Source organism: Meles meles, chromosome 1 (assembly GCF_922984935.1).
Source record: "Meles meles chromosome 1, mMelMel3.1 paternal haplotype, whole genome shotgun sequence".
In the NCBI taxonomy this organism is placed as follows: domain Eukaryota; kingdom Metazoa; phylum Chordata; class Mammalia; order Carnivora; family Mustelidae; genus Meles; species Meles meles.
This window is the reverse complement of record NC_060066.1, coordinates 116,119,987-116,191,290: the sequence shown is the minus strand read 5'-3', so window position 1 is coordinate 116,191,290 and position 71,304 is coordinate 116,119,987. Positions and strand designations below refer to the sequence as shown.

General features: G+C 46.9%; 1 protein-coding gene and 1 long non-coding RNA gene across 2 annotated transcripts; one reads left to right on the top strand and one right to left on the bottom strand.

Annotated features, from left to right (window-relative positions):
- Nucleotides 1-13,100: 13,100 nt before the first annotated feature.
- On the top strand, nt 13,101-37,408 carry MAB21L3 (mab-21 like 3). The gene is made up of 7 exons (XM_045978288.1): nt 13,101-13,418; nt 13,975-14,219; nt 23,373-23,513; nt 26,512-26,803; nt 29,816-29,994; nt 30,474-30,668; nt 35,313-37,408. Exons 2-7 carry the CDS (start codon nt 14,172-14,174, stop codon nt 35,544-35,546), a joined length of 1,089 nt encoding a protein of 362 aa, XP_045834244.1. The 5' UTR covers nt 13,101-13,418; nt 13,975-14,171; the 3' UTR covers nt 35,547-37,408.
- LOC123925131 lies at nt 36,344-45,522 on the bottom strand. The gene is made up of 3 exons (XR_006814918.1): nt 44,460-45,522; nt 38,880-39,067; nt 36,344-36,477 (listed from the first exon to the last, which is right to left on the bottom strand). It is a non-coding gene; the product is annotated as an uncharacterized LOC123925131 (long non-coding RNA).
- Between the last annotated feature and the right edge of the window lie 25,782 nt (nt 45,523-71,304).

The window sequence follows — 71,304 nt, the reverse complement described above, 5'->3', positions numbered from 1 at the left end:
CTGCTGGGGTATTACCAGAACTAACCTGGAAGAAGGGAAAGACCCAACTCCAGTATGCTTTAGCCCTCCATAGGAAAAAACAAAATAGTCAACTCCTGCCCACTCTAACCATCCTGTCCCACTTCAAGAGGGGAAGAAAAAACTAAGAAACTAATGAATGTCACAGTCCAGAGGCACAGGCTCACTGAAAGCCTGCAACATAATCATAGAACTGGAGAAGGCTTCCCCTCCCCCTGGACCTCAGCACCACCTTACTAAAGGCCTATTTACAGCAGTTCCTTTGATCCAGAATGTCCAGCTAGCAAGAAAAAATTACAAGCCCATGAAAAGACAAAAATCACAATCAGAATCAGACATTACAGGGATATTGGAAGTATCAGATAGGAAATTTATTTATTTATTTATTTATTTATTTATTTATCTTTTAAGATTTTATTTATTTATTTGACAGACAGAGATCACAGGTAGGCAGAGAGGCAGCCAGAGAGAGAGGAAGGGAAGCAGGCTCCCCACTGAGCAGAGAGCCAGATGTGGGGCTCGATCCCAGGACCCTGGGATCATGACCTGAGCGGAAAGCAGAGGCTTTAACCCACTGAGGAACCCAGGTGCCCCTCAGATAGGAAATTTAAAACAACAATGCTTAATATGTGAAGGGCTCTCATGGGTGAAGTTGACCACATATAAGAACAGATAAGCATTGTAGGCAGAGAGATGGAAATCCTAAGAAAGGACCAAAAAGAAATACTGGAGATAAAAACCACTGGAAGAGAAATGAAGAATGCTTTTGATGTGCTCATGACCGGATGCACTGAGGAAAGAATCTGTGAACTGCAGACTATCTCAATAGAAATCTCCAAAACTGAAAAGCAAAGAGGACAAATATCGTAAAGAGCAGAATAAAACATCTAAGGACTGTGGGACAAACACGAAGAGTGTAACATACATGTAATGAGAACACAGGAAGAAACAGTGAAATAAGCAGAAGAAATATTTGAAACAATAATGACTGAGAATTTCCCCCAATTAAATAGCAGATACCACACTGCAGATCCAAGAAGCTTAGAGAACACTGAGTCCACTTAGTGCCAAATGAGCCAAACAAAACAACAACAACAACAAAAAAAACCAAACCAAAACAAAAACTAAATCTAGCCATATCATATTCAAATTACAGAAAATTTAAAAAATGAAAAAATCTTTGGAATTTTTTTGGAAGAAGGGAGAAAACACCTATCTATAAAGAAAAAAGGTAAGAATTATCTCTCACTTTTCCAAAATGATGCAAACAAAAAGCAGGTAGTGAAATATTGAAAGTGTTGACAGAATAAAAACCACCAATATAGTATTCTGTACCCTGTGAAATTATCCTTCAAAAGTGAAAGAAAACAGCAATCAGACAACAAAAAGAAATAAAAGGTATTCAAATCGGCAAAGAAGTCAAGCTCTCTCTTTTCACCAATGACATGATACTCTATGTGGAAAACCCAAAAGCCTCCACCCCCAAATTACTAGAATTCATACAGCAATTTAGTAATGTGGCAGGATACAAAATCAAAGCACAAAAATCAGTTGCTTTTTATTTACTAGCAATGTAGAGAAAGAGAAATTAGAGAATAGAAAGAGAAATTAGAGAATCAGTTCCATTTACAATAGCACCAAAAACCCACAAAAACCATAAGATACCTTGGAATAAACCTAACTAAAGAGGTAAGGATCTATATTCTAGGAACTATAAAACACTCATGAAAGAAGTTGAAGAAGATGTAAAAAGATGGAAAAACATTCCATGCTCATGGATCGGAAGAATAAACATTGTTAAAATGTCTGTGCTGCTCAGAGCAACCTATACTTTCAATGCCATCTGGATGAAAATACGAATGGCATTTTTTAAAGGGCTGGAACAAACAACCTAAAATTTGTATGGAACCGGAAAAGACCCCTAATCGCAAAGGAAATGTTGAAAAAGAAAAAGTTGAGGGCATTGCTTTGCCTGATTTCAAGCTTTACTACAAAGCTGTGATCACCAAGACAGTATAGTACTGGCACAAAAACAGACGCATAGAACAATGGAACAGAATAGAAAGCGCAGATATGGACTCTCAACTCTATGGTCAAATAATCTTCGACAAAACAGGAAAAAATATACAGTGGAAAAAAGACAGTCTCTTCAATAAATGGTGCGGGGAAAATTGGACAGCTATATACAGAAGAATGGAACTGGACCATTTCCTTACACCACACACAAAGATAAACTCAAAATGGATGAAAGACCTCAACGTGTGACAGGAATCTATCAAAATCCTAGAGGAAAACATAGGCAGTAACCTCTTCAACATCAGCCACAGCAACTTCTTTCAAGACACATCTCCAAAGATAAGGGAAAGAAAATAAAAAATGAACTTTTGGGACTTCATCAAGATAATAATCTTCTGCATAGCAAAGGAAACAGTCAGTGAATCAAAGAGGCAACTCAAGGAATGGGAAAAGATATTTGTAAATGACACTACAGACAGAGGGGGCTGATATCCAAGATCTATAAAGAACTTCTTAAACTCAACACCCAAAAAGCAAATAAGTCAAAAAATGGGAAGAAGACATGAACAGACACTTCTCCAAAGAAGACATACAAATGGCTAGCAGACACATAAAAAATGTTCATCATCATTAGCCATCAGGGAAATTCAAGTCAAAACTACATTGAGGGGCACCTGAGTGGTTCAGTTGTTAAGTGTCTGCCTTTGGCTTGGCTCACAATCCTGGCTTCCTGGGATCAAGCCCCACATCTGGCTCCCTGCTCAGTGGGGAGCCTGCTTCTCCCTCTCCAGCTTACCTTGCTTGCGTTCCTTCTCTCACTGTCTCTCTCTATCAAATAAATAAATTCTTTAAAAAAAAAAACAACACATTGAGATACCATCTTACACCAGTTAGAATGGCAAAAATTGACAAGGCAAGAAATAACAACCATTGGAGAAGTTGTGGAAAAAGGGAAACCCTCTTACACTATTGGTGGGAATGCAAGCTAATATAATCGCTTTGGAAAACAGTGCGGAGATTCCTCAAAAAATTAAAAATAGAGCTACCCTATAACCCATCAATTGCACTAGTGGGTTTTTACCCCAGAGATACAGACGTAGCAAAAAGAAGGGCCATCTGTACCCCAGTGTTCATAGCAGCAATGGCCACAGTCACCAAACTGTGGAAAGAGCCCAAATGCCCTTCAACAGATCAATGGATAAAGAAGATGTTGTCCATAACACAGTGGAATATTATACACCCATCAGAAAGGAGGAATACCCAACTTCTGCATCAACATGGATGGAAGTGGTGGAGATTATGCTGAGTGACATAAGTCAAACAGAGAAAGTCAACTATCATATTGTTTCACTTATTTGTGGAACATAAGGAATAGCATGGAGGACATTAGGAGAAGGAAGGGAAAAATGAAGAGGGAGAAATCGGAGTGGGAGAGGAACCATGAGAGACTATGGACTCCAGGAAACAAACTGAGGGTTTTAGGAGGGAGGGGGGTGAGGGGACGGGTGATCCTGGTGATGGGTATTAAGGAGGGCATGGAGTACTGTGTGTTATATGCAAACAATGGATGATGGAACACTACATCAAACTAATGATGTGGGGCACCTGGATGGCTCAGTGGGTTAAAGCCTCCGCCTGCGGCTCAGGTCATAGTCCTGGGGTCCTGGGATCAAGCCCTGCATCAGGCTCTCTGCTGGGCAGGGATCCTGCTTCCCTTCCTCTCTCTGCCTGCCTCTCTGCCTACTTGTGATCTCTGTCACAATAAATAAATAAAATCTTAAAAAAAAAACCTAATGATGTACTGTATTGTAACTAACAACATTAAAAATAAAGAAAGAAAGAAAGAAGAAAACACACACACACACAAACCCAAAAAACAAGGTGAAGGAGAAAGGAAAACTTTCTCAGAGAAAAATTGAGAGATTATGTTGCCAGGTCGACTTGCCTGGAAAGAAACATTAAAAGAAGTTCTTCGGAGAAGGAAAATAACACAGGTCAGAAGCTTGGATTTACATACAGAAAAAGAAGAGCATTGAAGATTGTAAAATGAACAATTTTTTTCCTAAATTTTTATTTAAATTTCAGTTACCTAACATACAGTGTAATATTAGTTTTAGGTGTACAATTTAGTGATTCAGCACTTTCATACTTTACCCAGTGCTCATCACAAGTGCACTACTTAATCCCCATCACCTATTTCAACAATCCCCCTCCCATCTCCCCTCTGGTAACCATCAGTGTATTCTCTATAGTTAAGAGTAAGTTTCTTGGTTTGTCTCTTTTTTTCCTCCCTATGATCAGGTGTTTTGTTTCTTAAATTCCACATATGCGTAAAATCATATGGTATTTGTTTTTCTCTGACTGACTTACTTTACTTAACATAATACTCTAGCTCCATCCATCTTGTTGCAAATGACAAGATTTGATTCTTTTTAATGGCTGAATAATATTCCATTGTGATACAGATAGACAGATATAGATATAGATATAGATACAGATAGATATAGCACATCATCTTTATCCATATGTCAATTGATGAATACTGGGGCTATTTACATAATTTAGCTATTGTAAATAATGCTGTTATATACATTGGGGGGTTGCATATATCCCTCTGAATTCGTATTTTTGTATTCTTCGGGTAAATACCTAGTAGTGTATTTGTTGGGTTGTAGGGTAGTTCTATTTTTAACGTTTTGAGGATCCTCCATACTGTTTTCCAGAGTGGCTACACCAGTTTGCATTCCCACCAACAGTCTCAGAAGGCTCCCCTTTCTCCATATCCTCATTAACACCTGTTGTTTCTTCTCTTGTGGATTTTATCTATTCTGACAGGCATGAAGTGATATCTCATTGTGATGAGCATTTCCCTGTGGTAAGTGATGGTGAACATCTTTTTGTGTGTCTGTTGGCCATCTGTATATCTTCTTTAGAGACATGTCTGTTTGCCCTTATGTTTGACATGTCTGTATGTCCTCTGCCCTTATTTTAAGTGGATTATTTGTTTTGGGGTGTTGGATTTTACAAGTTCTTTATATATTTTGGATACTAATCCTTTCCAGATATGTCACTTGTAAATATCTTCTCCCATTCCCAGGGTTGCCTTTTAGTGTTATTGATTGTTTCCTTCACTTTGAAGAAGCTTTTTATTTTGATGTAGTCCCAATAGTTTGTTTTTGGTTTTGTTTCCTTTTCCTCAGGAGACCTATCTAGAAAAAAGTTACTATGGCTGATGTCAGAGAAATTACTGCCTGTGCTTTCTTCAAGAACTTTTATGGTTTGGGGTCTTACATTTAGGTCTTTAATCCATTTTGAGTTTGTTTTTATATATGGTGAAAGAGAATGGTCCAGTTTTATTCTTTTACATGTTTCTGTCCAATTTTCCCAACACCATTTATTGTAGAGAGTGTCTTTTGTCCATTAGATATTCTTTCTTGCTTTGTCAAAGATCAATTGACTATATAATTGTGGGTTCATTTCTGGGTTTCCTATTCTGTTCTTTTGATCTATGTGTCTGTCTTTGTGCCATCACCCTACTGTTTTGATTACTACAACTTTGTGATGTAATTTAAAGTCCAGAATTATGATGTGTTCAGCTTTGTTTTGCTTTTTAAGATTGTTTTGGCAATTGTCTTTTGTGGTTCCATATAAATTTTAAAATTGTTTGTTCTAGTTCTGTGAAAGATGCTGTTGCTATTTTGATAGGGATAGCATTAAATGTGTAAATTGCTTTGGGTAGTATAGACATTTTAACAGCATTTGTTAAAACTTTTATTTTTTAATTCTTAATTGAGCTAACAGAAAACGGTTTGTTCAAAACAATAGCAACACTGTATTCAATTGGGGCATCTGGGTGGCCCAGTAGGTTAAGTGTTTGCCTTAAGCTCAGGTCATGATCCCAGGGTCCTGGGATTGAGTCTCATGTCAGGCTCCCTGCTCAACCAGGAGTCTGCTTCTTCCTCTCCCTCTCTCCTTTCTCCCACTCATACTATCTGTTGCTTTCTAATAAATAAAGAAAATCTTTAAAAGCAAAACCAAAAAACAATGTATTCAATTATGTATGCTTATGTATATTCTATGTGTATGTATTACTTATGTATCCTTATATACATGAAAATATATAAATATTAGTAAAATGAATGATAGCAATGATACCAGGGAGAGATGGGATGGGAGGAAGGAATTAGGATTATTTTGTTGTTATAAGGTACTCATACCACCCATAACACTCATATAGTGTTATTTGAAAGTAGACTTGGATTAGTTGTAAGTGTATATTGCAAACCCTAGGTCAATAATTTAAAAATTTTAAAAATGAGCAAATCAAATCTAACAACACTGAAGATACAATACCAAGAGTGAAACATAATATAAACTATGGACTTTGGGTGATAATGACGTTCATCAGCTGCCCAAATCTCTACCCTGGTGGCAGATGTTGGTAATGGGGGAGGCTGTGCATGTGGGGGAGGGGGGAGGGATCTATAGGAAATTTCTGCACCTTTCTCTCAATTTTTCTGTGAACCTAAAATTGCTCTAAAAAAAGTCTTTTTAAAGAAAGGCACTATTCGGTTACTTTACAGAATATTTATATATTTTCAATAAAATAACAGAATATATTATGAGGAATCTGGTAACTTGATTTTATTTCCATTATGATCAATATGGTTGGGTTTCTGTATTTTAAAAATTATCTATGGTAACACTTTTTTTGGTGAAAATTTCTATGAATTTTAACATATATATAGGTTCAAGAAAACCCCACCCAAATTGGGATACAGAACAGTTCCACCAGCCCAAAAGTTCCCTCAGCTATCTGCTTGGTCAAGTCATATCCTCACCTCACCCCAAACACCCTGGCAACCACTGATCTGTCCTCCACCATTATAGCTTGATTTTTTTGTTGTTGAGAATTTTTCAGAATGTCAAATATATGGAATGATATGTAACCTTTTGACATTGGGTTCTTTCTCTCAGCATGGTATATTTCAGTCACTCATGTTGTGTTTATCGGTAGTTTGTTGCTTTTTGTTGTTGCACAGTAGTTTGGTGGGCAAGTTCCAGTTTCTTTATCCATTCACCTTTGGGGTAAAGATATCCACCCACCCACCGGTTTGTTAAGAACTTTGGGGGGATATCCAGCTTTTGACTATCATAAATAAAGCTGCTGCAAATGTTTGCATACAGGTTTTTATATAATCCAAGTTTTCATTTCCCCCAGCTATAAACCTCACTGTGGGATTGCTGGAGTCAAATTTATATTTAACTTTTTGAGAAATCACCATGCCATTTTCCAGAGTAGCTGTACCATTTCACATTCCCAGCAGAAGTGTATGGCATTCTAGTTGCCCTATATACTTGTCAGCACTTAGTATTGTCAGATTTTAGCCATTCAAAAGTATGTAAGAAATGGTATCTTATTGTGTGTGTGTTTTTTTTTAAGATTTTATTTATTTATTTGACAGAGAGAGATCACAAGTAGATAAAGAGGCAGGTAGAGAGAGGGAGAGAGGAGGAAGCAGGTTCCCTGCTGAGCAGAGAACCTGATGCGGGACTCGATCCCAGGACCCTGAGATCATGACCTGAGCCGAAGGCAACTGCTTAACCCACTGAGCCATTGTGTTTTTAACTTGTATTCTTCTAAGGTCAATGATTTTGATTATCTTTTCATGTGCTTATTTGCCATTCTTATATCCTCTTTGGTGAAGTGTCTATTTCAGTTCTTTCCCCATATTTTAATTGTGCTATTTGTTTCTTACTCTTGAGTTTGAGAATTCTTTGTATATCCTGGATACAAGTCCATTACGGAGTATGCAGTTTTCAGATATATTTCTCCTAGTCCTTAGTTTGTCTCTTCATTCTCATGAATGAAGTATCTTTGTTTTTAAGTTTTTAAGTTTGATGAAGTCCAGTTTATCAGTTGTTTTTTGTTGTTCTTTTTTTTTTTTAATGGATCATCTGTTTGGTATTATTCCTAAAACCTCTTTGCCTAACCCCAGTCACAAGGATCTGTCCTGTTTCTTCTAAAACCTTTATTGTTTTATGTTTTTCATTTAGACCTATGATCTACTTTGAGTTAATATTTATGCAAGGTGTGAATTTTATACTAAGGTTTCTTTCTTTCCTTAACGATGAATTTTTGCTCCAATACCCATCAGTTGAAAAGAACATCTTTCCTCCACTGAACTATGTTTTTATACTTTGTCAAAGATCAAATGGTTGTATTTGTGTGAGCCTATTTCTGGAGTTTCTATTTTGTTCCATTGATCTCCGTGTCTGTATCTTCTATCTGTATCTTTTAACTAAAAAAAAAAAAAAAACAACAACAAAAAAACCCAAGACAGAAATATTTGTCATGTGGCATGAGCAGTAGAGGGTAGATGAGGGACAAGGCAGTCCCCTGTGTGCCTGAGAACTAGCGGTGACTGATCCCCCCTGTCCTACCTTCGTCCTGCCACCTCCTGGCTCAGACATGTTGGAAACTGAGCTGAGCAGATCAGTAAAGTTACCAGGTACGTTCACGGTGTAACCGGTTAACAAAACTAAATGTCTTCTTCCTTAAAGACTCTTCCTCGCAGTGTGTCCTTTGTGCTGTCAACAGAAAAATAGGCCAGACTCACATAACTCAATACAGAGGGAAGGAAGCTGTACCCTGACTTAAGGAAAAAGTTTCAGATGAAAATACCACTCTGCTTCCCAGGCAGGGTAATAGGAAAATGGAAACATGTTTTATGATTTTATTTGAAAATAAATTGTCATGTAAGGCATAGCAGGAGTTTTATTACATCAACAACTGGTCTCTGTTAAAAATACATTTCTGGGGGCGCCTGGGTGGCTCAGTGGATTAAGCCGCTGCCTTGGGCTCAGGTCATGATCTCAGGGTCCTTGGATGGAGCCCTGCATCGGGCTCTCTGCTCTGCAGGGAGCCTGCTTCCTCCTCTCTCTCTGCCTGCCTCTCTGCCTACTTGTGATCTCTCTCTCTGTCAAATAAATAAATAAAATCTTTAAAAAAAAATACATTTCTGGGTTGCCTTTCAGCATGGGCCCTTTGAATGAGGAAAATCCAGAATGACATTCCAGTGCACAGAAATATAGATGGGTGGACACACAGAGAGATGGAAACATTTCTAGATGGCCTCCTTTCCTCTCCCCTAGCCCAAACGGGGATCGTTTAATATATATACCACTTTGTAACTAAAATAGGTTGTCTTTGCTGCACAGAAAGCTGGGATTGACAGCCCTAATTATTTCTCATTATTTCTTTTGATCACAGGTGATACAAGTGGTAGAGTTAAGTAAACATGTTTTCTCCCTTCAGGCTGATGTTGGAGGACTTCTCTTTCTGGATGTATTAGATAATACTTGCAGCTAAGAAATAATGTACTTTTTTATTGACATGGCCAAATGGACTCATTACTTGTCCGAAGACACATGGGTGTTTGGATTCCAAGATCCACATGGCATCTTCTAATTATTGGACACTTTTTCAACCACATGGACAGTTTTAGGCTATGAATAGTGGCTTCTTTAGTATGTGTGCTGCCTAAGCGAGCACGAATAGTGGCTTCCTTCGTATCTTTCATATCCTCTCCTTTTGCCCTGCTCTTTCTGAGTAGAAGTCAGCATTTAAAAGGGACATTATCGGGGCGCCTGGGTGGCTCAGTGGGTTAAAGCCTCTGCTTTCGGCTCAGGTCATGATCCCAGAACCCTGGGATCGAGCCCCGCATTGGGCTCTCTGCTCAGCGGGGAGCCTGCTTCCTCCTCTCTCTCTCTGCCTACTTCTCTGCCTACTTGTGATCTCTCTCTGTCAAATAAATCAATAACATCTAAAAAAAATAAAAAAATAAAATAAAATAAAAGGGACATTATCTGGGGACTTATGGGTGGCTGAGTCAGTTAAGTGGCTTCCTGCAGCTCCGGTCAGAATCCCAGCATTGAGTCCCATTTCAGCCTCCTTGCTAAGCAGGGAGCCTGCTTCTCCTTCTGCCTGCAGCTCCCCCTGCTTGTGCTCTATCTTTGCCTCTGTCCCTCTCTTGGACAAATAAATAAAATCTTTTATCTTTTTTTAAAAAAGATTTATTTATTTGACAGAGATCATAAGTAGGCAGAGAGGCAGGCGGTGGGGGTGGGGGAGGATTCAGGCTCCCTGCTGAACAGAGAGCCCAATGTGGGGGGCTCCATCCCAGGACCCTAAGATCATGACCTGAGCCAAAGACAGAGGCTTAACCCACTGAGCCACTCAGGCGTAGCTAAACTCTTTTTTTTTTTTTTTTTACGTGACCTTATCTGATTCCCTTTCTACTATTGTTAATGGTCCTCCCAAAGTGAATGAATGAGCATTTATTCATTATTTACCTTTTACTTTTCTCACTATCTTATGCCTCTAGGTAGGATGGGATTAGACTGAAGAATGAAGGAAGGGTACACAGTACAACTGGTGATAGATACAAGTAAACCAGCAAGTGGTCTAGGAGCACTACGTAGAGTCCCCTACTCAGCCTTGAGAATCAGAGAAGGTCTGCATATGAGTTGGCCTAGTGAAGGGGGAAGGAGGTAGGAGGAGAGTGCCCAAGCAGAGAGCTTTGTCTATGAAAGGGCTAGGGAAGAAGTCCAGGATGTCCAGAGGACTGCAATGGTATTAGTATTTCAGGAGTACAGAGTGCAGAGGTGGGTTTTGTATTGCCCAGTATTTGTTAGTACAGTGTTGTTTCAGTACACACACACACACACACACATCCTAGACTATCCTCCCTACCTCCCTAGATAGGGAATATACTCTTGAGTCCTCCATCAGCCCCACCCCTTTCCATTGTTCTACTCTATCCTGATTATTTTATTTTATTTTATTTTGTATTTTATTTATTTGACAGAGAGAAATCACAACTAGGCAGAGAGGCAGGCAGAGAGAGAGGAGGAAGCAGGCTCCCTGCGGAGCAGAGAGCCCGACTCGGGGCTCCATCCCAGGACCCTGGGATCATGACCTGAGCCAAAGGCAGAGGCCCTAACCCACTGAGCCATTCAGGCGCCCCTATCCTGATTATTTTATTACCTTCCCCACCCACCTAGGCATTTGAGTTTGGGACCTTCTGCCTCTGAACTTAGATTAGACAAAGATCAAGCTCAAACATATCTCAGTTGCCATTTCTGGTATGACAGGAAAGGAGACTAGCTTTTTGATGGGAATCTGAAGACCAATACAGTGAAAGATCTTACCCCTGAGATAAGACCAGGACAGTTACTCACATCCCTTTCACTGGAGGAAAATGGAGTATGAAAACAGATATTTATTGAGATCCTATCATGGGCAAGGTACTATGCTAAGTTCTTTTATAATAGGCCTCTCTATAAAAGATGATAATAATTTAAAAGCTCACAGGAGCATGTACGAAATTAAACATATAATTTATAAAGTGATCTCATGCATCTCCAAATATCTTATATATGAGAAGGTCACTTTCATGTATAATGCAATCAGATTTTCATCACTACTGAGGGTCAATCATGTGCTGGGCACTAGACCATGGTGGGGATCCAGAACAGATGGGGTCACTGCCTTCTTCACTGCTGGGGGCTTCCTCATAGCATGGACAGTTTTCTCTCTTGGGTTCTTGGATCTGTTAGCTTTGAGTCACCCTAGGATTAAAGGAAATTTTTGAAAAATATGTCAGAGTTTGTAACCTTGGTGAACTTTAACATATTTGTGTATTTAAGGTTGATTTGGATCAAGCCAACCCTTCACCTTGGAATGAAAATTGCAGCCATTGGGTGAGTCAAGAGCAAACACTTCTGTTGGTGAATCAGGGCTGACATTATCTTCCTGGGACTTTCATATTGTTCGTTTAGGGTTTTGAATACCTCACTAAACTGACTTTAAAAAATAATTTCTCAGTTCTCACAACAGAAATGGAGCCAAAGCTGGTTTACATGTTCGTACTGGCATTTGGTATGAGTCATGAGAAATGAGAATATTTATTTCCCCAGAAAGGAGGAGAATCTGAGTTGACTTTGAATCCCGCTCTGTGGCCCAACATAGTGCCTTCGGCAGTCTGTTGCTCAATAAATATTTGCTAATCCAAAAGCCACTTAGCCAGAGATCTCTATCTACAAAGAAAGGTCTTCTTCGCCAATCAGAGGGCTTCCACTGTGGGACTGTCCTCTCTATTGTAACCTTTGCCGAAGAGAAACTCTATCAGGGAGTAGAGAACTGGTTGGGTTTATATAACCTTCTGATTGCCAGGTATGGCATCCAGGTAAAATTGAATGTAGTGAGCCAGCCTGAGCACAGACTTCTTCCTTCTCCCAGGATCTACAGATGGTCTGCCAGTAGGTCTCCCTGTTCACACCCCGGAAGCACCACTGAGCCCTAGCAAGAGAAGAATCGCAGTTTCAGCATTCCCATCAGTGGCAGGGCTGGGGCCATGGAGGGAGGAGGGCCCCAGGCACAGAATGATGCAAGTTTGTATATCTGATGACAGGTGTCTGAGGGAAGCTGAGAGCTGTAGGAGAAGCCCCCAGAGGATTCCCAGAGGACCGGGAATCCCAAGTTAATGATTACAGTGAAGCAGCAGTAAGGATAAAAACCCAGAGCGCAGGGGAGAAACCAGCAGGACTTTGGTGAAGCTGAAAATGAGGTGGAGAGAGGATTCTGAATTGCAGGAAATTCCAAGAGGCGGACTCCGTTTTCCGTTTGTGAAAAACCTGAGTTTGGAATGACTGACCAGTGGTAAGCCTAGAGAAGAAGATTCGGAAATGTTCCGGGAGCATCTGCTATCAAATGAAGGAGACTGGATTACAAAGAGAAGGAAATGGAAAATCAAGGCAGTTTTGAGGAAGGGAGCTTCGCAATATTTACATAAACTATTTCAACTGACTGCAGTATTTCACAGAAGGGATCTATAGCAGCGGGCATGAAGGCTGGGATTAATGAGGTGGGTGGGGCAGGGAGCTCTGGTGTGGCTTTCAGCCCGGGGCACAGCGTGCAGATATGCAAATACAGTGGCTACTGAAACCGAAGTGTTTGAGGCACCTGGCGGCCTTGCTGAGCTCTCAGAGGTGGGTTTGGAAAAGACCTTTGCTCGAACAGTGCTTAGAAGTGAGCAGGGCTCGCAGAAGTGCTGCAATTTCTTTAGATCATCCGACAGCATTCTCCGATGTTTACCAGCTTCAGGGAGATCAGGCCATTGTGAATTTTTTTTTTCTTTAATAAAACTGGGCCCAGCCAGTCAGGCTGGGAGCTTACTGCCTGAGCTGTTTTCCAACATGGTTTTGCTGGCAAAAGCAGACAAGAGTGTTTCCTTGACTCTCAAGGGGCCTGTTTACACTGACTTTATTTTTACTGCCAGCTTTCAAGTGGGAAGAGGGAAATTATATTTAAAGGTCAGCAGGTGAGCTGAAAGATCCCTGTCCTGCTGTTCCTGGGTGTGCGTGTCTCTCTCTATCTGTGCCTGTGCCTGTGTGTGTCTGTGTGTGTGTGTGTGTTTTCCACCTGCAAATTACTGTGCCTGGATCTGATTGATGAGACCTAATCACTTGTTTGTAGGCAAATGGCGGGTGCCTGGCTGGTAGTTTGGCAGTTCCCTATTTGTTTATTGTAAAGAAGGTAAATCAGTCTGGGGGATTTTCTGGATTGGAGAGCAAGGAATATTTACTGTCAACAGCATAAGAACAAGGAGTTATAAGATACTGGGCTTTAAGGTGCATCTCGTGTTGGGACAAGAACCTTAAAAGGCGGGGAGGAAGCCAACTACAGAGCATTTCTATCTTGAATGGAGCTTTTTAAGTATTTGAGTGGGAAATACAACTTGGGAAATTGCCCTTCGGTCAAAGCATCTGTCAGTAGAGCAAAATCGAGTCAAATTAGGTTGGACTCAAATTCAGTTTCAATTTCATCAAGACTCTTCTTTTTAAATTCCTTTTCTTTAAAAAAAAAATCCCCAAAAGATGACAGAAAGATGTTCCCAGTTTGGAAGTGAGAGCTGGAGGGAAGACCTGGGAAGGCCAGTCACTGGTCATGTACACCTTCTCAAAGAAACTTAGCACCGAGACTAACATTCTTGGGAAACCAACCTGCAAGTGTTGTCCTCCACTGACGGAAAAACTAAGATGGTGCTGCTCCACTGAGGGCTGAACAATAAGCCATGAAATCCCCGACTGCAGGAGACTTGGAAGACTGCCTTCTGGCTAAGGTAAGGACAGGTACGGATCTCTCCCATGCCCCCGCCCCCAACCCCTTTTGTCCCACCAACCTGAATTCAGAAGGGAAGTCAGGCTGCTTTCAAAGATCCATGAAGTGGTCCTCAGGAACCCAAGACCATCACCCATAAGAGTGTTTAGGGGTTACCTTATTTCCGTCCTCTCTCTGAGGTTCCAGTGCCAGAGGCCATTGGGTGCAGAGTGTGGAACAGAAAGTTAGAACGTGGGTTGGAACTCCAGCTCTGTAGCTGATACTGGGCAGAGTCATGAGCAAGGCCCCAAACCAGCCCGAGCCTCAGCTTTCTTCTCTGTCGAATGGGGGTCATTGAAATAATAGGGCCATTGAAAAAGAGTAAATGAAATTAAGAACACCTTTTGGAAACTATAAAACTGCTAAATTTAAAAATGTATATCATATTTTTAGTACATACCCATTAAGAGTTAACTGACATTCTTCCAGACTCTTAGACAGTTAGAACTGGAAGGGACCTTAATATATTATCTGACTTAATTCAGCCTTTCCACTTACTGATGAAGTTTTTAAGGCACAGAGCCACCATTAAGCTAAAGCATTTAAACTAAGATTAGGGACCGGTCTAAAATTATGGACATGCCTTCACAAGTAAACAAAGCAGAGTTCATTATCACAATAATAAGTAAAGTTGATTTCTTAGGCAAACCACTTAGATGAATAGGGGAAACGTGGGGTGATAAAAATTACACCCAGCAAAGTAATTTCCCATTGTTTCCCCTTTTGGGGACTCTTTTAAGTGGAAGGGGTGCTGGCATTTTCCCATGGTCCTGTGTTTTCTGGAAAAAGTCCAAGTTTTTTTAGCCTGGCATCCAAATAAGACTGTATCTTTCCACGCTGTTTCCCAGCATCTCCAATAGCAGAAATTCTCAACAATGCTCTATACATTGATTCCAGCCTGTGTACAGGTTTTCTTTGGCCTACAGAGTATTTTTAATTTTTTTCAAAAAATTTTTAAAAGATTTTATTTATTTATTTGACAGAGAGAGATATCACAAGTAGGCAGAGAGGCAGGCAGAGAGAGAGGAGGAAGCAGGCTCCCTGCTGAGCAGAGAGCCCGATGTGGGGCTCGATCCCAGGACCCCAGGATCATGACCTGAGCCGAAGGCAGAGGCTTAACCCACTGAGCCACCCAGGCACCCCAAATTTTTTTCAAATTTGTTACAAACATTTCATAATAGCGGGATTTTGCGTAGAAACTGAGATTTCCATCTTCTCCAGAAAAAGGAAAACATCAGGCTATCTGGCAACCACAGGTCCCAGTTTCTTGCCTGGTAACTGTGGGCTGGGGTTGAGTGTCAGTTCAACAGAGCATGTGCTAGCGGCTTCTGGGGGGAGGGGCGGGCTGTGGCATTCCCGTGCCCCCCTCAGCCCTCCTTCTCAGGTGCATCCCCTTCTGTCCCCGTAGATGGTCAGTCTGTTAATCCTGTCCACAGATACTGTGCCCTGAGAAGGTCTAAGCCTGAGCTTCCCCTCTCTCCTCTGCCAGTGGAGACATCCTCTTCCCTCCATTTCCATTTCTCTGGCTCATATTCATCCTTCAGACTCCACTCAGAGTCAGCCTTAACTCAAAAGATTTCCTTGACACCCTAGCACAGAATGTTTTGGTTTCCCTGTGAACTCGTCGTAATTAGTACTGACAATATTTATTTGGGAATCAGTTGTATATTGACTCTTGACACCTTTCCTGTTCCTCTCTTGGGTGGACACTTAACTATTATCTCCTTTTACTGTTTATGAGTTTCTGGAGGGGATGGTAGTGTCTTGGATATCTTCATTCCCCTTGATGTTCACACAGTATCTTTGCACATACGTGGTCAGAATAGCTTTAGGATTCAGTGAAGATAATACAAGAATAGTGTAAAAGGCGCTGGCAGGTTGAGGCCAATGAGTATCTCATTGGCTCTATTATCCACTGTGTGACACGTGCACATACCCCCACAACTTGTCCAAGGTGACACAGCTAGATAGTGAGAGGGCTGAGGTGTCAATAAGAAAATTCTCTTTTACTCCAAAGCCATATTTGCTCTGTTAAATCCCTCTGTATCTCCACAAACACACACTGAGCACCTGCTGTGTGCAAAACACCGTGCCCTAAACCCAGGTCCAGGATGTGGTCTGAAGTGAGAGGGAAAGTGTGTCTGGGATGTCCTTAAGGATGGCCCTCTCCTGCCTGCAGATTTCGCACAGAACTCTAAGGGTAAAAGGAGGCTGTTCTTGTGCAGAGAGGGAAATGCTGACCACGGGGCTGCACAGAGATTTCCACAGGGTGCTGGAGGAGAACCGAGGAGCGTTGGCTCTCATGGGGGAGGCGTGGCGCAGTAAGAGGAGTGGAGACTAAGCCTGAGAGCATGCATTGGGTTTTAAGTGGAGGAGTAAAGGAGAGGCCTTTCTGGCTGAGGGAACCCCATTCAAGCAGTCAGTGTGGGTTTTAGGCCCTGCAGTTTGTCCCTGGAGAGGCTGAGCAGTGCAGTGGTTACAAATGTGGGCTGCCAGGTGTGACAGTGCACAGCATGGATCACCGTTCCGGGAATTAAACTGTCTCAGGCGGGACCCAGAGCAAATTCCTTACACTCTGAACTTGGCATTTCTTTTTTTTTTTTTTTTTATTTATTTATTTGACAGAGAGAGATCACAAGTAGACAGAGAGGCAGGCAGAGAGAGAGAGAGAGAGGGAAGCAGGCTCCCTGCCGAGCAGAGAACCCGATGCGGGACTCGGTCCCAGGACCCTGAGATCATGACCCGAGCCATCCTCTGTAAAACGGGGATAATCCTAGCAGCCATGTTCCAGGATTGTGGGGCAGCTCCAGGAGCTAGCTCTCAGGGAGGGTCTCGTACACGGGAGGGCCTCCAGTCCCTGCTCTGTGGTGCTGGTGTTGGTCTGGTTTTTGCACAAGTGTATGGAACCTGTAGGGCCCCAACATGTCGCTTGGGGAAAAATGGGCCTGAGAAAACAGGGATATGATGGTGCAGGGCCTCATTTCATCTGGAGATAGCACCTTCCATCTCCAACCTTTCAGACTTTTTTTCCAGTTTTAGTGTATGTGCTAGACTTTTCCATCATTAACCCAGGAAGACAGATGGTGCTCGTCCTGCCTTTTTTGTTTTTGTTTTTAAAGATCCCGTGTATTGGATTTAATGCAGCTCCAGAATTAACATGTCTGGCCGGAAGTTCTCAGCCTTTTATCCCCAGGGGCACTCACGGTGGGTGACAATGACACAGGCCACATGCTCACATGGCCAGACCTGTGTGACATTCCTGGCATGCTGCTTAGTGTTGCCCCTCTGCCTGTCTCAAGAAAGCGTGTTGGAATGCAAGTGAGTCAGAATGCTGTTATGATAGGCAATAACCTTGAATTCTCACTCATTTATATTTGAAACAGTAAATTGTTCCGCACTCAAGCTATTAATAGTAGCAGATGATGTGTGGGGCAAGAGTGGGCCAGACACGGGGCTGGGGGTGTGTACGTGTGTGGGGTCAGGTACACAGAAACCGCAGGGCATCCTTCAAGGGGGCCTCTCATGACTCTTCTTACGGAAAGTCTGCTTCATTAGAGTTCCCGAATCTGCTGGCTAACAGGTGTGACGTAATTTTCTGGGGTCAGTGGGATGGAGGGGAGGCTGAGAGAGGGTAACCTGGTCTGCGTCATGGGCCCGGCTCATTTCACCCACTTCGTTTCTGCTCATGCTCTGTCCCACCCACAAATGCAGCCTTTTAAAAAGAAAAGCACACCTTTGTTCACTGAACTAATCCCTGGGGGAGGCAAGTGAAACTCAGGCCCGCACTGAGGTCATGTTTGAACTGCACGTGCCTTGATTCCTTCTTCTGAAATGACCGTGTGTTTCCAAGCTATGCTGTGGAATGGGTCTGGTGATGGGGCCCCCTCAAAGCTGCACCTGTATCTCCCCGATGTTGGACCCACTTGAAAGGGCTTCTGGGCTCCGGCCAGTGACAGGTGGCACCTCCTTCTTCCCCCAAGATCACTCCCCGTAGAGCTGCCTCGGGCCCCATTCCCTGCTTTTCCACACCCTGAAATGGAATCTTCTTGCTCCACCTATGAAGCTGTGGTGGGGAGTAGCGAGGGAATCTGCCTGGGGTGTCTGTGTTGTGAGTGACACCAAGGGAGTGACAAATGGTCTGTGGGATGGAGCCTGGGAAGCCTTCAGCCTATGTCCCTCTGGGGCTGCTGAAGGGTGTGGTCTGTAGAGGTGCCGAGGGAAGAACCTAGGGCAGGAAGTGGAGCCCGGGGCGTGACCCATCACCACCTGCAGGAAGAGGCTGCTACCTGACTTGGGGGGCTTGAGCACTGGGTGGGGGAGCGGGGGAGGGAGGTCTGTCAGAAGCAGGGCTCTTCCCCACAGCCCTGGTGCAGCCCCACACTCAGGACCCTGCTGTGCTGCCCTGGGGTGCCTGTGGGTGTCAGAACAGTCAGGGATGCCCAAAGAAATGGAGACTTTGGATTTGTTACTTCATGAGCCTTGATTTCAGTTCAAATGGAGGGTGTGGTTAGGTTCAGGAAGAGGCTAAAGGTAGGTATGACTGTGGGAGCGTCCACTCGGAGGTAAGGCACAGAGGGACCCTGGGCTTAGGGCCAGTCCTGCTGCCAACTGCCAATGTGACATTAGGAGAGCCACCCATCACTGTGGACTCCTATACGTTGACACCAGACAAGGTGATTTCGGGGGTCTCTTCCAGTTCTAAGATCCCAAGTCAAAATGGCGGCAGCAGTAATGGATGAAGGAAATCAAAACCAGAGTTTGTGGCTCTAGGCTCTAGAGCCTACTCTGATTTTTACTTTCAGAAATCGAAACAGGTCATAAAGATGTATAATGAATGAGAGAATATAGGTGTCTTCCAGGGAGTGTGTGAACTGCCTCATTCTGCCCAGTAAGAAAATTCTACCATCCAGTGAGGAAAGAATTTGTAGAAGAGATTCACAGTGGAGAACTTTGTCCAATAGACCACTCATTGTGTGTGTGTGTGTGTGTGTGTGTGTGTGCGCGCACACACACACACACACACACTTTGTCTCTCAAACTTCAATGAGTTAAAAATTATTTGACAGTGTCAGGGTGCCTGGGTGGCTCAGAGGGGTAAGCATCTACCTCTTGATTTTGGCTCAGGTCATGATCTCAGGGTCCTGAGATCAAGCCCTGCATTGGGTCCTGTGCTGAGTGTGGAGCCTGCTTCAGGTTCTCTCCCTCCACCTCTCTTCTCCTGCTTATTTTCTCTCTCTCTCTCAAAAAAAAAAAAATTATTTGACAGTGTCAGTATGGTGATTTCACTAGTTTATCAACTCGGGAAATAAAATATACTTGCATGTACAGAGTTAACCACTATGTTGCTGATATTTGAGTTCTATGAACTCCCATCAGCGGACTTGGAGGACTTTGTGGCTGAGCCTTAGTCCTCAACACAGTCTAAGGAATTAGGTATTTGAGAAGACCATTTCCCAACCACTCTGACTGTGGTGTTCTATCTAGTTAGCCTTGTATGACTTTCTCCTGCTATTCCTGATCAGACTTGGGGTCTCTGAACTTGTCCAGTATTCCCTCATCTACTAAATGGCTTTGTCCATTCTCTTTCCCCAGCTAGAAAACATGGCTCACCATGGAAACCTTCCCTTGGTCCTTTATCCTTTTCCAGATCTTGCCCATCAAGCCCTCGCCTTAGCACCTCCATTGTTAACCTTTGGAGGGCTGAGCCATGGAGACCATCTCATAGCTGAATCCCCGATATGCCATAGCCCCATGGACTCCCCCATAGCTGAGTCTTGGGAGTGCCTGGCAGTCTTCACATAGGTGCCTGAACAGTTCCCATTCCTCGGAGATGTGATTTCCACATCAAAGTCTGTCAACCCACAGTCCCCTGTGTTCCCCTCTTCACCTCACACATAGCACATTGCCTTGTCTCCTGCTCTGTAAAGAAAACAGTCCTCAGACAGGAAATCTCTCAGATTCCTGCACGCCTACCCTTTTATGTGTGTTTATGCCTGTCTTTCTTTCCTTGGGACGTGTCAAGGTGAATTGCTTACCAGGTTTCTGGATTTGCAAGATGCTCTGGCTGGGAAACCCTGACTCAGTGGTTTTGCTCCCTGCTGTGTCTTCCTTCCCCGCTGGCTCCTTTCTCTCAGCATTTAAACATGTTCAAACCTGTGTGTCATTTTGAAAAATCCTGTTGGTGTCCCTATTGTTTTCCCCTTCCCTGGCCCCACTTCCTGGAGGAGTTGCTGACCTCTGTGCTCCCTTGCTCGCCTCCCACTTACCCTTCACCCACTACAGTCTGGCTTCAGTGCCCACCCCTTCCCTGAACACATCGATCCTGTTCTAGTTGCCAAACACTGTGGACATTTTGGGGGGCCCTATCTCATTGGGCCACTTACTGTTGACTTTGTTCTTGAACAACTTCTTCCTTGATTTTTAAGACCTCTTGCTGCTTATTTCTCCCATTTCGTCATCCTCCTCCAAGGCACTCTCTTCTCTGGCAAAACGGAAACCATTGCCATTCTCGCCTTATACTCCTCGTACTAGATACCTGCCGCTTGCTCTTTCTAGAACAACCCTCACACTCTTCTCTTTCTAGCTAACTCTTACTAATCTTTCAAGAGACAACTCCCCTACACTATGCCTCCAGGAAGGACACCCAGCTTCCAGACTAGATGAAATTTCCCTTTTCTGTATACCAATAGCAACCCATACAAACCTCTGCCCAGCACCAGATGGCTGTGACTTTAATTTCCAGTTTCCTTGTCTTGTTCTGTCATACAGACACGTACACACAGCACCTGGCATAAAATGTTCAACCCAACTGATCAAATGGAGTTGAATCACAACACACAGAAGAGTCCGACCCTGCAGAGGACCCTTTAAGATGGGCTACTAAAAGCATTCTCCTTTATGTTTGGCATGGCAAAGGGTCTTCCCCCTCCATGACCACCCCTTCTCTTCCACTTGGACCTCTAGAAGATGCAGGATCTTGATAGTTTACAAATCTTAAGAAAGGTGCCCTCCCGTGTTGAGTGTAGTGGGTGGACATATGAGAGCAGTGGGTGGGTGCCGATGGCAAGAAGATGGTATTAAAAACCTGCATAGGTAGCACTTGGGTGGCTCAGTTGGTTAAAGCCTCTGCCTTCAGCTTGGGTCATGATCCCGGGATCCTGGGATCAAGTTCCACATCGGGCTCTCTGCTCAATGGGGAGCCTGCTTCCTCCTCTCCCTCTGCCTGCCTGTCTGCCTACTTGTGATCTCTGTCTGTCAAATAAATAAATAAAATCTTAAAAAAAAAAAACTATATAGACATGATCATCATCATGGTCAGACAAGGTCAAAACCTTTGACCCTTAGGTCAAAACATGGGTTTTGAAAAGACTTTCATGTATATCATGTATTTCCAGGGAGATTTAAGCTCCTTAAGATCAGGAGCCTCGTCTTGCATTTCTTGTTACTCCTAGGCATCTGGAAAGTACTAGTTTTTCAAAGATGGTCCCCTGTGTGGGGATAGGAGCCTTTAAAGCAGGTCTCGGGCTTCAGATGAGGCCACCTGCCCTGTTGAACCCAGGGGCACCCTTTACTTCCCTATCATGGGCCCCATGCTTATTCAGTCCCTGTGCCTGTCTTACCCACTACTGCAGACCATGGCGATGTCTGTGTCACTCATTGCTGTGCCCCTGCATGTCACAGAGTGCCTGGCACAGAGAGGTGCTAAATAAATATTTATTAATGAACTAATTTATATATGTGACACACTTTATACATGTGACATAGAGCATGGGTACATGAGCACTTTTGTGTACTTTTGTGTACAACCACATATGGTTGTTGGGTTTATTGGTGAGAGGTATGAGGTCTCAGATGACTGGACCAGCTGATGAGTTCATTTAGAAAAACAGCTAGAAATCTCCTAGACTTAGACACTTTTCTTGACTAATTTATGGGTGTCTTATATAAATGACTGGAGAATAGGTAGAAACAGCCATGACACTGCATTTAGATATATCGGATACTGCTTCCTGTCAGTTCCTGGCCCTAGTCAGCCGCCCCCCTCCCCCCAATAAGGGGGACCCTCTTCAGGGCACCAGCACGAGCAACAGAATGGAACCCCCCTCCATTTCAGAAAACACAAATGGACTCTTCCCATTTCTTCATTTGGATCTTCCTAACTCCCTGGAGTTTACTAAAAGTGCCGTGTATTCCCCACAAGCACCTATTTCCCTAGACCTTGAGTATCTGTGAAGGTATGTAACATTAGTGCTCAACTTTCTGATAATAATTCCTGTTCTTGGGAACTTGCCGTGTGAATCTGAGGGAACATAAATGTGTGCCTTTTCTTGCGGGTCTAGTAGCAAGAGTACCAGGGCTAAGAGAGTCACCATTTATGGACAGCAGAAGGCTAGAAAGCATCTGCACTGTGATTACACACATTGAACCTTTAACTTCACCAGCCTGGACAGCAACCACTCTTACCCCATTTTAGAGCCTCACCACGGCACACAAAGCCCCGCGGATGGCCTGGCCATGCCAGCCTTTTCACATTCGTCTCCCATCACCCTCCTTTCCCTTTTCCAGGCTCCAGCCACAGGGATCCCCTTGCAAGCCCTTGAGCCTTGCCAGGCATGCTCCTGCTTAGGGGGCCTCGGGATCTGCTGTAGCCTCCTCAGAGAAGCCTTCTGTGGCCACCTGATCTAAACGAGCAGCCCTTTTACTCTCTAGTCCCTTATCCTATTTTATTTGTCTCATGGGATTTATCATTCCCAATATTAGATTATACATATATGTGTGTGTATGCGTGTATGTATATACATATGTACATATATCCTGTGTATATGAGGACGTGCTGGTCTTGTTTGCTCTTCTCTCGTTCACCGCTGTGCCCCAGCGCCCACTGCACACAGGCACTGGGTAAATGCTGATGACTGCTTCTATTTCAGAGGAGAGCACTGAGCCACCAGCGAGTGCCACCACGCCTAGGTGCATGTCCCCTGGGGTTCTTGGGAGAGTAGGCTTGTTTGCCTGTGTTCCTATGGTCGCCCACCGCTGGGCCTGTATGTCACATCCTCATGCCAGTGCCCGGGCCCCGCCCCAGGAATGACTGCTGTGCTCATCCCTTCCCATCCAGGTGGATGAGAGGCGCCAGCAGATCTCCCAGATTGTGGAGGAGGTGCAGAGGGTCGTCCAGCACCTGACCGTAGAAATCAGCCACCAAGACATTCGATTCCAGGCCGTCCCTTACTCTGACACGTACAATGGGAACATCAAGGTAAGCAGGTCTCGCGCACTCTCTAAGCGCCACCCAGGGAGTCAGGTACATGGGTGGGCGGGTCTCAGTGCAGCAGGTGTCACCCAGCTGAGGGTACCAGTGATCCTTCTTGTTCTGCAGGTCCTCTTAGTTTTGCCACTTACACACACACTCCAGAGTTGCTGTGTCATGTGAGCCCCCCCTTCTGAGGCTCTGAGAAGTCAGATGACCTGATGTCCTGTTAGGTGCTATAGCCAGAACTCAGCCCGGGGCTTCGGACTCCAAACACGCTGTGCTGTGACGGCTGAAATTTAGTTAAGCACACATCCGTGTAGGCAGTGCCTGCCTAATAGAGGGGGGCCTGGGGAGAGGAACTGGGGGCACCTGTGAGAAAAGGGTTGAAAGGAGAGTCTGGGTTGCAGAGGTGGGGGAGGAGGCGGACCTTAGAAACTGCAGGGGTGGCCTCACAGCCCCTGTCCCCGCTGCAGACAGGACTCTAAGCCACCAGGGCCAATGTGTGATGGCAGCCTTCCTGCAGCACCAAACCATTCTCTCAGAAAAGGCCTCCCTCACACCTGCAAACTGCCTCGAGGAACAGACATGGCTCATTGCCTTTCAGAGATGAGGGAAGTGGGCTCCTGAGTCCTTTTCAGTCCCTGTGCTCCTTTATCTTGATTTTTCTTTATGGCTCATAAGAACCCCTTTTGCATGTATTAAATATATGTGTGTTCATGCCCTATCTCTCACACAAGACTATAAGCTCCTAGATTTTAAAGACCATGTTTATTGATCGCTCCGTTGCTAGCACCCAACATGTTGTGTGGCCCATGCAGACACTCAGCTTCAGTGAATGAATGAATGAGTAAAAGAAATAGGGCCTGGGGGCGCCTGGGTGGCTCAGTGGGTTAAAGCCTCTGCCTTCGGCTCAGGTCATGATCCCGGGGTCCTGGGATCGAGCCCCGCATCGGGCTCTCTGCTCCGCGGGGATCCTGCTTCCTCCTCTCTCTCTGCCTGCCTCTCTGCCTCCTTGTGATATCTGTCTGTCAAATAACTAAATAAAATCTTAAAAAAAAAAAAAAAAAGAAAGAAATAGGGCCTGAACTGAAGACCCTTGCTGGTCCAGAACATTCCAAGGTTGTTGGGCACAAGGATTACCCACAAGAATCTGAGACCTGTGCATTTGGGGGCAGAGTACAGATTTTGGGAAATTTACCCCAGGACAAAAATTCTAATACTAGATTGGATCCCAACATAACATCGTTTGCCCACTTCTATTGCCCTTCCAACCTGCAGTAGATCATTAGTGACCAGTGACTAGGAATAGAAACACAACGCCACTTTTTTTTTTTAAGATTTTATTTTATTTATTTGAGAGAGAGCATGAACAAGGGGATTTGCAGAGATGGATTGAGAAGCAAACTCCCCACTGAGCAGGGAGCCCGATGCAGGGCTTGACCCCAGGACCCTGGGGATCATGACCTGAGCTCTTCAGCTCTTCATGCTTAACCAGCTGAGCCACCCAGGCACTCCACAACAACACTTTCCCTAGAATTATATCCGGGGAAATTTCCTTCTGTGGTCTCACTTAGAATTCATAGGCTAAAATGGATCTTGCATTTATATACATCGTGTCCTGCATATTAAATTTTGAAAATAGTTGGAGTGGAGCATATGAAATTGATTTTATTTTATCTTGGAACAAATGCAGTGAGTATTAATTAAGCATCATTTATGTGACCATTAACACAATAGCGGTGTTCTCGAATTCCCGTGCAGGTGGGTTCAAAGTGTGTTGATTTTGAGTGCCAGAGTTTCGATGTGTTCCCTTTTGAAATCCCACCGCCTTTCTGTGGGCGCCAGAAGTCACGTGGATCCGTTATCTAAAGCATCACACTGTTGTTGTCTGAGAATGAGGCAGAGTTTGTGTTCACCCATGAACTGGCGGACGACAGGGCCCTGAGCAAAGATTAACTAAATACGATGGTCAGAACTTTCCATGAGAAGGAGGCGGCCCTTGAAGTGCACAGCTGACTGATGGGAAGAGGTGCGGTGTGGAGCTGGCTGCTGCGTGTTGTGGCCAGAGGTCAGGCTCCTTCTGGGGATACCGCACTGCTAGGTAATCTGTTTGACCCTTTGGACTGTTGGACCTGACCACTTTGACCCTGACCTCTGCTTCACTGGTATCTGTAGAAACGGAATAGGTAGATTCTGATTGTTTGCTTTATTCTAAGTTTTATGAAACTTAGAATCATCTCAATAGCTTACATGGTCTCAGCAATTGCCTTGCATTCACCTGGGATTTTGTAAGGACCGATCATTAGTACTGGCCGTGGGTCATCAGTACGGGCAAAAAGATAGGGAGACATTTTGCAGAATCCTTTTGCTTCCTCCCAACCCTTCCCATTACCAGAACTTTTACCCAGTCCAGGTCATTCCTCCCTGACTGAGAGCCAGCCCAACAGAGATGACAAGCCCTGAACAAGCGGTCAGAGGGCTTAGGCTTACATTCTGGCTCTCCAGCTTAACTGGCTGTGTGTCCCCAGGGAGATGTCAGAGCCACTCTGAGCCTTAGATTCCTCATCTGGGAAATGTTAACGAAACCCACCTCATCGTGGAACTGGGAAGATCACCTCGTCTAATGCCCGGGCTTGCAGTGCTTACTACGTGTACTACGTGTAGAACTCACTGTATACTGTATACTGTTTCCTTTCCCTGCTTTCTCTTCTCCCCCTTGGTCACCTCTTAGAGTTCCAGGTCAGGGGCACTCTTTTCCTTGCAGATTCCTTACACCAAGGGCTCAGTGAATTAACTCATCTGCCTGAAGCACTGCCGTGGTTAGTGGCAGGACAAAGATGGAACCCTCCTGCACCGGGCAGGTGCAGCCCTCTGTCCATCTTGGCACATTGCCGAGCGTTGACTGGTTTGTTGAGCTCCCCGGTTTGACAGGTTGGTGCCCCGGGGATTGCTGTTACCTCTCGAGTCTGTGAACTCACACTCCTGTCTCTTTTCTTGACCCCAGGTTTTGGCCCCCAGCCAGTTCCTGGTCACTGTCCCAGTGAAGGGCCTGGCCGGGTACAGGGAGGCCAGGGAGCAACGCTGGCGTTACTACACGCTGCAGGGCACGAGGCTGTCCTGCCCCTTGCAGGACCCGGAGGGCCTGCAGCAGTGGCTGGAGGTGGAGCAGTTTATGAAGAGCTTGTGGCAGTGGCATGAGGCGGATGTGAACATTGAGGGCGATATTGTACCCGCCAAGGTCCTCCAGGTGTTCCGGAAGCTGGTAGAAAACGCAGTTGGAACCTGTCATCTTTCAGGTGAGCTGATCAAGAACAGGACAAAGGGTAGTTTCTGGCATTTCCTTTTTGCTTTATAAAACCTCTGCTTAGAGACGCCTGGGTGACACAGTCCATTGAGCGTCTGACTCTTGGTTTTAGCTCGGGTCACGGTCCCGGGGTGCTGGGATTGAGCCCTGCATCAGGCTCCATGCTCAGCATGGAGTCTGCTTGGGATTCTCTCTCTCTCCATCTCTCTCTGCCCCTCACACTCATGCTGTCTCACGCTCTCGCTCTCACTATAAAATAAAATCTCTAAAAAAGTAAAAAACAAAAAACCTGTGCTTAAGTGTTACCTGAAACTCGTGCCCCTGAATTGAGACAATAACCATGTGCTCCTTACATCTGTTCACTCCCTGCAATGTGAATTAGCTCTTTTTTCTGCTTTGACACCCAAGAGTGGGATGCTTGGATTTCCGTGGATCACTGCCCTGGCAGAGATACGGTGACCTTTGGTTTGCACACCCTTTCCTGGATGTGAATTTAAAACCTTGGGTATGCTTTATAAAAAGCAAATTGCAAGCCACAGATCATTGTTACTAGCACATTTCTATCTCACCCTCCAACTGACTGCAGTCCCCCAGCGTCTTAAGATGCCATGTTCAGAAACCACTAACTTGTGCCAAAACACAATAATGAGAGGCCGTGCAGAAATTTGACAGTCCGCAAATCTTAAACTGTATGCTACCATGTGGGCATGTGTGCACACATGCACACACACACACATTTTGTTCCCACAGAATAAAAAAGTGTATTTCACACTGGGGAAAAGTGGTGAATTTCCTTAGTTATAAAAGAATATTTGTAAACCAATAAGAAAACATACAAGTAGAGCAATAGAAATCATGACCCCCCCCAAAAAAAGACTCACAGAAAAAGAATATAAACAAGTAGTAGTAAAAAAAAAAAAAAGTGGAAAAGGGGGACACCTGGGGGGCTCATTCAGTTATGCATCTGCCTTCAGCTCAGGTCATGATCTCAGGGTCCTGGGATCGAGCCCTGCATTGGGCTCTCTGCTCAGCAAGGAGTCTGTTTCTCCCTCTCCCTCTGCCTCTGTCCCCAACTCATACCTCTCTCTCTCTCAATAAAATCTTAAACAAACAAACAAAAAAAAAGAAAAAATGCTCCACCTAATGTATATTTCAAGCAGTATGCATTAAAACACCTAATAGATGGACAGAGATGAAATGTGGGATCATGCTCAGAGTAAGGGTAAGTGTGGTACAAAAGGCCTTTTCATGCATTGTTCTTGGAAGTGTAAATCGGTGCCTACTTCTTAAAGGGCGATTAGTCCGTTTTTATTTTTATAATGTGCTTGACTTGACAGTTCAACAGTTCCAGTTCTACCAATAGATTCCTACAGATGAGAAGGAAATAGGCACAAGGGTGCCTACTCCCCATAGGCTCTGTAATAGAAAGTAACTAGAAATAATGTCAGTAACAAAGAGAGATTGACGAAATAAATTGTACTATCTCTGCCTTTCGTCCACTGTCAAGACTAAGAATGGGGTACATGTGTGTACACACTGAGTTGTGAAAAATCCATATGCTGGATAATGAAGGGAAAACCAAAGTGCTGAACAGGACACAATTCCCCATGTGTAGAGAGAAAAGGATTTGAATGTACTTTGACATGTCTGGACAGAACTGTTCTGAAAGTTTCCATGATGGAATTAACCCATGTTGAATGGATTCTTACCATGTATAGAATGCTTTTGTCATGTGCATAGCAACCCTGGAGAGTCAGAGTTATTTTTCTGCCTGTTTTACAGATGAGAACACTGAGGTTTAGAGAGATGAGCTAACATGCGGGAGGTCACGCACCAAGCAAGCAGAGCCAGGGAAGAAGTGAGGTGTGGACGGGGCAAGCTGGTTCCAGCATGTGCTGACCTCTTCACTTTGAAACAGTGGTAATAGTGAAAGTGCAAATGAATGAGACCTTGCAAATGGGCCAGGTTGATGAGATGCTTTCAGTAAATAATGCCAGGGTGCCAGACGTCGTCCTGTTCCTGTCTGGGCAGCTCTGATGAGATGCAGACAATAACCTCTTTATCACACGCCAGCCAAGGAGAAGAATGTTTTCCTTTTGAATAGCTTAACACAATTAATGAGTGAGCTTCCATTTTCTTCTCTGAGCAAACAAGAGAAAAATAATAGATCCTGATTGAGACAGCTTATCCTTATCTGTAATGAAGGCAAACAAAAAACCTACTGTGCATCTTTTGAAAGAAGGGGGGATAGATCAGCAATGAATTCTAGTACAGGAGCTGGAAAATGCTCCCAGATGCATTGATTTTTCTCTTCCTCTCGTTGCCTGGTTGGAAGAGGTAGTGGGAGCTGCTTCCCACTCCTTCGACCCTTTCAGCCAATGGCGATGACACACTTTGAAGCATTTTATAATTACAAGGGCTTGGGATGGCAAATATATCGGAGGCCAGACTAGTTTGATGGATGGTGGAAACAATGCTGAATGGTGGAAACTATGCCGTCGGAGAGACTGGGAGTCAGGTAGGGAACGGGTTAAGCAGAACTCCACCAGGGGAAGGTGGATGAGGTAGGTGGAATGCTGTCCCCAGCAAGGTGGGGACATCTGGGCACAATGGAGGGGGCGTAGAAGAATGGTTGGATTTCATTTTTACTAGCAAACAGTCCCTCTTTCCTTTGTCTTCTGTGTCTCTTTTCTTTAGTTGAGCCTTCTGAAAAGAATCTTATTACTTTCAAAGAAAAGGAGCCATAAAAGCCCTGGGGGCAGGGGAGAAAGGAAAAAGCAACAGTCACACACCAGGAGATTTGCTAGCAACGTTTCTATCCATATTCACTTAATTGTCTAGTTTAGCCATAAATACCCCAGCTTTGGAGTGCTACCAACCTGTGCCCAGCTGCCCCACCAGGCACAGGGAGCTGCTCGCTGCCCCTGCTCCCCAATTCCTCCTTTGAACGTTCGCAGGGAGCTGGGCTTTCTCTTCTCATTGCCTCTTTGTCATTTCCCACCAGGTAAGGTCAGCATGCTAACACGCCACTCTGCAGTTTGGGTTGCCGTGGAAACAGCCACAGGGCAGGTGGAGCTAGAGCTGGTCCCCGCTGTGGAGATCCCTACTGCCTGGTCTGCGAAAGCTCGGTGGCCTCCCTGTCTGAGGCGCTGGCCTTCCCGACAGAGAGTGGAGTGCATCAAGGTATCGGGGAGCAGAGGGCCCAGCTCCCCAAAGCAGAGGCACTCACAGCTTACCTATCCGCAACATCCCTGACTGCTAGCCAGCATTGGAAGGGAAAAATAAGCTTTCCCTTGAGCAGTGGTGCTCCAGGTGGGGGCCCCACAGTCTGCAGCGGCCCCTGAGAGCCTGTTAGCAATGCAGATTCCTGAGTCCTCCTCCTATGGATGGGCAGGGCCCGGCAGTCTGGGTCTTAACAAGCTCTCCAGGTGCAGGCTCAGTTTGGAGAACCGGTGCCTGTGGGAACGTGGACACAGCCTCTCCCATTCCCTGTGCACAAGGAAGGGATTTGCCCTGAGCATGCCTCCACGTCCCCATGTGGGAGGTTCTGCCTGCCTAGTGGCAGGTTCCCCCCACCAACCCACCCCAGAGTAGTGGATAGCTTCAGAGATGGCAAGCTTCCTCCCCCTCCTCATTTTCCTGGTGTTTTTCTCTTTTCCCAGTCCTTTGGGTTTGCCTTGTTGGCCTGTTCCCATTATCACTGGCAGCTGAGTTTCCTGCAGGCCGAGCAGGTGCTGCTGGAGCAGCTGGACGAGGATGGGGGCTGCCGCAGGAAGTGTCTCCGGGCCCTGAGGCAGATGAAGGAGGACGTCTGGTGTCCAGGAAGGAGGCCGGTCATCACGTCCCACCATTTGCAGGTGAGTGGGCACGCCCCGAGTGTGGGTGCATCCTCTCTGCCGGCCCCATGCGCTGGCCAGAGCCACTCCCGGTGGGGGTGTGTGTATGCGTCTGATTCGAGAGGGGGCGCTGGTGTCCCGATTGGCCATCCCATGTACTGCTACCTGGTGAGTTCCTGACCCCCCAGGCCATCTGTGTGCCCACCACAGCCCTGCCCAAGCTGAATGACCTCCTTCTTTCTTTGACCCTCTTGCCCTCTTTCCTTGACCCTCTTGCCCTCTTTCCTTCCTTTGGTTGGTTCCTCTTTTTCTTCTCTCTCTGTCTCTCCCCTCCTTACTTCAGTCGCCAAACCAACACGAGTGCCCACTGTGTGCCAGAAACCATGCTGAGGTTCAGCGCCGTTTACACCGTATGGCCCCGGCCCCTGAGAAGCCAACAGTCTGGGGACAGCTTGAAAATGGCTTGACTCGGGGGAATTCATGTTTTTCCTGGCATTAGGACTCCCTGGGTCTCCACTTCAGCCTCGTGAGGCCACGGCCACATGGGGGTGGGGGGACACCAGGAAATGGTGATTGCCATGGGAGCATGGCTGCCAACCTGAACTTCCGGGTTCCAGATCCTCAGGCAGGGATTTCCCCTTCCTCTGCAGCACTTGCCTCCTTCCCCAAACCCAACCATATACATTCATGACTGCCTTTACTCACTCATTCAGCAAATGTTTATTGAGGTTATCGTGGGCCATACACCTGCCCCAGCACCTGTTGTGTGCGGTACCCATGGAGGTCCCAGGTGAGCAAACACGGAAGTGGTTCCTGTTCCTTTGGAGCCAACAGTCCAGAGGGGGAGACAGGCTGTCAGGTGGTCCCCCAGGTGCACATGGTGTCACACAGCATGGGGAGCACCGGGGAAGATGGACCAAGAGCAGCAGACCCTGACCCCCTGGGGAGGGGGCCCTTCCCTCACACCCTCAACTCCTCTTTTGCAAATTCCCAATGGTACATGGTGAACAGGCCATTCATGGAACACGCTGTGTGCACTCTGAGGTTGGGAGGTGGCAGGTGGACTTAGAGACAGCACAGCCCAAGCCTAGCTGGTGTGTGTCCGGGAGCTTCGCCCCGACATTTTGCACAGGTGAGCACAGGCTGCCTGTCTGTGCGGTGCCTTCCTGCTTGTGCCCCCTCTTGTCCAGGGGACCGCCGTCTTCTGACCCTGGATAACTCCTCCAGCTCCAGTGTAAGCTCTTGAAGAGCAACTACTACTGCACCCTTAGTATCTCTCCTAGTGCTGTGTACATAGTAGTTGCTCAATAAATATTTGTTGAGCAAATGAATGAATGCCTTCACATCATATTCAGCTTTTTCCCCCCATGAAGGCAGTAGTCTCTGCTTTTCTTTTTTTTTCTTTTTTTTTTTTAATTTCTTTTCAGTGTAAAGTCTCTGCTTTTCTTTCTCCTCTTTCCTAATATCCTGTCCTCTTTGACCTCCCCAAGAATTAGTTAATATATCATTTGCACACCCTGGGGCCTTTCTCTAGAGTTTCAACATTCTCAGTATATGCCCACCTGTTCTTGAGGGCTTGCAGAGGATGGTCAAGTTCATTCGGCAGGTTTGGCTTCTTGCTTACTTGCCTTCCTACAAGCCACACTAGGAAGGGTCAGAGCTGAGAAGCAAGCCCCATTCTATCTCATCTGGAACCTCGAGATCTTAACCATTGACTGCACTGCCTCACAGTTAAGATGGATGGAAACATATTAAGTGACATGAACATTTTAGACAAGATTGAATAGGACCCACAATGGGCCTCCCATGCCTTGACTGCTGTCAAAACTGCATTACACGCAAGGATTACTTTTATTCCAGTGGCTTCTCCATCACGAGAGGATTTTAGGGCAACTCCTTAAATGTGCTTTGTTTCGGTTCTCCCTAACTCAGTGACAGAGTGCAGAATCATGCCTTCTCAAGAAGGGGCGGTTGCGGGGGGGCTACTCATGGAGAAGGGCAGGATGGACAGAAGTAGTACTAGCTGCCTGTTCTTCTAGTGTTCCATCCTTGGTCCAGGATGTCCTCACCTTTAGACATAATGATGGATGTGGCTGGTGACCATGTGCTGTTAGACACCATCCCGGATGATGGCTTGAGTGGGCAGGATCCTTGCCAAGACTTCAGTCTGGAGAAAGTAGAAGAGCTGGGTTGCAAAACAGCCTCAGGAAGGGTGTACGAGTCGTCATCACCCCGTCTTCAGTCTGACACGGTCTGAGGAGGTTCTCACCTCCTCCCCAAAGCAGCTCTCCCCCAAAGCAACTTTGTGGGAAGAAGAGCTCATCCTTCACTGGCTTGCTTCTTCCTAAAACCCACTCAACAGCACAGGGGTTTGATGCTAAGAAGCTTAACCACTTCGGGTTTGCTTGGGCAGATAAAAGCTTAACTGCGAGAGGGATTAAAGCAGGGGTGTCTAGGTTATCTTAATAGCATGACCTTATTGCCAGCTCATTCATGTTGCACAATGTGATCTAAATCAAAACACACTCAGGGGGTGCCTGGGTGGCTCAGTGGGTTAAAGCCTCTGCCTTCGTCTCGGGTCTTGATCTCAGGGTCCTGGGATCAAGCCCCACATCAGGCTCTCTGCTCAGCGGTGAGCCTGTTTCCTCCTCTCTCTCTGCCCACTTGCGATCTCTCTCTCTGTCAAATAAGTAAAATCTTAGTATATGTGCTGCCGAAGCGAGCACTCAAATAAGTAAAATCTTAAAAAAAAAAAAAAAAAAAAACCACACACACACTCAGGATCTTGCTGTGAAGTTGCAAGTGTTGTTTTCCTTTCTCATAGAGACTCTCTTTAAAAAATGCTCAATATCCAGACCATAATATTAATGAATTATTTCCCATAGTTAATAAACATTTTTGACTGCCTCCCGTGGGCCAGCTCCTCTGCTGGGTGCTGTGTGACATCAGAGCCATGAAATAGGTATCGGCCTCTTCGTGCACAGAGCTTACAGCCTCGTAGGGGATCACACACATAAATAACAGAGATGCGGCAACCGTGGTCACGGGCATTCTGAGAAGTACATGGCGAAGAGAGTGTCGAACGGTCTCGTAGGGGCATTTGATCTGATGGACGAGTGTCCTGGACAAATTGGGGAAGGAAGTGTGTTCCAAGCAGAAGAAGTCGGATGTGCAAGAAGTCCCTCGGGGGTAGCGGAGAGCGATGTGAGGCCAGTGGGGCTGGAAGGAGAGAGCGAGGGAGGACGAGGGCAGGTGGAGGCTGGAAAGGAAGGTAGGGCCCCACCCTTGTAAGCCAAAACCCTCTGAAGAATTGTGGTTTTTCATTAACCAGCCAGGAGAAGGCTTGAAAGTCTTTCAGACGAGAAGAACCATGGATTTATATTTGAAAAAGATCACGTTGGCTGCAGCATGGGTGGTGACAGGATGGGGACAAGAATGGGGACAAGAGGTCCGGGTGAGGTGGAAGAGGGGGACGACCGTGGAGATGAACATAACACAGGGAGATGGAAGAACCCCTTCGGAGGACTAGGGGGCTTGGTGACACTGGTGAGGGAGGGTGACTCCTGGCTTGTGTTTTGCATGACTGGCTAGACAGCAGCTCTGGAGACACGGAGTTCAGTTGGGACAGGCTGATGGAGATAACCTTCCAATTTCCAAAAGATAACAGGTGAGGAAGAGGTCAGAGGAGAAGTATGGCTTGGAGAAAGAAAACTACGAGTGACTTCTGTGTGTTTGGTGGGGATTCAGGCCACTGAGGAAGGAAGCAAGAGAGAAAAATAGAAAGAGGGTGTGGAACCAAGCCTCCAAAGCTCCAGACGGAGGCAGTCAAGGGGCTCACATGCCAAGGCATAGCTGTAGTGGCTGGAGAAATCCAGGGAGCGTGTTGGCTCGGAAGCCAGGGAAGAAGGACTCGAGGGAGGCTATGAGTGGGAGAATCTGATTCCACTGACAGGTCAGGTAGGGCCAGGGCAGGGCAGGACCTGTTGGACTTAGCAGCATGGAGATCATTGGACCTCACAGACAGCAGCTTCTCAGGCCTGATGGCAGAAGGGTCCGTACGGCCGTGGATTGAGATGGGAATCAGAGGAGGGGAAATGATGACTAATAATTGAGCTGATTGTTTTGAGAAGCCTGCACTTGCAGAGGGGTGAGAGGTTAGGAGGGAGCTGGGCCCTGGGACAGGGGGCGGGACAGGAGAGCTGAGAAAGAGGGAAGTCGGTCACAGCTCCTGGAAGGAGGGACCCCAAGCCCTGCCTGGGGCTCACCCGGCTAGGTGGGGCGGTCAAGCAGAAAAGGGAGGAAAAGGGTGCTGAAGGCAGAGATGGCTAGAACTGTCTGGTTTGCTAGCGTGAAGGTTTCCATTTTCCCTGTAAAGTAGGAGGCAAAGCCATCTGCCCAGGATGGGGGGATCACAGGTTTAAGGAGAGTGCCGGTCACCCGAAATGTCCGCTGGTGAGAGAAACAATGACAAAGGCACAGGAGACTGGCCAGATGAGGCCGAGAGTGCACCTGAGGGGGCTACTGTGAAGTCACAGCAGAGCCTCCTTGCCCTGGGTGAGATCCCCTTCTCCCTTCTTCCAAGGCCACGTGAGCGGGGTAACGTTCCTGAAGATACTCTCCTCCGTGGCCCGGAACCATGTCTGACAGCACCTCTTCCTTCCCCAGACAGTGCTCTTTTGGACTTGTGAGAAGTACCCGCACCCGAAGGACTGGCGGGTCTTCAGCAAAGCCTTCCTGCGCCTGGTGAGGAAGCTGCACAAGTGTGTAAGCCAGCACTTTCTGAAGCACTATTTCGTGCGAAAGAGCAACCTCCTCCGGTCTGCCAACTCGGGCGACCTGGACGCTGTGGCCCAGAGGCTGGCCCTCTTTCTGAAGAACCCCCAGATCAGCCCGCCCTGAAGCTGCCCCTGCCTGGGAGGCTCTTGGACACTTGATCCTGGCTTGACCTCGTTCTCTGTGGACAGAAGCAACCTATAGCATAGGAGAGTACAAGGACCCAGGAGCGCCAAAGAGGGGAGCACTGTACCCCAAGATGGCTGACCCAGGCCTCCATGGAGCCAGGATTTCAGCCCTCACTAGCTACCTCCCTTGGGGACAGCTGTCCGTGGGCTTCCCCGAGAGCCACTGATTCTGAGCTGATGACAGACTGCGCTGAATGGATTCTGCCTTGCTTGGGCTCTGGTTGTCTATGGGAGAGGACAGTGACAGGACCCGTTGGAAGGCCAGGCATCAGCCTGTGGCCCAGGAGAGGGTCTCCAGCCCACTTGCCACGGTTTTTCTTGTTCCATTTGTAAAATGCAGCTGTGAAAACGCCTTTGTCAGAGCAGGGCTGTGAGCCTGGGAGACTGCTGGGGTCCCCTTAGGAGAAAGACACTGGAGCAACACAAAGTGTTATTTTTGGTTGGTAGCCCGTGTTTGCCCCCGGCTGGGTGGGTCCCAACACCGCTCATTGAATGACTGCGTCTGATGCCTTGGTACGCCTGTACGGACCCTGCTGCCCTCCTGTTCTCCCAAACTGTGGTTCAGGGCTTGTGGTTCCGTCTGCCTCCGGGCTGTCCTGCAAGTAGGGAGAAGGTGGTTTTGATGAGTAGTGTGGGTCAAAGATGAAAGTGCAGCTCTGTTTGCCAGGGGCTCCCATTACCTTGCGCCCCAAGCCAGGTGTTTTGGGAATGCACTCAGAACAATGACCTACGTGGAAGGATTTGGTGTCACCTCTCCACACCTGCCTTTGCTCACTTCATTCACTGGGCGATAAAGAGGTGCTCATCAGGCACCGGGAGTATCACCAAGAATGAAACAGTCGAAGGTTGGACCTGTCGGAGCTCAGCGCCTAATGGAGACAAGAAGTGAAGGACAGATACACAGACACAATTATTACAAATTGTAGCAAGTTGCCCTGAAGGAAACAAACAGAATATTGAAGTAGAGCCACAGAAAACTCCTGGAAGGATGAAAATGCAAACAGCTAAAGGGGAAGGGAAGCGGGGCAAGGGCAGGCTGGGAGGGGCTGGAATGAGATCACATGACATTGCAAAGCTGATCAGGAATTTGTTATTGAAGTCCTGATGTTTGGCCCCTCCCAGAGCAGTAGGGTATCCTAATCTGATTTGCATTTTGTTTATTTGTTTATGACTTGAATTTGAAATGCCCATTCTGGGGACTGCATAAAGGAGGCTGAGGGACCCACATGAGAGTCGAGGCACCAAAGGACTGTAAGCCCCCCATTTTGAATTTCACTGTCGTCCACAGGGCCACACATCCAGTGCAGCACATGGACAGGAACTCTGGGGGCTTGAGCGGGTCATTGCTTTCTCCCTGCACTTATTTATGCTTCTCAACTCAAGGGGATCCTTTATCCCTTAGAACATGTTTCCCAAGTATGGAACACTGAAATTTCTAAAAGCATGAACTACTGACTTTTTGAACTCGAATTTTTTTTTTTTTTTTTTTACAAAAGTACTGTAACCATATGCTGGGGACGTAGGAAATCGTGGTTTTAAAATGTTGAAAAAAAATCCTTTCAAACGTACAGTAAGTTTATAATTTTTGAAAACATGAAACAATGAGCAAACCAATGTTATTAGTACATGCATTCAAAGTCTCATATTCTGGGGCCTTGGGAAACGTCATTTTTGAGAAGGTAGCAGTTAATTTTTTTAATGATGAAAAAACAACCGAAACAAGGTTGTTTTGTTATTGTTGTTGTTAGGGGAAATGGGAAAGAGGGAGAGGGCGAGAGACTCTTAAGCAGGCTCCATTCCCAGCCCAGAGCCCAACATGGGGCTTGATCTCATCACTCTGAGATCTTGACCCGAGCTGAAATGAATAATACTCTCAATGGACTGAGCTCCCCAGGCGCCCTGATGCAAGTTTAGCAAATAGCTGTACAGTCGCGAATGCCAAGAAGTGAAAGTTGGCTGGACCATTGATTGGAAATATGTGTATGTGTATGGAGAGGAGTGGAACTGACATCCTTCACAGACCAGATTCTGGTAGATTCTTGCCCCTACCTTTCCCTATCCACCAGTGGTCTTTGAAGGAAGCAGGATTCCTGGCATCTGTGGATTCCTGGGTGTTCCTCTGCTGGGCAGCAGAGGGCAATGGAGGACTGCCTACAGAAAGAGCATCTTTCCCACCCATACCCCTCAATGCCCAGTAGGTGGCGCCCTCCTCAGCCCATAAACTTAAATTTGGTTTCCGGGAGAAGGGTTTCAGTTGATGCTCAATGACTGACCTTTCCTGCCATGTTAGCTAGCAATTACAGGCTTGGTGCTTAAAGCTCAGACTTTAAAATGGAGACTACAAGTGAGGAGTCCATCCTCTCTGTTTGCAGGGACAGAGTGTCTGGCTCTGAAAAGTCTGATACTAACTCCTCTGTTCTAGGCAGTATTTATTTATTTATTTATTAATTCTCCAAAAGACCTTTCAGTCTGGGCACAGGTGGACTGGTTGATAGTCAGCGCCTGTCATTGATCTGCTTGCCTTTGCGTTTCAGCTCTGACACAACTGTGTGCCCTTGGCAAGTTGTTCACCCCTCTCTATGTCTCTTTCTTCATGCATATGGTTAGGGGCTGAATTGTGTTCCCCCTCTTCCCGCCAAAATTTGTACATGGAGGCCCTTACCGCCAGTACCTCAGAATCTGACTCAGTTTGGAGATGGGGACTTTAAAGAGGTGACTAGATTAGAATGAGGCCGTTAGGGTGGGCCCCAATCCACCAGGACTGACATTCCTGTGGAGAAGGGGTGGAGGCACCTGGGGGCAGGGGTGCAGGGAGGAAGGGCCCTCCGGCCAGCTGAGGAGTGAGGCCTCAGGAGAAGCCAGTACTGCCAATACCCTCATCTTGGGTTTCCATTCTCCAGAACCATGAGGAAATAACGTTCTGTTGTGTAAGCCATGTGGTCTGTGGTATTTTGGGATGGTGACCCTGGGCAACGAATCTGGGCCTGAGGAGAGAGGAGCTACCTCAGGGCTCTGAGGAGGGAAATAAGCAGAATAATGGATGGCAGAATCTCCTCATTTCATAACCTGGCACGTAGTAACCGTGGCATACGTGCTTAGCATTTTAGATACCAACTCGTCATGGCCATTGCGTCTCAGCCAGTCCTGGTGACGACCCCCATCCCGTGTGTAAATTCTTCATGAACAGATTAGAAACCATCAAAGGAAAACATGGGCAGAATTCCACCACGAATTCCACAAACCCATCTTGTCCTTTGTCCCTCTTGCTTACCAGAAGAAGTATCTCTCAACTTCTCATGTGTTGGAGCCATGTCGCCCAGTGTCTCAGGGACGGCTTTCCATTTAGTGCCTGTCGTGTCCTCCATTTCCTCTTGCAAGTGTCACCCCTTCTCTCCCCCTTTCACTGTCCAGCTTCCTGAGCTGTTGGCCACATAGCCCCGCTTCCTTGCCTCCACACACCTTTTTTTAGTGAAAGATACACATGTGAGAATTGAAAATATTTAAAGAACAATAAAACAGACACCAATATATTCACCATCTAGCTGAAAAATAGCATTTGGCCAGTACTTTAGAATTCTAGGTGCTGTTCGGTCCCCTAGCCCCATCCCTCCCAGATTTTATGTTAGTCATTCGGCTGCTTTGCTTTATAGTTCAACTACCTATCATATTTCATTGAACCCAAGCCCCCCCACAATTTTTGTTTCATGTCTAAGAAAAAGTGCTGCTAAATGTCATTACAAGACACCCCTGCTTATAAGATGCATCCTCCCCCCTTTTAGGGAGATAAGAATATGAAAAGTGTATTTTGGAATCAACAAAACAGGACCTGCGTGCCTCCGAATGTCTTTTCAGTTGCGTGGGTTTTTTGAGCGTTATGTAAATGGAATCCTATTGTACAAAGTCTTCGTCACTGGTGACTGGGGCTTTTGGACGCCGTGTGCTTCTGAGATTGTCCCATGTGGGTGCAGGTGACAGTGGTGTGCTCCTTTTCACTGCTGTGGAATGTTCCACAGTGAGCTTATGCCACTGTACATATTTACATTACTATAACTGGGCATCTGGGTGGTTTCTAGTTTTAGTGTTTTGAACCTTTTTTTGCACATTCTTATGTGTATCTGACTGATGCACTCTGGTCTTACAAGGTTAGATACAGAAGAGTGAACTCTCAAGTTCAAAGATGTGTATATACATATATATATATTCAGGTACAAAGATGTATATATTCAAGTACAAAGATGTATATATTTAAATATATATATCATATATAACATGTAATATATAATATGACATAAAATTACAGATATATTTTATATTTTATATAATAAATACATGTAACATAAATTTATTATAAATATTATATATAATATAATATTAATATTTATAAATATTTATTATAGTATAAATATAAACATTTATGTATTATAGATTTATAATTATATTTGAATATATTTCATATTTCTAAATATAAAATATTATATATAATATATATATTTAAATTAGTGAGGTAATGTCAACATATTTTCTGAAGTAGTAGTCCCAGTCTAAATTCTCCCTTTTAATGTCAGTGAATTTTCAGTGACTTTCTCCATTATAATGGGATGCATTTTGTATCTTGGGTAAAAAAATCCCATTCTTTAAGGTCATGGAGGTATGCTGCTATGTGGTTCTCTATAATTTTATTGCTTTTCCTTTCACCAGAGTTAGGAGATACTCTCTCTTTTTTTTCTATTCAATTCTAATAAAATTAGAGTAATCTCTTTGTTTGGAAGTTTGGTAAACTCCCCTAAAAAGCTGACTGGGCCTTGTGTTTTCTTTGTTGGAAGAATTTAAGCTATTTATTTCCTTTTAGGGATATGTGATAATCAGATTTTCGACTACTTCTTGAGCTTCTTGTTAATTTGTATTTCACCAGGATTTCATCTGTTTCACCTAAGTGTTCAAATTTACTGGCAAAAAAATTTGGTTCATAATACTTTGTTTAAATTCTGGTATGTTTGTACTCCTCTCTCGATGAGGCTTATCAAATAATTCTTGTTTGCTTTTTCATCTTCATATGTTTTTCATTAATTTCTTCTCCTATCTTTCCCTCTACTTCTTCAGCTTTATTCTGGTATTCTTTTTTTAAAATAACTTCTTAAATGCTTAGCTCAGAACTCCATAGCATTTCTTCTTTTCTAAGTATATGAATTCTCTTTTAATACAATTTTAGTGGCATTCCACGGGTTTTGGTAAATGGCATTTTCATCTCATTTAGTTGTATTTATTTTCAGATTTCTACCATGATTTCCTTGTTGACCTGTGGGGTACTTAGAAGTTTTTTAGAAAAAGTATTATTTTCAAACATACTGGGTTTCCTAGTATGTTTTCATTACTGATTTATAAACAGATTACATCATAATCAAAGACAATGTCTTGGGGCCCCTAGGTGGCTGATTGGGTTAAAAGTCAGACTCTCCATTATATGTTAATAAAAATAATTAAAAAAAATAAGTCAGACTCGATTTTGGCCATGATCTCAGGGTTGGTTGTAAGAGCCCAGGGGAGTCAGGTTCTGTGCTCAGTGGGGAGTTTGCTTGTCTCTCTCCCTCTGCCCCTCCCCTACTCTCACATGCGCTCACTCTCACTTGCTCTTTCTCTCTCAAACAAATAAATAAATAAATAAATAAATAAATAAAACCTTAAAAGAAAAGGACAGTGGTTTGAAGGCCCCAGTCCTGGGATGCCCGTAGAGGCCGGCTTCTCGCCCAATGCTGCTGGATTGGTCTGTGCATACAAGGGGGAACGAGCTTAGATGCAAGGTGAGAGGAACGTTAGACCATGCGCTGCTCAAAGTTTGTGTGCCTTTCAGGTTTCTTTCGGGCTGCATTTTCCAACATTTACCAAGAGAGTTGTTTTAAAATTTCCCATTACGAGTGTGGATTTTTGTATTTCTCCTTAGAGTGCTGACAACGTGTGCTTAATACACTTTCAGACTGTATTATTAGGGACACACCGGGTTAGAATGTTTATATCATCCCGCTAACCTGAAGAGTTCATCATCGTAAGGTCATTTTTCCTTAACTATGGTAAACATTTTGTGTAAGCATTGGTTTTGTCTGATACTAATATCAGGACACCACCACTTTCATTTGCCCTCGAATATCATTTCCATCCATTAGCTTTCAACCTCTTTGTATCTCTTATAAATGGCTGATTTTCTTAAAAAAAAAAAAAAATCCCATCTGACAGCTGGGGTCTTCTGACTCTAATGTTTCATCCATTTACATCTATTCTGATGACGAATGCATTTGGATTTATTGCTACTCTTGTATTTTCTGTGTGACCCATTTTCTAAACCAGATTCTTCTGTCTTTCACCCCACCATCTTATCTTTTTAAATATATATTTAAGGGTTTTTTTTTCTTTTGCTACTTCTTTTTCCTTCTTACTAGTGTGTAAGGTCCATATGCTAACTCTCTGTCCTTTTAATGGTTACCCAGGCTATTTGTACACATAGATTCATTCTGTAGACTGCAGTCAAAAGTTAACCAATACCCTTTTTCCTCTCAACAAAGACTACATGCAGGGGCTTGGCTCCTGTCACTTCCCTCCCCACGTTATCTGCTATTATGACCCCAGATTTGGATTCTAGCATGCTTGCCACTCCCCACCACACACACACACACACACACACACACACACACACACACACACACACAGAGCTTGTCTTTTATCCCACAGTATGCCCAGTGTGCGGCACACAGCAGACAACCAGTAACCCTGCAGGGCACAAGTGACCAGAGCTTCCAGCAGCAATGGGACAGGCCTCTCATGATGATTTCGGTTTGAGCATTTGGTGGAACATTTGGTTTGAGCATTTAGAGCTTCAGGTATCCTGATGTGGTATCTGATACCCCAGGAATTCCCTGGTCTCTGCCCACCATTCACAATCTGGGTCCTCTCCGGTTTTCAAATCATGTTACTCCTCTGCTCCCAGTCCTCCAATCCCTTCCCATCCCACTCATCCAAAAATCCAAAGGTCCAGATGATCTGCAGCCTCTGAGCTACCTGAACCTATCTCCTCCTCCTCTCCTTTCTCACACCTACCTCCAGTCACACCTTGCTCTTCTAGAACATTCCAAGCATGACTCCACCTTGGGACTCTTTCCTTGTTGTTCCCTCTGAAGACCTTCCCTAACCTCCTTATACAATCTAGCATCACCCCAATCTTGATACGTTCCCCCTCCTGCTTGGCTTTATTTCTCTCCATGGCACTCAGCACCACCTGAACAGTCTTTCCTTTCTTCCTTTCTTCTTTCTGTCTATCTGTCAATCTAGTGATATATTTATCTATCATCTCCCACTAGAGTGAAACCTATGTGAGAAAGGAACTTCCATGTGTATTTTCAGGATTATGTCTTTACGTCTCTGGGCACATACCAAATGCCCAAAAATAATATGTTGAGTGAAAATGTTTGCAGAACCCCTTCAGAAGCAGTCCATTCGGGTCTCAAGCTTCTTGGACTTCTACGTGCATTTGGTTTTTTTTTTTTTCTCTCCTTCAAAACGATGGAATCATAGAATGTTCTCACTTGAAGAGATGGTAGAGGTCTTTACATATAGAGTGGAGCTACCTGGGGGTTCAGACAGGTTGAACTGTGGGGCTCAGATCATAAACTTGGTGCTGGTTGGTAACTGAAAGTCTAAAATGCTCCCCATCCTCTCAGAAGCCCCTGAAACTTCTCAAGTGCCAACCTAAGCAATGTAGGAATTGAAATCCAAATCAGACTCTGGCCAGTCAGACACCTGAGACTCTTCCTCATCTGGGCCCTGTGTGCTGACTCGCCCCCCTCATCCTGCACCCTGGTTCCACTCATGGTTGTTAGGATATCAGCATGGGCAAGACCCTTGTGGGGCATGGGGACCTGCTTTTGTGGGGTCTTTCTCCCTCTCACTCTCCCCAAAAGAGAATTAAAAGGGCACTGTTACTTCTTTTCTCTGAATTCAGAATCTATTCGTGGGTTTAAAAGGCATGGGAATGTGGGAGAATTAGGGAAAGTAGCCCTAATCACCACGGAGGAGTTCCTGGTGACCCACTGGTGACCTGTACCACCCTTTGTTGTAGAGGTGAGAAGGGAGAGGCCAGAAGAGAAATGAGAAAATGACCTGCTCAAATTTACAATGTCCCCAACTGAACTCTTGATTTATCTTCTCCAACCTGCCCCGACTCAGTAAATAGAGTCACTGTCCAACCATTTCCTTTGACCACAACCGACGCGTTTGTCCTGGAGCCTCTCCTTCCATCGCCCGCACCTTCAGTCTCCCTGGTGGATCGTCTTGGCTGAGTGTGCATCCCCACACCCTCCACGCTGCTCCCGCTGCAGGCCAAGCACCCCCTCTCCTCTCTAGATTGCTATAGGGACGTCCTCATTCTCACTTTTGCCACCCACCCCACCCCACCCAAGTCTTCCCCACAAGACCTAGTGTCGTCTCTTTGATATGCAAATCCATTCCTGTTTCCCTGCTCCAACCCCTCAGTAGCTTCTCATCCCTCTTAGAAAAAAACCCTGAAACTCCTCTCTGCCCATGTGATCTGCCCACTGCCCCTCTCTCTGCCCTCGCCCCTCTCCCCCCCCCCCCCGACCTCTCACCTCCATGCCATTTGGGCCACAGGACACTACCTCCCTTGCCTTGTTTCAGACACAAGCTCATTCCCACCCCAGGCCTTTGTACCTGTTTGTTCCTGTGTTCAGAAATCCCTTGGCCTGCACACAGACATAGCCCCTTCCTTCCTAACCAAACAGATAACACCCCTCGTCTCTGCGCCCTCACCCTGATTTACTCTCCCCATAATGGGTTGCCTGTTCCTTACCAGAATGTAAGCTTCTCCTGGGCATGGTCGTCTTGATCACTGCTGCCTCTCTTGCACCGAGCACAGTGCCTGGTGCTTGGCATGTGCTCAGTGAACATTTGTTAGTGGATAGTTAGGTGAAGGGATGAACGAAGGATTTTGCCCCGCCATAGACTTCACTTCCTGGCAGGGCTGGACTCGAACCCAGGTCTTTCTTTGGATGCTCAGGCCAGGCTCTTCCCTGCCATGAAGTAACACTTCAGAGGGTTGAGGAATCACATCCTTGGCTTTAGAGAAGGAAGAGCTGCTTCTGGGCTGTGGATGCCTTTCTTTCAGGAGGGGCCTGGCCCCTCTCATAGTGCGGAGCCCAGTGTGGTGCGGGAGAGTACAGGGGGCCGACACTTATCTGTCAGGGGGCCTGTTTCGCATCTCAGCCTCCCCACCGCTACCTAGGGGAACGCTGATGTGTCCTTGTTGCAGCCAGCTCAGCCAGGATCCAACAGAGGCGTTCTGTGGACTGTGTGAGTCACACACACCACACACACACACACACACACACACACACTTTGCATTTAAACAAAACACATCGGAAAGGGGTTCAAGCCTTCACCCTCCCTTCCTGCCAAGCATAGGGATAAACAGTAGGGCTCTTGGCAGAAGGTCTCTATTCCATTCTCTTTGTCTCTGGGTCTAGAACCATTCATTTCCTCTCACTGGCCGTGTGACTTTTCTTTTGTGAGCTTCCATCTTCTGTCCACAGGCTTTGTAACCTATGCATCTTCGGTCAGGACCAAATACAAAAGACGGAGGGAGTATTGCTCCTGAGAGAGTGGCGTTGTGAATGAACAAAACACTTTCACGGTAATGCAGACTCTTGCATATCACATGAAATGTGCCTTCTTCGGGGCGTGGAGGGATATTAGAATATTAGGCAGAGCACCCAGCCCAGGTGACAGTGTAGTTTCACACCTGAGAGGGGCACCTGGGTGGCTCAGTGGGCTTTAAGCCTCTGCCTTTGGCTCAGGTCCTGATCCCAGGGTCCTGGAATCTCTCTGCTCAGCGGGGAGCTTGCTTCCCCCTCTCTCTCGCCTGCTTCTCTGCCGGCTTGTGATCTCTTTATGTCAAATAAATAAATAAAATCTTTTAAAAAACCCAAAAGACAAAAAACAAAAAAAAAAACAAAACAAAACAAAACAAAAAAAACAAAACAACTGAGAGACCAGGTGAGCAAGCTGCCCGCCCCTCTCTCAGGAAATCCACGGTTTGAGCCATTTGGTGGCCAGGGATCAAAGAGAGCCAGGTTCTGCGCTCCTGCGCTGCTGGGATCCTGACAGCTCTGGGACCCGCCTTCTCCGCTTGCCTTTCTTTCCCCTCTCCTGCCTCCCTCCCAAAGGTGGTTCTTTGTGCCCACGGTGGATCAAGGGACATCAGGAAAGCTCTCCGCCCTTGACCCTCTCTGTCCAGGGGCTGCCATTCGTAATTTGTGGCCTTGGTGAGCAGGACACGGTTTCTTGCAGGAGTGAGGAGGAGCAGGGGGGCGGGGCTCGGCGGCACCCCTCACCCTGCGGGCGGTGGAGGGCGGAAGGTCCCGGCTCTGCGCTGGGGAGAGGGGTCCGCGGCCGCGCTCGGTGCAGTATGACTGCAAAGCGGCAGGGGGCGCCCGCGGCTCCTCACCTGCGGACCCGCCGCGGGCCGCCAACCCACCCCCCACAGAGCCCTGCGCCCTTGGGGTTCTCCGTCGCTTCACCTGGCGCCTGGAGAGGCCTTTCTGGCCCACCGAGCTGACCGCGTGCTCCCGGGGGCTCCTCTTTTCTTACCGCACCCCGGGAGACCAGGCCGCCCAGCGGATGGTGGTACAGACCTGCGCTGCAGGGGCTCGGCGCCTCCGCCGCGAGAGTGGAGGGGCTTTGGAAGAGAAAGGGCAGCCATGCTCCTGTAATTCCTTACGGATCTTACAGACCCTTCCAGTCTTGAAGGACAAGGACAGGGAAAAGGAGAAGCCCCGAGGCATCTGGGAAGGAGGGCTAAGGAGGAGGGCGATGCTCCAGAAAAGGAAAGGACTCCAAGGTGTGCTGATGCTTCCCACTCACCAAGCACATTTTTGTGTGCTTTCTGCTTTATCTTGTGTCTTCCCCTCAACAACCCCTTGGTCGATAGGCATCATCATAAGCCCACTTTGTTGATGGGCATCTGGAGGCTCAGGGAGAAAAATGAGTTCCCTCAAGATAACCCCACTGGATGCCGGGAAGCCATGTTTTGTGCCTTTGTCCTAGTGAATTTTTTGCAGTACAGCGGCACGGAGAGGTGCATGGAGACAAGCCGACGGGGCTTCCGGCTAGAAGCTTCCGCCTTCCTGTCCGCTCTGCAGTCAGATGAGGCCTCAGGGGCCAAGGGAGAGGGAATGCCCCACATCTTCTGCCCTTGACAGGGTTTATGCCTCACGTGGACACAGGTCATGGTCTTTGAGGGAAAGGGAATGGGTGGAGCACATGGGATGGGGGAAGGAGCTGTCTTAGAATTTGCCCTGGGCTGACATTTTCAAGTTGTACCTTTGAACGCTGTAAAAAAAAAAAAAAATCCTCAAAACTCACTTTCACAGGAGTTAATCATTCATTCTCACTGCAGGCGGGATGACCTTTGGCATGCAGTTGGGATTTTGTTTGCTTTTCTTGAAAGTCCTAGAGTTTGTAGCTGGAACAATGTCATTTAGATGGAAGAAAGGGATTTGAGGCGCAGTACAATGCTTGGTTTTCTTTCCTCCACCTCCTGGGAGTCTGGAAGTTTGAGAGGTTTTGGATTCAGAACTCAAGCAAGTTGATCACCTGTGGCTGTGGCTCTTATGGGTGCTGACTGCAGGAGACCCAAGGAGACAAAAACACACCAAAACCAAACCAAACCAAACAACAACAAAAATCTAAGCCACCACCCATCCTGCACCTGATTCCTTTAGGATCATGCTCTCACGTGGGTGTTCACCAATAGAGATCATTTGCTTTATTTCATTACTGTAGTACCCTAATTAGCTTTGCACATAGAGAGATGCAAGTTAGGAACTTTTCAGTTTTAGTTTTTGGAATCACCTAAAAGTTAATTGACCTCCTATAAGAATTAGGGAGGGCCAACTGGCTATGTGACCTTTGGCAAGTCACCCAACCTCTCTGGGCCTCAGAAGAGGAGTGAGTTACAAGACTCCTTCCAAGGCCAATGCTCTGCAGCCTGTAATCCTGCAGCCCAGCTCCACTGGCTACTTTTGACCCAAGGTTTAGAAGGGCTTGTCAGGCCACACCCATCTCTCCAACATTCTGACAGCTGGCTAGACATTCTCAGCAGTGATCCCATGGGCACTCAAGCAGGAGATGCCCCAAGCAAACAGTTGTCCCCTCGTCTCACCTAACTTCTCTTCCTGGTACCTAGGTGCCCCCCTCAGTATCCTCTTTGATTTCCCTCTGTCTTCAACCTCCACATTCATCTGCTTCCTGAGATTGGAACGTTCTGGTTGTGAAGTGCCCTCTGTTCCTACTCCCCCAACTTCTGCTGAGTTCAGTCACCTCTCACCTGGACTCTTGCCACCACCTTCAATACCCCAACAGCCTCTCTCCTGTCACTCCCGCTCTGATCGATACCAGGTCCGCCACGCCAACCTACGGGTCTGGCCAGCCTCTCCACACTGTCGCCACTTGAATGGTCTCCCATAGCCAACCCAGCAAACAACTGCCATCTGGGCCCTGCGTGATATAGGCCCAACCTCACTTCTCCCCCCACATGTACCTTATGTACACTGAGCCTGACTCAGTGTTTCTTGCACTGTCCCAACTATTCTTGTCTGGCCCCACACTCTTCACGCTCTGTCTGGAACACACATAGCTACCTTACCTGCTAAAACACCTCCTTCTTCATCAAGGCCTGGTACACATGCTGGCTCCTTCTTGAAACTTTCTAGGAGACCCCCATTAAGGATCAATTTCTCATGGATTCATTCAGTCAACAGATCCTGAGCACCAGCTGTGTCCTAGGTGCTGTTCCATGTACTGAGAATTCAGTAATGAATAGAGATGTGTTCCTACTCACAGGGAGCTTGCCACTGATGGCAACAGAATATAAGCAAACAGACAAAGATATTATAGATTCCTGTAAGTACAGCAGAGGAGCCCTTGGGTCCACTGACTTCCTTACGGTCTGCAGTAACATGCCTATTTGCGATCAAATGTAAAGCATCTGGAGAAAGAAGCTCTCATTTATCTTTGTAACTTCCGTGATGCCTGACACCGTGACCTGTATGTGGTGATGCCTCAGTATGTGTTTGTGAGAGGAGGGAACGAAGGGAGGGAGGAAGGCAGGGCTGGATTTTGAAAACATTCAACAAACACTCCTGGCCACCAGTGGAACACCTACTAAAGTCTTCACTTGTTATATTCAGAATCGAAATAAAAGGAAATGCTCACCTTGGCAGGTGTCATTTTCACAATCCCTAGAGATGGTGTTGGGTTTGAGAGACTGGCTCCAGATAGGAGAGGTGACAGAGGACACGGAAGGGTGCTGTGCACACAGACCTGGGAGTTAGTCCCCGCTCTGCCATATGATTATTGAGAGAACTGGAGCATGTTCTTTAATCTCTCTGGGCCTTGATTTCCTCATCTGTAGAACGGGGATCAGAAAACCTGCCTCATGGAATTGGAAAACCAGATGCAAATTTGCTTCTTAGACTGAAATAAAGCACCCTGTAACCATAAAATGGATTTCAGGTTACTCTAGGTCCTTTCCCTGCTTTGTTTGGGAAACACTAAAACGGGCTGTCTGCTCCCTAAAGAGGAAAGCTGCTGGAGATGGGGATATTTTAAAATATTATGTCAAAATCTACCATTCTGGGTCCTTAAGGAGGAAAGAATCTTGTCTCCCAGGGTAACCTTAGGCTGCCAGGAAAGCAGGTGGGTCTTTCTTACTCTACCCTAAAATATATTCTCCTAGGTTGTCTCTCTGCCCACCATTGGGATTTGTTGCCGCAAGCACAGGAGAGATACAGTTGCCTTCAAGGACAATTGCCTTCCAGGACAAGCACGCCCTGATGCCTCATGCTCCAGACATAGAATGAAGTCATTGCGTGCCCTTTGCCATGATTTGTCCCTGTCCGCGCGTGAAATGTACCTTGCCTACAGTCTGTACTCACCGAACCTAGGCTGCAGAGGCATTTCAGACTTCTCCCAGAGCTCACTGTTCCTTTGCAGAAGGGTCTTAGAGTCCATTCTACACCTTCAGTGCCTTCCAAAACTCACTCATCCTTGCAGCCCCCAGGCCAGACTCACTCCCATGGGGTTGGAATGGGAGAGAACGACTCAGCCTCAGGGTGTTGCCGCCAGAACCAAGCTTTGGAAGCAGACTGTCACTACAAAAAGATGGAATTGCAGTAGGGGAGGGTCTGCGCTGGTGGCCACGGGGAGATACACTCGCCCCTTGCCTGTCCAAATTTCCTGATGGGTTCCAGAGTTTTGGCAGAAGTTGCCGCAGCATCTTTTTTTTTTTTTTTTTTTTAAAGATTTTATTTATTTATTTGACAGATAGAGATCACAAGTAGGGAGAGAGGCAGGCAGAGAGAGAGAGAGGAGGAAGCAGGCTCCCTGCCAAGCAGAGAGCCCGATGCGGGGCTCGATCCCAGGACCCTGGGATCATGACCTGAGCGAAAGGCAGAGGCTTTAACCCACTGAGCCACCCAGGCGCCCCTTGCCGCAGCATCTTAAATCAAGTCCTTTCAGAATGGCTCTTGACCATCGAGCCCTACTCTGACAAAGAGAGGATATAAGCAATTACATGGACACATACACCCCTTCAGATCTTTGATACATATCAACTGAACTGAAAGCAGGGGAGACGTATACAAGTACGTAACAGTCTGTCGTTAGCGCATTCTTCATTAGTGTGTTCTTGGTTCCTCCCTCACTCCTCCTGACCACCTCAATCAGTTAGGGCCCCAGTGGGCATCTCTCCCAGTTTCTGCTCTCTCCTTGTCTCTTAACATACGTGTGCTTTTGGGGGTAGAGCAGGGATGGGGAGTAGAGGGCATCTCAGATAAGTGTCTTAGAATTGCAGGAACTGGAGAAAATTGAATAGAATCCTTTAGCGGTCTCCATTCTTGCTCTTCCTTCCACCTCCCTGTTTATGTGGAGCCTGGTAGAATACCTGTCCCTTATGGGATTACAGAAGGAAAAGAAAGCCTCTGGAGAGCAGGCGCTTAGAGAGTGGGGGGGAGTCTCTGCTGCTGTGGCGGACAGAACACCATGCTTTCTGGAGGTTAGCTGCTGTAGCCAGGAGCTCGCTTGCCATAGCTTCCCTATGCTGTGAGTTCCCGCGCGTGAAAACCTTCCACAGTGAGGTTCTGGCAGCCCCTGGCCTTGGGCACAATTTACTTATGTATTCGCTTTCCATGGGGGGGGGGGGTGTGCAGCATGGTAGGGGGGACACAGGATTTCCCTGCTACCACCGTTTGGGGTGAAAACAGAGAGCCAAAGGGAGCTCGCAGGAACCCTGCTGACAGGGACTTTCCACTGAGCACCTCGACTTGTGGCTTGGCTTGCTCCTTAGTATGTGTGAAGACATTCCCCCTCTAAGACTCAGTTTCCCCGTCTGTAAAATGAGACCAATAACACACATCTCGTGTGATGGCTGGTGAGAAAATTATGTGAAATGTATCTGAAAGCACTTTGGTGAAGGTATAGTACAAAGCTAGTGCCCATCACCAGAGAGCTAACACACACACAGAACACACCCACTTTATTTTAGAAATTGACGTACAGTAAAATCACCTGGTGTGTGTGTGTGTGTGTGTGTGTGTGTGTGTGTGTATAGTTCTGTGCATTGTAACACAGGTACAGATTTGTGTAACCATCACCACAGTGAGAATATGGAGTATCATTGCCCCATTCAGTCATTGAAGGACATTTAATCACGATGCATTACTATTTTCATATTTCGCTGGCTCAATCTGCTAATATTTTGTTGAGGATTTTTGCATCTATGTTCATGAGGGATATGGATATGAAGTTTTCTGTTGTCACTATGTGGCTTTGGTTTTAGGATAATACTGACTGCTAAAAAAAGTTAGGGAGTGCTCTTCCTTATTTGCCCTTCTTTTTTTTTTTTTTTTAATTTTTAAAAGATTTTATTTATTTATTTGACAGAGAGAACAAGCAGGGGGAGCTGCAGGCAGAGGGAGAGGGAGACGCAGGCTCCTGCCAAGCAGAGAGCCTAATGCAAGGCCCGATTCCGGAACTCCATCCCAGGACCCTGAGATCATGACCTGAGCCGGAGGCAGATGCTTAACCTACTGAGCCACCCAGGCACCCCTTGCTCTTACTTCTGGAAATGTTTGTGAGTATTCACTCGTGAGACCATGCAGGCCTGGAGATTTCTCTTTTAAAAGGTTTTTAAACTGTGAATTCAATGTCTTTAATCATTATGAGACTATTCAGATAACCCTTGTCATCATGACTGAATTGGTAGTTTGTGGTTTTCAAGAAATTAGTCCATTAGTCCATTCGATCTAAATTGTCAAATTTGTGTTTGTAGAGTCGTTCTCAGTAATTCTTTTATTACCTCATTAATGTCTACAGCACCTGTAGGCTCTCATACCTAATATCAGTGATTTGTGCTTTATCTCCTTTTTTATTAGCCATTTATCAGTTTTGTTGATCTTTTCAAAGAACCACCTTTTGGATTCATTGATTTTTCTCTATTGTTCTATTTATCATTTCATTGGTATCAGCTCTTCTTTTGTACTCCCCCCTTTTTTTCTTGCTTTGCCCTAATTTTGCTCTTCCTGTTCTAGTCTCTTTTTTTTTCTTCTCTCTCTCTTTTTTTTTTAAAGATTTTATTTATTTATTTGACAGAGAGAGACACAGTGAGAGAGGGAACACAAGCAGGGGGAGTGGGAGAGGGAGAAGCAGGCTCCATGCTAAACAGGGAGCCCAATGTGAGACCCGATTCCAGGACCCTGGGATCATGACCTGAGCCGAAAGCAGATGCTTAATGACTGAGCCATCCAGGTGCCCCCCATTCTAGTTTCTTAAGGTATAAGCTTAGATGATCAATCTGACACCTTTCTTTTCTAATATAAGCATTTATGTTTTCTTCTAAGAACTGCTTTAGGTAAATCCCATAAATTTTGATGTTTTGTGTTTTTATTTTCATTGAGTTGAAAATATTTTCTAATTTTCTTCAAGACTTTCTAATGGATTGTTTGTAAATGCTTTGTTTAATTTTCAAGTCTTTAGAGATTTCCCCACATATGTTTTTATAATCATTAAACTTGGGAAAGCTGTAAAAATCTAAAGCCATTATTTTAGAAATGAATTAATGTATTGAGCCCCTCATTGTGCAGAGCACTAGGCTAGGTGGTGTTTGGAGTATAAGGCTGCATGAGACTTAGATCCAGCTTCCTTCAAGGAACTGATTGTTCAGGAGGAAAACGAAGACACTTATGCAAACAAATGGGATGCATGGTGTTCAATGATAAGAAATTTCTACGTGCTGCAGAGAAGGGCTGCTGGTGGGGGGGGGTGTGTGTGGAGGGGGGTGGTCAGACTCTTCCAGCCCAGTAGATCAAGGTCAAGGGTGTGAACTGGGCTTTGAGAATAGGTAGCAGTTCCATAGTGAAGATCTTAGGGTAGAACCATGTTGGTTAGAGGGAACTTTGCCCGGCAGTGGCAGTACACCCTGCCCTTGGGCACTTTCCCATGATGCCCCACTGAGCCTGCTACCACTTGGTGCACTTGGCCTACTTAATTCACACATGTCTGGGGAGTGAACTAATCAGATGGACTGGACTGAACTCTTCCAGAAATTGAAAGCAGCTCCTAAAGCCTGTAGAGAAATAAGTAGCAATTTCTGGGCCAGGAGAAGGGAAGGTGGGTGACAAAGATCAAGCTAACAGCGAAAAAATATTCTACTTCCTTCATATCTTGCCACCTCACAGATATGATCTGTCCTTCTGCCTTGTCAGAAATTGAGCTGAACTTGGAAATTAAGGACTCAAAATGCTAGAGCTACTCGTTGGCCAACCCTGGAGCATGCTGCAGGGTTGTGGACATGAGTGGAATCAGCTCTAGGATTTGGGCCTCTTGGGCCTACAGAAGTCAGGGGAATGCTGGAGTCACTGAAGCCAAAGGAGAGTGGAATGGCAGGTGGTTGGAGAGAAGTATTTGCTCCTGTCCTGAGGGCTTGGGCTCAGGGCATCAAGGAAGAGAGGAGTTCATGTGAGATAAAAATAGCTTCCATCCTCTTGAGACACAGGACAGCTCACCATAGAGAAAGAATTCCAGGAGATCCATAATCACATCTTCTTCATTCTTTCTGGGGTTGTCCGTCATATTTCACCTTCTTTCCCATTTTTCTGCACAACCTGGTTTGCAGGGTCTGCTTTTAGCCTACAAGAAAACAGACTAAAAGCAATGCTTCTGAGATTTTTGAATTTGCATTTTTCCCGTCAATTTACTTTTCACTTGCATATTTTGGTTTTTACTGAAGACTGATTGTGCATATGTTGGTGATTTAACAAGAAGGAAATATGCTTTAAGTCTCCTAGCAAAGATTAAAATAACTAGATTTAATTTTATAGGAAAAAATTTTAAGAAAATGGTTGACTTCTCATTGAATTTTGGGGAGCAAGTTACATAAACTCTCTTGGGGTGGCCACAACATGGGGAAGATAAGACTGCAATCTTAGCACCTAGCACGGCTGGGCAGATGTAGACACCTTGGTATGGAGCTTGACTGCATGAAGAAATAAAAGACACTACAAAATCCCACCATGGAATTTCCAAATGATGCCATGAAATTGTAGCTAATCTTGGCACCTACCATCTGGCCCCAAAATGAAAGGTCTATATGACCTGTTTTCTCATGCAAATAACTAGTTTGTTCTAAAGAGGAATAATTTTAAGGCAGGAGAAATTTTTAGGAAGAACCAGATTCTGATTTTATGCAAAAACAAGACATCCTAAGGGATTTTATATTTTCTTTGGTGCTTTATAGTTCATAAAGGACTTCAATGGGCCACATCTCTTTCAGATTACCAGACTCACCCCCAGAAAAAAAGGCTGAGCAGGCATCAGTCACTCTGTCCTTACAAGTGGGGAAATGACAACTCCTAGAGAGTGAAGAAGTCCATGGCTTATAGGGACTAGAGGCAGTTTCAACCTTGTGTGTCCAGTTTTGACTAAGGTCTACTATGGCCTGGGAGTCTATGGTCAAAGCTACTCCAAAGGAAGAGTGAACCTTTTCATACTTACTGGTACATTCCTCTAAAGTGCCTACAAACATTTGAGTAATGGTTTCAAACTGCTATTTGATTCCTTTTCATGAGGAGAAAATGTGAGGTTTCACCTAAGTTAAATGGCAGTGTATGCATGAACTCCAGATGTTTAATGGGGATGAAGTGAGGGAGAAAGGGAGAGTCAAATGGACAGCTCTGAAGGCTGCTCTGGGCTTACTGGCTTGATTGCGAACTAAACCTCCCCACTACACATTGCCTGTGGCTTGGTGATGCCGTTTCAATGAAGCCTGCCAGCACACAGCTTCATGCCCCTGCGAACTCAGCTGGGGCCTGGCTTGCAGATGGATCTGGCCCACTCAGGACAGATTATGACCCATTTTAAGGGATACCTGCTTCCATTCAGGCTCCTCAAGTAAGCTTCCAGCTCTTCAGGGCCAACCCTGCTCTGGGATAGGCTACAGAAGACCCAGTCAGCCACAGCAAGTCTTAGGCGCTGCAGCCCTCTGCCGAGCCTCAGCAGCATCGATGGGCAGGACGAACAGACATGGAGGTTTGTGTGTGTTGTGCACTGTTCCAGAAATCCCATGAAGAACCAAAGAGAGTCCTTGCCTCAAGGCTTATATTCTCATTTCTCCTGTCTTTACTCCCAAATAATTGGCTCTGAGAAGGATTTGGTTCTCTGCCGTCTTTTCTTTCAGTGAATTCCCAAGGCAGCTTCATGGCTGCTGGAAAGCAGTGAGAGAGAAGCATCACATGGCCAGCCTGTGCTCCTTGGGGAGTTGCTCTGGGGAATTGCCTGGAGCATTGCCCCAGAGGCTTAGCATCCCCAGCTTCTGGGCACTGAGTGCTGCTCACATGCTACCCCCAGTCACCTTGACAACCAAAAACATTCGCCGCCCCTGCCCCTCCATTTTGAAATGGCAGTAAGGCTCTCACATGCAAATCACCGAATTCATTTGACTGATGACATTTTTGTTTCAAAATCTCTTACCCAATGACAAGCGGAGCCGGCAGACTGTGAACTGCAGGTACAGTTTGACACACGACCTTTTTTGGTGTGGCTAAAGATGGCTTTTGTATTATTTTATTTTATTTTTATTATTATTATTATTTTCATATTTTTAGAGGGTTGGGAGGAAGAGGAGGAGAGGAAGAGAAAGATTCCGCATTTCTTCTGTGGCCCTTTACAGGTAAAGGTCACAGTCCGTCAGGCAACGGCCAAGGACTGCCAGGTGCTGGTGATACCATGCCGGAGAAGTGCTCACTGTTGCCCCAAGGGGACAACAGTCCTGTATGGGGGAAATGAATGCACCCATGGTAAGTGCTACATGTACAGTGATGGGGCCCCCCATGTATGGAAGCATTAAAGAGGGGCACCCGGCTCAACCTTGGGGACTTTAGGAGTGCAGATAAGGGGAGCCTTCCAAGAAGAGGTGGCAGGTGAAATTAACCTGGAAAAAGAAGTAGGTATGAGTCAGGAGAAGGGTGTGCTGAAATGGGAAAAGGGCAGGGTGTGGGGTAGGTAGAAAACACAGCCCAGGCAGGGAGACAGAGACAGAGAGGGGAAGAGAACACAAAGGCAGTTAGCAGGACACAAGGTAGAGAGGATCAAGAGCTGAAGCTGGAGAGGGGCTGCGGGCCATGCCCAGGAACTTTGTGCCTCCCAGCTAGATGCTTGGACATTACCCAGGATCAAACGCTGGCCCCATCACTCAGTCACTGTGTGGCCTGAAGCAAACCTTTCTGTGCCTCAACTTCCTCACCTGTAACACGTGCTTAAGAGGAGGACCTATGTTAGAAGGTGGCTGAGAACATTGAATGGCACGGTCCATACCAAGCATGCAGGACCATGCTGGCTCAGGATTCAGACTCAGCAGACGTGGGTAGATGTAGCTGTGGCGGCCACTGCTCATTTGCTCTCAGCCACAGGAAGGCAGTGAGAAGCTGTGAGCCTCTGCTGTATGCCTGTCTCTACCTTAAGCTCTAGGAGTACAAGTGGTCTTATTGGTCTCGTGACATCCGTCTGAGACCTGGACCTTGCAGAAATCCAGGCAAGAAGCGCTAGGACGATGAGGTCACCTGGTGCCAGTTGCTGGCGCTTAGGAAGTGGTCAGGGTCCTTCCCCTCTGCAGTGAAGGCACCCAGGGCTCTGAGCATGTGTGTTTGCATCTGAGTGCCCAGGAAGGCAGGAGGTCCAGGACAGGGGCATGAAGGACTCCTCAGGTCAGGAACTGCATGCTTCCTTTTTTCTCTTAAAAAGAAAATAATCAAATCTGGTTGAAGAGCAGAGAAAAATAGTGAGGCTTCACCGGACCCGATTCGCACTCGATCATGGACAACTTCTCTTGGCTTCAGTCATCTGTTCTCTGGAATGTCTCAAGTCATCAGTTCTCTGGAATGTCTTTGGGCTCATTGCAGTTCTTCAGTGGCTCCCTGACTCCTCTCACAAATAACACCTCTTCCTACAGGTGTGGTCCAGTCTGGAGCAGAACCTCTAGAGGCGGGAAGCCCATCACCCATGAGTTGTACCTGCCTGGGTTTCTTCGCCTGGAACAGAACAGAGTCCACACCATGGGGAGGGCTTCCCCTGGACAGAAAAGCAGACCCTTCCTGCCCTTCTTTGTGGGGTGTCCCTCTGGCTGCTCTGCCCCAGCTCACCCAGACCCTTCTTAGACATGGACATCACCTGCAAAAGTCACCGGGGAGTAAGGGCCAACCTGGAGTAGGCAGCCCCTGTTTCCCCATTTCTCCTGTTGGCAGTGCAGTGAGCAGAGAGAGAGAGAGAGAGAGCCCCTGCTTCTGGAAAGCCCCTCTGAGGCTTCTGTGCTTCTAAGCTGGTGGTGACCTCCAGGGTCAGCAGCCTCTCTGGACAGGTTGGCCACATGGCGCTGGCCTGCTGTGGGAGCACTGAGGACTCAGTCCTCCTCCTAAGTGTGGTGGGGGGCTACCCAGGATGCCTGTGGCCCAGGTCCTGTCATTCCCACTGTCAGAGCAGGCCGGCACTGGCAGCTGGCCGCCTTGGCCACCCAGCCCAGAGCCCACACAAGTCAGACTCTGACTCTGCAATCTCTAAGTGCTCTGGGCTCCTTTGAAAGGGAGAACATTATCTTCAATATTATTATACAGTAATGAGAAAATGTTCTTGTGTTCTGCGGCTTTCTGCCTGAGTACTTTGTGCCCCGTGAGGAAATAGGCTCTTATTTATTTTCCCTCCAGAATATTAAAGTTGACAGCACAGAGACTTAGGTCTGTGGTCATTTCCAGACCGTTGGCCTCTCCCTGTCCCACCCTCCGCTCCTTAGCCACCGTGTCGCCTGCCCCTGGGGCCTCAGGCCCTCAAACCTGATTCCCCAGGTTCTTAGCTGGCCATGTACTATCTAAACATTTTGCTCTGATGTGTCCATTTAACTCTCACAATAGCCCTAGGAGGTACAGATTACCACTGTTGTTGCTTCACTGTTGAGGGGACAGCCTAGAGAGGTTCTGTAACTTGCCCAGGGTCACACAGTAAGTGGCAGAGCACAGATTCAAACCCAGCCATCTGGTGCCATAATTTGGGCTCTTAACCTGCACTATTCAGCCTCCAGCTCTGGTGCTGTTTCTGTGTGAGTCTCCGTAGAGAACAAACTGGGGGCACCGTCATGCTTAGCATCTGAGCCAATGGAGAGTGTGGGGCCTGGCAGCACCTGGATCAGCACTGACCTTGTGGAAGCTTTAATCCAAGGTAGACAAAACTCTCCTTTCTCTCGAGGATGTTCCCAGAACTCTTCAGGTCACCCCACAGTTTGAGTGTCTGAAATCCCTCCGGGAAGCCCAGCGCCTCCAGACCCATAACTGGGATTCTCGGAGCCTCCCAGAGCCGCCATGGTTTGAGCGGCTGGAGCTGTGGGCATCCCAGTGCCAAGGCCTGGGCTCTGGGGCCTGCTGTCTGGGCACTGCCAGCAGTGGGCCATGGCCACCCTCCCCAGGAATGCCCCGTTGATATGTCTTGGGGTCTGTCAGGTTGTATCTCCGGGTCTGGGCCCATCTTGGGGTCCGCGGAAAGATGTGTATCTCCTCTCACAGAGGGGAGCCTCACGGGTCGCTGCGTTGGTGTCTTTATTTTGCCCGGTAGCGTGTGCTTGTCAGGGCTCATGTCTAAATATGGGTGGGTACCAAAATGAGCATAAAGTGTGTTAAAGTTTGTGTGCAAGAGAGGCTGGAGGTGTATAGCTGTGTATCCACGTGTGTGTGTATATGTGGACACACCCTCCTGGTGGCTTTCCGCACAATTGTCGCTCCTAACCACCGTGGCACTCCTCCCTTGCTGCTCTAAGGCAGTGTTCCAAGGTGATCTGGGCTCTGGCCTTGCACAGGGAGGCAGCTTAGTTCTTTGTGGGCTTGATTTTGTTCTCGCAGGAAGCAGCCCCTCCAGCTTTCCTGATACTCCATTGATTTGTGCTCCAGCCATGGGGACTTTCCCTCCACCCCCCGCCCCCAAACACATCAAAGGGAACTGGCAAACATGAGGGTTTCGGGGCAGTTTGGGAGCCAAAGAAAGGATGGTGCCCAGAGGGTCCTCTGAGTCATGGCAGGACCATGGGCATGAATTTCGGCATTTCATCCCCCATCTCCTATGGACCCTCTGCTCTCCTCTCACCTCCCCATGGGTGCAACTCCAGGGTGAGGGCCTGCCCCTCCCCAGTCTTTCTGATTGGCTCACAGTGGGGCATGGCATCGCTCTCTGAGCCTGCCTCCAGCCACCGCTCTGGGTCTCTGGAGATTTCACTCCTAGCCTCCACATCACCTTGCAAAGCTGGGGGAACTGGGAACCCAGGACCATTAAAACCTGTGACTACTTTGGAGTCTGATGGAGAGAGAGCTACTGAGCTGCTGGTGGGCTCCTGGGGGAGAGGTTGGAGATGGGGTCTGCAGCCTGGCAGGGAGAGCAGCTCTTGGCTCGGCTCCAAGAGTGTGACACCAAGTCCCTGCTCTCACATGGCCTGGTGTCTGCCTCAGCGTCTGTGGCCAGCTGTGCCAGGCAGTGGACTGCTCTCTGGCCCCTGGGCTTAGGCAGTGTGCCTCCCAGCGAGGACTCTGCGGTGATGAAGAGAGCAATCAGAAAGCTCTGTGACCTCAGAGCTGAATTGCTTCAGCACCACTGTGACTTTGTTACTTAATCTATAAAATGGGGATAATGATAGGTTTATGGTAAGAATTAAATGAGTTACCGTACGTGAAGCATTTGGAAGAGTACCGGCATGTCAGAAGCACTTAGCGATTGTTATTACGAGACTATCTCAAAGGTCAGTCTGGCCTTTTCCTAAGGTCTGCTGGGGATGGGGTGGCGCTGGGGTGGGGTGGGAGTGGGTTGGGAGACTTATCTTTTATGGTGACTAGGCTCTTGGAGGAAGGGAGGGGCAGTGCCTTTCACCCCTGGAAAGGATTCCCAGGGTCCTGGCATTCCTGAGTGCATCCAGGACGCCTGGTGGACCCAGCCCAGGGCTGCCTCCCTGTAAAGGCAGGTGAGGGCTGCCCGCAAAACCTGCTCTCCAAGGACAGAACCAGCCTCTCCCTGCTTGCCTTTCGTCTTTGAAGTCTTTTCTTAAAGGTCAGTAGAACAGAGAGACCCCTCTAGAATTTGTCTCTGGTGATAAGGCCAGCCAACATAGGCTCTAAAAATAAACCTTAATAAGATTTTAGGTAAACACTTTCCACAATAATTCAGATCGCGATTCTTTTTTCATTCCTAGAGCAATGTGACCTATAATGGAGCCTATTCCCGCGGAGGAAATGTCAAAGGCTTCCAGAGTGCCAGGCTGAATTTGGATAAGGCTCCTCCACTCTGCTCTGGGGCCCAGCCTTGCCAGGAGGACCTGCAGTCTTGTGTGAGAGGCCCCCTCCAGTCCATGCATCGCAGTATCCCACACTCCTACCCCTCCCCCGCTGCCCCTGCTGGGCCCAGTAAACAACCTGAGCTCTTTGGGGTGTTTCTATACCCAGAGGCAGATGGGGGCCCTGTCTTTGCTTTGCTACAGTTCTCTTTCCCCCCAACATGTGGCTCTCAGAGGTGGTGTTTGGGGACTGCGAGTCTGTCCAGTTTACGGGGACTCTGGGGGGTGGAGGGGCAGCCCACACTGGGCACACAGGACGGTACCGGAGGCGTGGAAGGCCCAGAAGTCGGGCCCAGGCTACGGGTGTGAGCAGCATCCACATGCTGACCGGGACCTGCCAGCTGGGGCACGGTGCTGACTTGTCCTTTGAGTTGCTTCTCACTGCAAAGCGAGACTAGGTCAGCGGGGTGCTGGGATCGCTGTCAATGGCACCCGCCTTCCCCTGGGGTGGTCTACAGAGGGTGGCTATAGGAGGTGGGGGAGAGAAGAAGGTAGCGGGCAGGGAGAAAAGGGGGGAGGATTTAGGGAGTAGAGAAAGAAAGAGGAGGAGGAGTCAGGGTTGTGTCGAGGAGAGGAGAGGGACTACAAAGGCAGCTCCTGCACTGACGCACCCCGCACTCCCTCTCCCCCATCATGCGATGGCCGGTAGGGCCCGCTGCCCTCGGCTCAGGCACCGGGAGAAGTGCAGGGGTGGCGGGAAGGGCTGGGGCAGGAGAAAGCGGGTGTGGCCGGAGCACAGAAATGGGGAATACGGGAGGGCGGGGGGCGGGGGGGAGGGGACGGGGCCTGGTTTGAGCGACGCCGGGGGGGGGGGGGGGGGGCGCTCAGAGGGGGCGGGGCGAGGGCGGGGGCGGGGCGGAGGGCGCGCACCGCTCCCTCCTGCGCCGCAGCCTCCAGCCTCCCGCGCGTCCGCCCCGCCTCGGAGTTGCCTCCCACTTACTGGTATTTTCTACCTGCGTTCAGTGGAATGGTGGAATGTTTTCACCCTTTCCCTCCTGGAGCTGGGCCTGAGGCCTACTGTCTCCGCCAGAATGAAATGCTATTGTTCTCTCGCCTCTGCCTGGGTTTGGGATTTGAGGATGGAGAAGATGCATTCTCTCATAATTAATTAATGTAGGTGTCTGTCACTGTGGTCACAACTGGCCCCAGGCAGGGCAGAGACCGGGAAATCTGGCCCGAGGGAAGGGAAATAATAACCACAACCTAGATGGGCCGCCACCTTCTCCAACTACTAAGTGGTGGACTCAGACCGCAGGGGTCAGTCCTCTCTTAGGCCCCCCAACGGTGCCACCAACCACCTACTAAGCACTCGTTTTTGTTTTTGGTTTTTTTTTTTTTTAAGATTTTATTTAATGGGCTCTCTGCTCAGCAGGGAGACTGCTTCCCCCTCTCTCTCAGCCTGCCTCTCTGACTACCTGTGATCTCTCTCTGTCAAATAAATAAAATTAAAAAAAAAAAAAACTAAAAGATTTTATTTATTTATTTGACAGAGAGCGCGAGAGGGAACACAAGCAGAGGGAGAGGGAGAAGCAGGCTTCTCGATGAGCAGGCAGCCTGATGCAAGGTTGGATCCCAGGACCCTGAGATCATGACATGAGCTGAAGGCAGATGCTTAAGGACTGAGCCACCCAGGCGCCCCTACTAAGCACTTGTTATGTTGCTCCAATTAACCCCCAGAGGCACCCCCAAATTAGCTAGTATTAGCCCCATTTTACAAGTCAAAAACTGTAATTCAAGGAAGTTAGGTAACTTGCCTCCAGTCATACATCCAGCAGCAAGAAAAGTTCATATTTGAACCCTGATCTCTCACCGACTTTGCGCTGTTTTCCTGCGTACCAGGCAGCCTCTCCTGATTCTTTTTTGTTCCAATAATTTGTTTCCTCCTCACCCTCTATTTCTCTCTATCCCATTCCCAGCCCTGCCTCACTGCCTTTTCTACCGTGTTCTATGAGAAGGATCTGAGACTTGTTCACACTGAGGTTTCAGTGACTGGTAACAGCCTGACGTGTTTTCCTTCTCTTCCCTCCTCAAGATTTGCCTGGGTGGCTCAGGCATGAAGCATATACCTTCGGCTCAGGTCATGGTCCCAGGGTGCTGGGATGGAGCCCTGCATTGGACTCCCTGCTCATGGAATGCCTGCTTCTCCCTCTCGCACTCCCCCTGCTTGTGTTCCCCCTCTCTCTGTCAAATAAATAAATAACATAAAATCTTAGAGGGGGGAAAAAAATGATTTGACTTTTAAGTAGAAGCCAAGCCTCAAGTTCAAAGACAGGTTCTTAAGGGAAAATTGATCTAAGTGACAACCAGGAATGTGGGGCAGTACTGTAGGGGCATCTAGCCCTGCAGGTGCTCCTGCAGGACATAGGCAAGGCTCATTCCATCTGTGGCCACAGCTTTAGGACGTGGGTCTGGGAAAGATGAGTGACTTGAACCTTAGCTGAGAACCTGCTGCATGCCTAGCATGTTCTGCCACGCTTGTCGCCAATGTTAGCCCGTGATTCCTCCAAGCTGCCAGAGAGATGGTTCCTACTCACCCTATCTCACAGACAAGAAAACTCGGGACTCCAAGAGGAAACAACGTGCCTGAGAAAGTGCTGCAAGTGAGCTGAGTTGGAATTCAACCCCATTCATTCATTAGGTGTATTTGTGTTATTTTGCTGTGTGTGAGCATATGGAGAAGAGATATAATCCTTCTTCTCTCACCTACTTCTGCTCCCCAAGCAGGCAACTAGATATGAAGTGATCAGTACAATAAGGTGGCATATGATAGTCTGATAGTCACTCTATGGGGCGCTGTGGATGGGTCATAAACGCTAACCAGGAGGTCAGTCCTACCTAGGGGCACATGGTGGGGAAAAGGAAGGGAGTCAGGGAAAAAAAGAAAATCTTCTTGAAAGAGAGGTAGGGAGCCAGGCCTTTTTCCTCCCTCACCCTGGTGTTGCCTCCAGAACCTGTGGCCTGGGGGAAGGGTGCACCTAGGCCTCAGAGGGCTCCTCTTTGAATGTCCCTTGACGCCCCTGCTCTGGGCCACCTGACTTCACTGCGGTGTTCCGAGGATTATTAGATAACTAGGAAGTGTCTTGTATTTCTGGTGGATTTGGGCAGCCTAAATGTACAGGAATCATCTTTTTTTTTTTTTTTTTGCTTTTCCAGTTCAACAGAGGATGATTTTAAAATATGCTTGACTTGGAGAACAAGGATTTGGGGAAAAAAATGTGGGAGCTGGAGGTAAAAATGGAAAATAGATGAAACCTAAAGTATTTCCAAGGTGTCTTTCTCTGTGTTTCTGTTTTGCAGGTTTTAAAAGCAGAATTTAAGTGTCAAGCAGAGGGAAATTTCTCTGATGCGGCATTTACATAAGAAACACGTTCAGAAAAAGAGGCTGTGATTCTGAAGGTGTCCTTATTATACTGCACTAAAAATCTCCCTTGGGATCGGAGGAGGTTTAAATTAGTCCGGGAGAGGAGAAAATCATATCCCCCTTTTCAAATGGCAGATCTCTCCCCAAACCGAAAATTTTCCCAGAAGAGATGGCCACACTGTGTTCAGGAGCAGACAAAGCCCTCTTTGTGTAAGGGCTCCACCTTCTCGAGCCCTGGGTGAAATTCCCTGGCTCCTCCCAGATCCGTTTAACAAGTCCTGACATTGCCCTTGGTGCTACATCATGGGCCCCAGTACAGCTCTCAACGAGGCCCTTGTTAGTTGCTGTGTATTTTGCTCTGGAAATGCATCCACAGGCCATTTAGTTGACTTAGGAAATCAAAGTCAGTGGGAGTAGTGCAAAATGTCATGCACTTTCACAAGCCCATGTTATGTATGTATGTGTATATGTGTATATATTTTCTCCAACATCTATCAGATATTTGCTTGCTAAGCTGCATAGAATTTCACATACAAGAATAATGCTATGTACACAGTGCTACACAGCAAACTCCCCTAAGCTTGGTGACCTAAACAGCTGATTATGTATTGTGATTTTGTAGAATAGGAATGAGGCGGAGCTCAGTTGGGTGATTCTCCTCCAGGTGGCATCAGCTGGGATCACAGGTGGCGATCAGCTAGTGATGAGGCTGATCTAGAGGGTCCAAGACAATCTTATTCACATACCTGGTACCTTGGCAGGGATGACTATAGGGGCACGTAGACAGAAGGCCCCTCCACGTATCTCTCCAGCAAGATGGCAGGACGTCTTACATAACAGCTCAAGTGTCCAACCCCAAGTGTGCATAAAGCCAAGATGGATAGGACCTAGTGAAGGCCTTCCTTTGGAGCTCCAACATTCTGAATTTCTTCCTCATCTTCTTTCCCCTTCCATCACCCCCACCCTGCCTCAGACACCCATTTACTGTGCCCAGAACTGCCACAGTGTCACTGCTGCTGCAGTGAAGTCACTATGTGGCCCAGAAACACAGGGAGAGGAAACAGACCTCACCTCTCCATGGGAAGAGGATCAAAGAGCTTGTGTCCATCTCTGGTCCGGTGGCCAATGACAGTACCAGCAGACTCAACTTTCTAGGAATAATGGTAGACTACATGGAACCATCAATCTGAAATTTGGAAGGCATCTTAAAGATCCTCTCATTTAACCTCCCAATTTTACAGAGATGTGAGGCTAGGAAATATCCAGCAACTTGGGTCACAAGCCCTGATTGCAAAGGCAAGCCTCAACCGCAGGTGTTCCAATCCCAGATTCAAGAAGAGATGTACTGCGTGCCTACTAGGTTCACAGTGCAGCCCTCTCACTGGTTGGAGAAGGGCGGAAGTTCAGGGTTACACAGTTGTGGGTGTCCAAGAGTTTAACAATTCAGCAGAGGGGAGGAGCCCAGAAAGGTAGGTAGCATAAGAAAATAAGATTTGTAAAGAACGTGCCATGAAGATCTACAGAGGATAAATCTCATCTGGCAAGGGGGTTTGGGAAGAGATTTCTGAAGACCTGGATTGATACAGGCCTTTAAGGATGGGTGAAACTTTGGACTGGTGTGATAGGATAGCCCCAGGGTCTTCCAGCCAGAGCACATCATGAGTGAAAGGAGCCAGAACAGCCAGGGATGAGGGTAAGTGTTGCATCATCCCCCGCTCTGACCCAACCACCCTGGAGAGCCAGAGTGCACATGGTTCACATGGATGTCCAGCCCTGCGACAAGCCTATGGCGGTTCGCTCAGGTGCTTTACAGCAAACTGTAAGCAGGGTTTGCTTTCTGCTCTAGGCCAGCTGTTCTCAATGCTGACTGCACGTGAACATCACTGCAGGTGTCTTTAGGATATCCAGATGCTTGGGTCCTACCTCAGAATGAAAAAGTTAGATTCTCTGGAAGGAGACTCAGGGCTTGACTTTTTTTTTTTTAATCACCTTTTAGGTTATTTTATTTTATTTTTAAGATTGTATTGGTTTATTTGTCAGCGCAAACACAAGCAGGGGGAGTGGCAGGTTGTCCCCTGAGCAGGGAGCCTGATGTGGGACTCCATCCCAGGACCTCGGGATCATGACCTGAGCCAAAGGCAGATGCTTAACCAACTGAGCCACTTGGGAGTCCTGCACCAGGTGATTTTAATGTCCTGGAGCCATATTCCCCAAACAGTAGTGCACATCAGAGTCACATGGAGGGCTTATCAAAACACAGATTACTGGCTCCTGCCCCCAGAGTTTCTGGTTTAGAAACCAGAAAACCAAAAATTCTGGGAAGGGGGCCCAAGAATTAGCATCTCTAACATGTTCCCACATGCTGGCCATGTCGCTAGTCCCTGGAGCACACTCTGAGAACCACTGGTCTAGACAACTGATCTACCCAGTTACACATCGAATCCACCCCTTCAGAAATCCTAACATTGGAGACCGAACTCAGGGGGCACCTGGGTGGCTCAGTCGGTTGAGTGCCTGCCTTTAGCTCAGATCATGATACTGATGTTCTGGGATCAGGCCGGGAGTCAGGCTCCCTGCTCAGTGGGGAGTCTGCTTCTCCCTCTTCCTCTGCTCCTCCCATGTGCTCATGAGCTCTCTCTCTCTGTCTCTCCTTCCCATTCTCTCTCTAATAAAAAAATAAATAATCTTAAAAAGAAAAGAAAAGAGAACTCAGGTTGCAGACTGTGTAGAAGGCCCTGCTGAGCCAAGCGTGGTCCATCCCTGAGCCAGCACCTGGGAGCTTGTTAGAAAACGTAGACTCTCAAATCACAGCCCAGACTCCACAATCAGAACCTCTTAATGAGATTGCCCAGCTGATTTGAAAGCCCAGTAGTTTGACAAGCTCTGCTCTTAAGCTAAGTTCTGAGCATTAATTCCTCATGGACACTTAAACCTTGATTCTGACACAAGAGGAGCAGAGATGTTGAGGCACGGCAGAGATGATGACTCACCTGCGATGGGGCAGTGTCACGCGGGCAGCACAGGAATCGCAGAGCTTTCTAACACAGAAACGAGGAATTGGAAAATAGCAACAATGTAACAAAATTCAACAGGACTTGTGCACATGTTTTGTTCTGTTCAGTAGACTTTTGCCATTTACTAAGCATTTTTACCATGTGATTGGTTCTACATCTATTTAAAAATGTTGAAATGGCCAACTCAAGCTCAAGGGAAACTCTAGCTACTTAACTATCAGGAGGACCCATGACTTTAAATTTCCTTCCTTCCCTTCTACTAGTGGGTGGCCCCAGGCCATTGGCATGGCATTCGGCCCAGTTCCAGACAGGATGAAGCTGCTGTTTTGAATTCAGGTATTGCTTACCTCTGTCACACTGCTTTGATGCCCACTCAAAACTGAGTGTTCCCATCTACCTCTCAGTTTTCTGCCTCGGGGTTTTCTTCCTCTTCACCATGTAGAGAGTATGGATCCATTCAGCAAAGCCCATTTCTCCCACTGGGTTTGGAATTCCATCTTATTATCAAGTGACTTGCTCTAAACCAGCTACATCTAGGCATTGCCATTAGCAAGATAATGAAAGTCTTCCTAACCCATCCCAGTTTGCAGACCTCTTGCCTTTTTACCCAATTAGATCAATTTAATCCTACTCAATGGAGGGTTGGATGAAGCAGGGTTTAGGCTGCCACCCTGCCTCATTTCCAGTTGGGTCCTTCCATCTCCTTTTGCCAATCTTATAATCTGTTGGATTGTTCCAGAACCTGAAGTGTGGTCCTTCATAGGAGAGAAAATCACCTGGGGAGGTCACCTCAGGTCTACTTAGTAGGGCAGGCATGTGCTAAATGCCACACTGGCAAGTCTCCAAACAGCTCCTTGTGGAAATTCTTGCTATTTGCACAGGATGCTGTATTTTTCTTTTTTATATTCTATATACTCATTTTTTAATGTGTTTTTTTGGTTATTTGTATTTTTCTATTTTTAATAACAACAACATCAACAAAAACCCACCATTGTCTTGGGATGAGAAATTTGGGCTCATATGAAAGGAGAAAGTTACATTAATGCCTGATACAATAGTCAGTTTTCTTGTCAAGGTACAGGTAGTTATACTATGACTAGACACTGTTACCAAAATGATTCTACAGTTCTTTTAACTGTGTATATTATCTTGTGGCGGGAAAGGAGAGGGGGAACTATGCTGGGTAGGTTTCTTTGTGGTGCCTACAGGTGTGGCCAGCTTTGAGAAAAACAGCATACAAAATGAGTGGTTGTGAACTTGATCCATCAGGAAGGGATTATCTGCCTTGTAAAAAGGATTTGCCACAAGGAATATGAAGGGCCTAGGACTTGGGCGATCTAAAAGATGGAGCTCCTTTGAAGGAAGCCGGCTGCTGGGTCTCTCAGGATGACAGTACAGAGATCTCCAGTATACTGTACAGAATCTGTTTCTTGGCCTTGGAGATCAGAATCTCAGTCTGGAAATACAGAGTTGACAGGGCTCTGTGGGACCGACTACCACTAATCTAACTCGTAAGAGCCCGAAGTATAACTTAGTTGCCAATTTGTCGGCTTACTGTAGGATTTCCCCTTTCCATTAATTCATCAAATTTTATTGAGTGCTTGTTACAGGTAGGTTCAAATTCCCTACCCTCATGCTGCATACATTCTAGGGAGAGAGATATATGACACACAAACACATATATAGTATGTCAGGTGGTCATACGTGCTGCAAGAAAATTAAAGTAGCTTTAAGTGGAAGAGAAAATGTTGGGGTGGAAGTGAGTGTAGGGGCTTGTTCCTGTTTCATTTAGGGATGTCAGGGAAAGCCTTTTCTGAGTAGGAGACATTTGAGCAGAAAACTGAAGCAACTAGACCCAGAGATTTCTACAAGAGGGAGTACCCCTGGCAGAGTCACAGGTGAGCGCGTACTTGTTGTGTTCAGGGAACTGCCAGGAGGCTGGAGGCCTGCAGAGAAGTGGGGGACAGGGGATGACATCAGAGAAGTATCCAGGCCCAGATCCCCTGCAGGGCTTTGTAAGGATTTTACTTTGCTCTAAGTGGGATTTGGAGCTGAAGGATGACATAATCTGATTTACATTTTAATGGCATCGCTCTGACTGACTCTCTTGAAAATTGGGGGAGGGGGGGCGTGGGGGGGCAGGAGGAAAGGGAGGAAGTGAGGAGACTAGTTAAGATGCTTCTGTAACAGTGGAGGCAGGAAATGAGAATGGCTTGGACCAGAGTCCATTACAACAGAGGCTGCCATCAGGGGTCAGATCCTGGATACATTTTGCAGGAGACCTGCTGGTATTTGCTGACGGTTTGCGGGCGGTGTGTGAGAGCAGAGAGCAGAACCAAGGATGATTCCAAGCTTTTGGCATGAGGGACTGGGGAGCAATATCTCCATTTGCTGTGAGCAGGAAGAAAAGCCTAGTGCACGTGCATGCTGTCATACTGGGGAAGAGGGAGCAGCCCAGTTTGGGAGATGTTAATTTGACGTACCCGTTATATATCTGGAGCTGCTTGCCACGGATGCTTGTGTCTGGGATTCAGTGGAGAGATCCAGGCTGGAGATAGAAATTTGGGAGTCACAGCATGGAGGTGGCATTTCAAATCCCGACACCAGCTGATACTCTGCAAGCTAGGGTGTACATACAGGCCTGAGCTCTAGGACTCTCCACCCGGCAGAGGTCAGGGAAGGAAGAGCCCTCTGCAGAAGAGACTGAGAAGGAACAGCCAGAGAGGAGGGAGGGGATCCAAGCGACATCAGTGGCCGGAAGCCAAGGGAGGGGGCTCCGAGGGCGGAGTGACAAGCTGTGTCAGATGCTGCTAACGAGCTGAGTAACATGGAAACAGACATGACTCCCAGAATCAGGACCAGGAAGGCATGGCTAACCTTGACAGGAGCAGCTTCAGTGGAGAGGTGGCAACCAGAGTTGGGTTGGATGGGGTTCAAGAAAGAAGGAAAGACAGGAAGTGAGGGGGGCAGGTAGAGAGATGCCAAGAGTTCTCCTGTAAAGGGAAATAGAATTGAGTTCGAGGCTGAGGAAGGATTGGGGTCAAGGGAGTTTCTGTGAGTTTGTTTTGTTTTGCTTTAGGATGGAAAATATCAGAGGCTGCCTGGGGGCTGAGTGAGTGTCTTCAGCTTGGGTCATGATCTTAGGGTCCTGGGATGGAGTTCCGCATCAGGCTCCCTGCTCCATGGGGAGTTTGCTTCTCCCTCTCCCTCTGCCTGCTGCCGCCCCCCGCCGCCCCCTGCTTGTGCGCTTGCTTGTTCTCTCTCTCTCTCTCTCTGTCAAATAAATAAATCTTTTTGAAAGGAAAGAAAATATTAGAGGAAGTTAGCTGATGAGGGGCACGTGTTTTGGGGTGATGTCCCTGGCTGCGTGAGAGGAGATAAGGTCCAAGGCACAGATGTAGAGTCAGCCTGAAATCAGAGCAGGGCAGTTCATCCATAGCAGCAGAAGGGAAGCCAAAGGATATAATGTTGGTTGTGATGGAGGCAGCTGGTTATCTTCCTTTCTCACTGAAGTAGTCGGCAGGGTGTCAGCTGAGACGGAGGAGCAGGTGGGGCGACGTGCACAATGTCTAAGGAGAAAGAAGAGCCCAGGGGTGCTGTAATAGGGCAGTAAGCTGGTCCCCAATCTGGAGCAGGGGGTCCCAGAGTGTGATCCCTGGCAGGACGCACAGCATCACCAGGGTCACTCGGAGCTCCTCAGAGATGCACCTTCTCAGCCCCACCCCCCACCCCAGGCCTCCTGGGTCAGGAACTCCGGTGCCAAGTCGGGCAGTCTGTGCTCTGAGAAGCCCCCGAGGGACACTGAAGCACACTTGCATCCGAGAAGCACTGGGGCGGGAATAAATAAAGTCGCGTGTTGCCAGGCAGTGGTAAGAGCCTTCTTGAGGTTAGCGGTCATGAATTTAGAGTGAAGTCTGTCAGCGCGATGCATCTGAGCCCAGGCCGGTAATGCCTTCCTCCTTCTGGCGACTCCACTAGGAATGGACATGGTGCCTGTTCTTGCTAATGTGGCAGGTGGAAAAGTCTGCAGGGAAGGGCTTCTGGCAGAGACTCCCTCAGTCTTAAAAAATGAACTCAAGGAAGACACGATCTCTTTTTGCTTCAGGATTTCATCGTGCAAGGATGTGGCAGCTGTCTTCTGACCCAGGAAAAGGGCCTGAGGACAAGTCCAAGAGGTGAGGAGGGCAGAGTGGAAGGGAAGGAACCAGCTTGCTGACAGTGCCGCACCGAGCTTCCCCACCTCTGGACTGACTGACTGCTGTGGGAGGTACCAGCCTTGGGCTCTGTCTCCCCATCCTTATCTGTAAAGTCAGAAAACTGGTCATAATAGCCATCTCCCATGACAGTTCTGGAGAGT

Bases quoted from the DNA above. Each gene is read 5' to 3' on its own strand.
- MAB21L3 (XM_045978288.1), top strand. From the start codon at position 14,172: ATGAAATCCCCGACTGCAGGAGACTTGGAAGACTGCCTTCTGGCTAAG. The intron at 14,220-23,372 runs GTAAGGACAGGT...CTTCCCATCCAG, and splicing joins AAGACTGCCTTCTGGCTAAG to GTGGATGAGAGGCGCCAGCA. The intron at 29,995-30,473 runs GTATCGGGGAGC...CTCTTTTCCCAG, and splicing joins AGAGAGTGGAGTGCATCAAG to TCCTTTGGGTTTGCCTTGTT.